Source organism: Pinus tabuliformis, chromosome Q (assembly GCF_031772625.1).
Source record: "Pinus tabuliformis cultivar Carrire ecotype Pingquan chromosome Q, CPIR1, whole genome shotgun sequence".
Classification (NCBI taxonomy): domain Eukaryota; kingdom Viridiplantae; phylum Streptophyta; class Pinopsida; order Pinales; family Pinaceae; genus Pinus; species Pinus tabuliformis.
This window is the reverse complement of record NC_142296.1, coordinates 1,115,425,979-1,115,498,067: the sequence shown is the minus strand read 5'-3', so window position 1 is coordinate 1,115,498,067 and position 72,089 is coordinate 1,115,425,979. Positions and strand designations below refer to the sequence as shown.

The 72,089-nt window shown below is 37.4% G+C and overlaps 1 pseudogene; it reads right to left on the bottom strand.

Annotated features, from left to right (window-relative positions):
• Positions 1-27,811: 27,811 nt before the first annotated feature.
• Positions 27,812-54,332, bottom strand: LOC149223418 (gamma-glutamyl peptidase 3-like; annotated as a pseudogene).
• Positions 54,333-72,089: the final 17,757 nt, after the last annotated feature.

Below are 72,089 nucleotides of genomic sequence, written 5' to 3'. Positions count from 1 at the left end.
CTGCAACCTCGCTTTAATACCTCTCCATAACGCCCCACCCAATGTTTACCCACTTTCACAATCTTTATAGGGGAAACATGAGTTGAGTGTCACTATGATATGTGTCGACCTCCAAGTTCCAATTATGGAAGTGGAGCCTACAAACCAAAACACATACTGACATCTCTCATAGACTACATACCACTCTAAAACCTGACAACCACCCTAGGTGGTCAATCCCTTAACTATAAGTCATTTTCTCTAGCTTAACTCCACAACCACACCCATAACACAACATCCATGTAGTTGGGAGGCTATAACCACACCCACAAGCATGTATACACGTGGTTATGACCCAGAATCCTCATTTTTGTGCATGTGCTAGGGAGATCTATGACACTTTTTTAGGCTAGCCTTCAGGCCACTTCCCATAATTTCCTATAAGTTTCCAGAAACATAAATACAATGATGATAATGCCAACCAGTCAAAACTTGAGCAATATCTTGACCTAGACATTCCTAATACATGATATAAATTTCGTCAAACATATGATAAACATAGAAGCTACAGGTCATGAATGCATATCTGATCACAAACTTTTGAACTTCATCTAAGAATACCAGGAAGGCTCTATGCCCTCTCAATCTATTTGCAACAACACTTGTTAGCCCATGCATTCATTAACCATTTAATAACTTGTCAAACCATTAAATAGATCCATAGTAAGAGCACATCATATAACTGTGCATATAATCAACATATAACCAAAATAGAAACCATGACAAACTAGCCATAAAATTAACACATTAATCAGTACAAGTGCTCATATATCACAATAGGAAAATAAATCATATTAACATAAGAAACAGTCAACCAAAGTAGGGACTTCCATGTTCCACCCGACCATAGATTAGGTGAACCAAAATCTCTCTTTGAGCTTGAAGAATGAATGTGGGATCACAAGGGTTAACCCAAAATATAACCAACTAGGGAATCTAGAGGCCAAACCATCTTAACCCTCAAACACAATGATTTCACCTAACCGGTCTAGAAATCACTAGCATCCACCATATTGGTATCTTGCTAAGTTTTTGAGGGATCCAGGGATTCCATCTCAACCCATAGCTTCTAGGGAACCCAAGTTCTTATAAAGCTCTAGAGATCTCCCATCTTAACCCACAGACTCTAGGGAACCAATCTATTCCAGGGCTTTAGAGATCCTATCCCATCCCACAACCATATGGAACCTGAGAACTAATCAGAAAACCAAATGGGGAACCGACTACACCATGGTTATCCATGAAATGGAAAGGCAAGGCTGAAACCACTATCTATCTAGGAAAATCCTATGTCAATGACAACAAGCATAAATAATAAACCAATGCATGCACCATGCATTCGAATCCCAACATGCTAAATCTCACATGCACATTATTACCTGCAATCCACAGCTAATTTTTATCCTTACTTGCCGATGTCCAAGCTTCCCCTTGTGCTCCCTTGCTTTCCTTTCTTGGTTGTCCAAGTGCTTGTTCTCTCTTCTTTGTTGATCTTGATCAAAGGATGACAAATAATGTCAACTATTTCTCAGGTTCCTTTTATCATTGATGTCTAGTCTCTTCCTTTCCTTTTTCATTTTTCTTTCATTTTCCTCTAATTTCCCTTGCATGCAAATTTGTGTCTCTTAACATTCCTTTTCTCCTATTTTACTTTATTTCCTTAATTAAATGCTAATTATTTCCTCTTTTCCTTTGCTAATTTCCATAGGAATTAATAAACTACAAGTGATGCCCACTATAATGTTTACCTGCCATTCATCTTGGAATATGTGTCCTATGACCTTGGTTTTATTTTATTTACATATAAAATCAACTAGGAGATATTACATTTATTGCCACTTGTAACATCTCCCTAATCTCAACTTACTAACGTAACTTTTTGCTAATCGGAGTTAACACCATCATTATTTTGATCTCAATATAATTTCTAACTGCACATGTAGTAAAAGCTCATATCTAGCTATATTGGTTTATGCCCCTTTTTCCATTTTCATCAAAGGTATCCATACATTTGAATTATAAAGTTATTAAACTATCGAACATGAACTCAGTGTTTCAACTTACCTTTGATTCATGCCATTCCATAGTTAGCTTTGACATAATGTTAAGTTTTTGAGTCTCTCAAAGATACTTGAAAAGTCATATTTGCATTACTTTTTATAAGCCTTAATATTAAAGATATGGATCCTTCGAACCCTCTCGAAGTCCAGTTGTCTGCTCTGACAAAAGGGTTAGTTGTGGTACTATCCTCGTCCATGCGTTGGAAAATCTAACAACTGAGTTCCTAGGGTTGAGATCAGACGGTTCTGATGGAAGGAGGAGTTATGATGGTAACTACCTCTCTCTCCCTTCAGCGTCGCCATAGGCCATTTGTAACTTTTCATACTGGAAAACTTGCTCTACAATTTGGGTATTCTTCCACGAGGTTTGCAACCATGCATTAGTTTCTGGTAAGATATTCTATACGAACATAGCCATAGATAACTAATGTTGAATATTTAACTGTTTAAATCTTGATCATTTTCTATAATTTCTATTATTCCCATTAACCCTTCTCAAATGTCTTTACACAAGGAGTTTTTCTTCTACTAGGGACTTCTAGGAATGGAGTTGAACTAGTTGGAGGTCTCAACACCAGCTTTGATGCCATGGTACGTTTAATTTTGTTGAATACATGTCACTTCGAGTTTTTCTCCTCTTCGAAATACTTAGAAATATGTAGAAATGCCATATGACGTTCTTTGGATTTAACCTGTGGGTTTTCTTTGGGAGCGCCTTGCAAGATTTTGAGAAGTTCCCAAGTTATTACTGGTAGTATTCTAGTGCTCCTATGCTTTTTCCTTTTACATATGTTGTTTTCAACGACTGTAACATTTTCTCTAACCCTACTTAAACTCTCTGTTGCAGGATTGCCCCTATTTTCTATTCTTCCATGGCACACGACCTATTTCCTCCATAAATCTAGTAAATTCTGATGAATTCACTCTCGGTGGCTAAGTTGCAGGCAAACCCTACCCAGTTACTCAACACTTACCATTCTTCATTTGAGTTATCATTTGTTGCTCAGCTTTACAAAAAAAAAATTTAGGCTTTACGACGTATGGCCTTACAGTTCTGTAGACAAGGTTTAATTTTCATCTGAGTAATCATGGGTGTATTACGAAATACCCTAGGCATTCTGTTGAGAATATGTTCAACTTGTCAATTTATTTGTAGCTATAACTTACGACTTATATGTCGTGAATGGAAGACCCTTATTGTTTTACTTTATATATATATATATATATATATATATATATATATATATATATATATATATATATATATATATATATACACATAAATTGGGATAACCCCTTGGTCACTTTTATGCAAGAACTCTGTTGTTCTAGGGTTTGGAACTTATGCTTCCTCATTATACTTTCAGTTTCAAGATATATGTGTGTGTGTGCACACTAGTTTCTAAATAACACATTTTTAAAATGTTGCTAGCATGTGATAAAATATTGAGACCATAATTGTTCTGATGATTGGATTCTGCATTTTCTTCTGGTCTCTTTTTGTTAGCTATTTCGTTTGATATTATGAGCATAAAATTTCTATCAATGTATATAGATAGTCTCAAGTTATTTATGTAGTATAATTTTTCCTTTATGTATCTTTAGGACTCGATGATTATAAAGGAGCTCTTACTCTATTTTATAATTTGGATCTGCGTGTAATGATTATATCAGTTATTTAATTTTCAAAAAGATAAATGTTTCCATTATTTGGTTATACTACTCAGTTACGTTACTTCCTTTATTGCCTTTAACCTGAATTTAATATCTAGGCTTGTGGGATCCTTAATTCATAACCTGTCATTTTAGGATTTACATTTTAAAGAAATAAGATTAACAAATACGTGTTCTAGGCTCATTGACCCATCCAATTCCATCCTAGAAATACTCTCATAGCTTGAAATAACATGACAGGGATTGTTCTAGGCTAGTTGACTGCAATTAGCTTCGACCTAGAACTAACCCTGATGCACAATTTTAATTTGATATTCATATGTAATAAGATAGAAATTCCTAGGTCTTCCATAGACCTTAACGTGCTTAATTTTCACATAATTACAATTCACAGCTATCCATTTCATAACATACAGAAGTCATAAAGAAAAACTTCACAGGAAGTAAATAACATTTCATAATAGTAATTCCATTTATAATTTTTGTTTCTTTTAATTATATTAGTCAGCCACAAAACCACAAGGCTTAGAATGCTCCTACCAACCATGAGAATCAATACTTCTATTGAAATTCCTTCCAAGCCATCTTCATATCCAGAATAATTTCAAATCAAGAACCTTCACAGGTTCACCCAAGACCACCTGGTCCCAACCAGCTGCAGTTTAAGGCCTTTAGTCTGAGCACTTAGGCTTCATATAGAGTTCCACTCACCAACGAACTCAATAACTTTGTGTCCTGGCAGCTTCCTACCTCCCTCTAAAGCATACTGCCATAGGGTTTAGTCTTACAATCTCTTCTCCTCAAGGGTGCCTCAAGTTTTTCTTCCCTCTCCCATCTTGGCTTCCTTTTCCCATGTAAGATTTTTTATCTCTAGGGAGAGGAGTTTGGACATGAAACTACTTCTGCTTGTATTGTCTTCAACTATTTTGAAATATGAAACTCGCTATAAAATTAATTTCCTCGTAATTTTATGGATAGATATTTAAATTATTTTTATTAATAAAAATGAACATTCATATCCATAAATTATTCACATTACACCCTTTAACATACTCCATAGTATGCCAAATAATTCAACAAAGTAATTCAAATAGTTACATGTTTACCTAGGGGTATTACATTTGTTCAGTTTTGATAAAGAATTTGTTGACAGGGATCGTGCTTGAACATGTGCCCATGTAACGACACCTCAAAACTACAAGGAATTCTTCCTTAATTCTGGTTTCTGATTTTACTAAATAAACCTCGAGGTTGCATACAGAGGGCATCTTTGGTTGGTCGACAGTCCATGTCATATCTGAAGCAGATGTTGCAGTGCATTAGGAACAGAGCGAACACCACATAATATGTGTGGCCATGTTATTCCATTATATTGATTATAAAGTATGTGCATTCATATTATTATATTTTATTAATTAAATATGATATTATTTTTATAAGGAGTTGTTTTTATTGTGATTTTTTGGACTTTATTGTGTTGGAATTCGGTGGAAAAATTTGAGGTGAAATTTTGATTTATGTTATTTAAATTGGTTTTTTGACTGTATATATGGATTCAGCGCCCTGAAACCCCCTATGGCACTTCAATTGTAGGGGTAAACAATCAAATTTGTGATTTCAATAAATTCCTGCCAGATTTTAGAGAAATTAAACCGGAAAAAACCCACTAAAAAAACTTCCAAAAAATCATACTAAAAATAACTAATTTCTATAATAATAAACCTACATAAAACAATAACCATAATAATCAACCTACATAAAACAATAACACTAAAAACAATGTAAATTTTAATTTAAAATCACTCAGACTGATTTAACATTTGGGGAGCACAATTGCAAAAAGAATTGTAAAATTTGGAGAGCACTTAATCACAAAGATTTAAAATTTGGGTAGCACAAATTCCAATATGAATCTTAAAATTAGGAGAGCACATATTAATGGCAATTCTACATTTCAAATGAATCTATGATGATTTATTTTTTTAAATGTTATTTATTTATTTAAATGCAAATAATTATAAATAAAGTTTATTTTATTCCATGAATAATTTGTAAGCGTAAATGATTTTTCCTTTTAATTTTTTTTAAAATGAAATATGATATTATTGAGTGATTTAATCTTATATTTTTCATTCCCATTTGATTATATTATATAATTTGAGCGAGTTAATCTTATATTTATGTCTTTGTCATTTGATTCAAGTATTGTCAAGTGACTTTTTTATTATTTTTTATGATTTTTATTTTTATTTTTAAAGGAAATATAGTATTATTTGAGCGAGTTAATCTTATATTTTTTCATTGCCTTTTGACTATATTGCCAGGTAATATTTTTATTTTTAAATGAAATATGACCTAGGTGATGTATTTTTAAACGATATATGATATTATTTAAGTGAGTTAATCTTAGATTTTCATTTTGGTTGTAAATTTTACACGAAGAATATATTATATGCCCATTTCAGAAAATAAGCCAATGAAAACATATGATAATAAATATATATTAAAAATAAAAAATGTGAATATATAATTTTATTATAAACATAAATATAATTATTATAATATAAAATAAAAAATATTTATTTAACTATTCTAAAATTAATTTAAAACAGTTATTTAATATTTAATTTTTGAATTTATTTCACAATTGTAATTGAACTTCATAATTATTATTCAATCTATGATATTCATTGTTTTCGAAATAATGGCTTGACCAAACAACTTGGAGTAACGCCCTAGAAAATTAATTTACAATGTCAAATTAAAAACCTAATGATAATTGTTTAATAGTTCAGGATAATTGATAATAATAATAATAAATATTAAATAATTAAGTATCATTAAAAAATAGTATTATTAAATATTTATTTATTAAAAATAGATAAATAATATTTATTAAAAATAAATAATAAAAATAATAAAATAATAAATAAATAATAGTATTTTAGTAATTATAATATTAATAATTTTAAAGAATATTAATAACAAAAAATTTATATAATTTAATTATAAATAATTTATTTTTCAAAACATTTTATAACATTAAACATTAATTTACTCATATTTATATTAATTTTATATTAATATTAATTAATATATTTACATTATTATTAGTATTAATATTAATAATTATAAATAAATGCTTTTATTATATATAAAAAATATGATGATGATGATGATGATTAACGTCCACTAAGACCAATGTGGTTTATCAGACCTCAGGAAAAGAGAGTCTAATTATCATTCTTCAAAATCTTATGTCTGTGATCAAGGAGTAGGGAAAGAAGCGTTCCAAGATTGCTATAGTTGGGTTGAATTAATAAGTCAAGAAGATTGGAGGTGTGGCTGATGATAGGGAATTAAGAGCGAATGTGGGCAAGATTCGGGTAGTCTAAAAGGAAGTGCTTTTCATCTTCCACCTTCTTAGTATCATAAATATGACAAATTCTATCATCTTAGGGAGTCTTGGGAGTAGACCACCGCCCGATCTTACTCAAAAGCTCATGGGAGTTAATTCTAATCCTAGTGATGCTCATTTTACTCTTAGTGCTAGTCAACATAGAGAGATAATTTTGGTTATCAACGGTGGGGTTGATCACCTCCTTATAGTACCTTAGCTTCCTTTTATCCTCCATCTTCTTAACATCCCACATCTTGTCCCTAAAATTGGGGTTAATGGTATCTTTGATATTGTCCTTGCTTCCCATGATGATCTCCTCCTTAATCCCCCAAGGTTGAGCCAAGACTGAGCATCTTGATGCCACCCGCGCTTAAGGCGCAGGTGGGGGTTTTGACTAAAGTTAGAAGCAATTTTTGGGGGCCTCTTGGATTCCATATTGTGAAGATTCTTCTTATACATCAGATATGTAAACATAGTCGCACTTTCAATGGGGGACAGGCCAACTTCGATAAAGAGGATATGATACGGAGTATTTCCCTTGATGTTGAGGTTGTAGGTTATGAACTGCTTTTGGATCATCTCAGTCTTTCTCCATGACTCCTTAGATATACTGCACCCCCAAACTTCACGTCTATATAAGATAACAGGGGTGATGAGAGTCTTGAAGAGGAACCATTTTTTAGTCCAAATGTAAGGGTCCACTGACTTGCAATTATTTTCAAGCTCATACTAAGCTTTCTAACCTCCAATAATTCTTTTCTCGATGCTATAATTCCAGTTGAGTTGATGAGGAAAGTCAATACCCAAATATTTATAAGAAGAAACCTACTCAAGAAAATGGTTATCATAGACGAAACTACCTTGGGTGATCTTTCTGGATGTAATGATCATGACTTTAGTCTTGTCAGTATTAACTGTCATACCCATCTTGGAGAAGTATACATGAAGAGTATTAAGATGCTTGTCTAGGTCATCATGGCTCCTTGCAAGAAGAATGATATCATCAGCATAAAGGAGAAGAGTAATGATAATACTAGCGAGCTCGATGCCTTTGCAACCCACAATTTCTAGACACTCCTCTAGTTTATCGATGTAAATACCAAAAAAGGTAGGGGAAAAGGGACAACCTTGCTTAACCCTGATATTACATTTAATATATTTAGACCACCCTTCGTTGGTCTTAAGCTTGGAAATGACAGTCTCATAGAGGCGGATCACAACAATCCTTAGTTCAGGAGGAACCATGATCTCTTCAAGCCTCTCCTAGAGCTTATCTCGGGGGACAATGTCAAAAGTGTTTCTAAAGTCCACAAAACAACAGAAGAGATCGGTTATACACATTCCTTTTTTATGATCCTAAGGGTGACAAGGTGGTCAATGGTCGAGTGATGTCTCCTAAAACCAACTTGCCCTTTAGCTCTTTTATCCTGGTTCTCAAGGCAAAGGCTAAGCTTTTTTTTCTAGAATGAGCCCATAAAGCTTGGCTAGGATGTGGCTATTCATAATGGTAATGTAGTTATGGGGAACACTTTTGTCCTCATTTTTGAAGATAGGCACAATAAGGCTTTGCGTCTAAAGCTTAGGGAAGCCATGCTTTCCAACCAGATTGAGAAGCTTGTGGAGATGTGGAATGAGGATATATTTTCCTATTTTAAAGATCTGCAACCTTCAATATCTTTGGCTTTCCCATTAGTGAGCTTGCTAATCCCAGACTCAACGTCTTCCAGAGAAAAAGTATCTTCCTTAAAATAATAATAATAATAATAATAATAATATTTAAAATAATATTATTAAATATTAAAAATAAATAATAATATTATAAATAAATAACAACATTTAATTAGTTATAATATTAATAATTTTAAAGAATATTAATAACATAATTTTTTTATAATTAAAAATATTTGATAACATTAAATATTGATTTAACCATGTTTACATTAATATATTAATATTAATTAATATATTAACATTACTATTAGTATTAATGTTAATTATTATAAATAGAGGTATATATATTTTATAAATAATTTATTAGTGCCTTGGGTTTATAAATTTATTATCATTTGTGTTTATTGGTGTCTCGGCTTTATAATATCGATCCCTTGGTTTTATAATCAATCATCATCAACCATGGTCCAACGTCGCATTGTAACAAAGATTGTGTCAATATGGAAATCAACATTGGTCAATGATGGTAAACCATGTTTATTTTAGGGTTTATAATATTTATCTTAGGTTTATATACCTTGGGTTGATAGTATTAAACCCTTAAGTTTAGTATTATTCCCTTGGGTTTATAATATATTGGGCTTTTAGTATTGTTACAAAGGTTGTCTCAATATCAGAATCAACCATGGTCAACCAAGGTCAATAATCATGGTCACATTGTGACGAAGATTGTGTCTTGGTCCAACATCACATTATGACAACCATGATCAGCCATGGTCTAATGTCGCATTCTAACAAACATTGTCTCACTATGAAAATCAACCATGGTGAACCATGGTGAACCATTTCAAACATCACTTTGTGACAAAGATTGTCTCAATATAAAAATCAATCATGGTCAACCATGGTCGAGTGTCACATTGTGACAAAGATTGTGTCAATATGAAAATCAACCATGGTCGACGATGGTCAAGCATGATTATTTTATGGTTTATAATATTTATCTAAGGGTTTATAGTATTAAACCCTTGCACTTTTAGTATTAATCTCTTGCATTTATTAGTCCCTTGGGTTTATAATATTAATCCCTTCAGTTTATTAATCTAAGGGTTCATATTCCTAGGGTATAATATTATTCATAATATATTTAATGTTAATCCTAGGGTTTAATATAAATCCCTTAGGTTTTGTAATCATGGTCAACCATGGTTAAATGTCACATTGTGACGAAGATTGTCTCAATATGAAAATCGACTATGGTCAACCATGGTCCAATGTCAAATTGTGACAAAGATTGTCTTAGTATGAAAATCAACCATAGCCAACCATGGTCCAATGTCACATTCTAACAAAGATTGTCTTGACATTAAAATCAATAATGGTTAGCCGTGGTCCAATGTTGCATTGTGACAAGGATTATCTCAATATGAAACTCAACCATGGTCAAGCATGTTCCAACATTACATTGTGAAAAAGATTGTCTAAATATGAAAATCAACCATAGTGAACCATGGTCAACGACCATGGTCACATTGTGACAAAGATTGTCCCTTGGTCCAATGTAACATTGTGAAAACCATGGGCTTCGATGGTCAACCATGGTCATCCATTGTCCAACGTCGCATTGTGACAAAGGTTGTCTCAATATGAAAATCAATCGCGGTCAACCATAGTCCAATGTCGCATTATGACAAGGATTGTGTCAATATGAAAATCAATCGTGGTTAAGCATGTTCAAGAATGTTTTTTTTAGGGTTTATAATATCTATCTTAGGGTTATATATCTTGGGTTTATAATATTTATCCCTTGGGTTTATAATCCCTTGGGTTTATTAATCCCTTGGTTCTATAATATTTATCTTAGGGTTTAAATACCTTGGGTATATAATATTAATCCCTTGGGTTTAATATTATTTCTTTGGGTTTATAATACCTTGGGTTTTTGCATGATTTTTTGTGTGGAGGGCTGGTCGAGATGAAAGTCATCCGTGCGGGATTAGGGTAATTCCCTAGGGTTTTACTGCAATTACTAAAGCCTGTAACCCTGTACCTTCGCCGCTTGATACCTCTCGTCGTTGCTCTTACCATCTTCACACCCATCACCATCAGCTACCGACTACTGGCTGGAATATGGGAGAAAATATGGAGGCGGAAGAAGTGGATTACTCCGAGGAACCCTTTCCGGATTGGGTAATTTTAGGAAACCCTTGTTTCTCTTCGTCGATTACTAACCCTAACCCTTTATCTAGCCCAACTCTGCCATCTTCTTCGCCTGTCGTTACATTACCAGGGTATTGCTCTATGCCATCTCTCTCTGAGCCATTCCCTGTTGACTCCCCTGGACTCGAAGCCCCTCCTCTATCTCCGAGCACCATGCATATTCTTTCTACTTATACGCCTCTCTCGCCTTCTTTTGACCCCCATTTGCCCCTCTCAACTTTCCTCACCGTGCCCCCGGTAGACATCCCGATATCTGCTGTAGCAAACCCTTCTGCCTCAGGTCCTCGACCTTCAGGCTGTTTCGAGACCCCAGCGGTGAAAGCAAAACCTGCAAAATATATCTCCCCTAAAGGTGTCCCAAACCCTTTGGTGGACCACCCATCGGCTCCTCATACCAAAAAAAAGAAGACTAAGTGCATAAAGGCGACCACTAAAGACATTACTATCAGATTCGGCGAGACCTCAGCCATAGGGGAAGCTGCGGTCATGGCTTACACTGTGCTGGTTGGACATGTGTGTGGTCGAGCATACTCGGCCAACAGGCTGACTCAATGGGTCAAGGAGATTTGGGGTGCTCTGTTGAAGGAACTGCCTGAAGTTCACGTTCTGTGCCGAGGGTGGTTCTCATTACATTTTGCAAAGGAAGTTTACACGGATCTGGTACTTGCCAGGTACTGGCACATCAAGATGGTTCCGATCCTCCTCAAGTGGTGGAGCCCGTTATTCGACCTGGAGCTAGAACAAATTGGGGCTGGACCACTTTGGGTTCGATTTCCAGGGCTTCCATTACAGTACTGGTGCGAGGATGTTTTTATCAGAAATGGAAATACCCTAGGAACATATTTGGACCACGACCGCACATTTGTTGAATCGAAAACCGAACCCTTGCCCACATACTAGTCCATATGGACACCCGTGAAGGACTAGAGGAAAAGATAACTCTATAGTGGGGGAAGTACAGCGGGATCCAGATCTTGGATTATGAAGGGGTTTCGCTTCGCTGCAGATGGTGTCATAAGGTGGGTCATCTCTACAAAGATTGCCCACTCAACAGGAAAACAGAAGACTCCCCCAAGGTAACTCCTATTCCTTCCAGGGAAAACTCGTCGGTGGTCTCTCGTCCCCCCCCCCACGGGTCCTACCTCAGCGGCAATCTCTCCTCTTCTCAAGACAGGGGTGAATGGGCATGGAACATCTTCGCTGCCGATGACCAGAGCTGGTGCTGACGCTAAAGCCGCACAAGTCTCGGGTATTTCTCTGAACCCTTCCTCCTCATCATTTGATAATATCTCATCTTTTGTTGTCTCATCGGCTCTGATCTCCATGGCACACTGTAACATGTCGACTCCTCCCTTAATCGCCTCCTCTACCCCATCTCTACATTCTCCTTCCACTTCCTCCATCTCATCGACATCCTCTCGAGTCTCCCTTACTCACCAATACTTCCTCCATTCATGATCCCACTCCAAGGATATTCTGACACAACGGGTCAGATTAGGGCTCTCTTTACCAGGCTCTGGTCCTTTGACTTCCAGAGGGAGGAAGTCTGATCTATCCAAAGTCATCTTGCGAGCAGGGGCAGAGGTAGCCTCTGGCCGTCAATCCACTCTCAACGGGGTCCTTAGAGCAAATTATACCCCGAGAAGTGTTCCCCCATGAAATGCATGTCCTTCAATTGCAGAGGCATGGCTAGTGCCTCTAAGAAACTAGCCTTGCAGAGACTCTTTGAAGTTGAGCCGATTGACATTATTTTGCTACAAGAAACCCTCGGTTTGGCTGAGTTCATTACCCGTTCTCTACAATCTCTGGTCCCGTGCTGGAATTTTGTGGCTACAGATGTTGTTGGGAGATCGGGGGGGCTGGAAATTGGATATAACCCTAGATCCATTAGGGTTGATGAATCTTGGGGGGGATCGGGATTCATGGGCATCGACGTTTTCTCTGCTGAACTCAGAAAAAATCTTCAGATTGTGAATGTATATGGACCCTGTCATCAGAGAGAACAATTCTGGCACCATCTCCTAAATCTCTCGATTCTGGCATGAGATCACATTATCATCGGAGGGGACCTAAATTTTTCCTTAGGGTTCAGGGAATCCTGGGGATCTTCGGAACAGGTTGATGCTATCACAGGGCACATGACAAATCGTCTGGATCAGACCAATTTTGTAGATGTCCCCATGTGCAAACCACTCCCCACTTGGATAAACAGGAGAGTGGGTGAAGCAGCATTGCCCCGAAGACTTGACAGATTTTTGATGAAGGGTCCGCTTATTCAACAACTCCATCGCTACAAGCAATGGGTAGGCTCAGGGGGTATTTCGGATCATTCCCCTATATATATGGAAATCCAAGGTCCTCACCAAAAGCCAAAAGCCCCATTTAAATTCAATCACGTCTGGTTGCAGGACCCTGATTTCATTAAATTGGTATCTGACTTCTGGAATGCAAACCCCATCAACAGAGATGAATCATTGGAAAAAGGGTTCTGCAATAACCTATCCAAGCTAAAACACCTTTCTATCAATTGGGCCAAGGAAAAGCTTATTTGGGAAAATGCACAGCTCACTCACATTGAAGCTGAACTGAGCTCCTTATTAGATGATCGAAGTTTGGGATTCATCTCAGGGGATGACAAGGCACGCTTGATCGAGCTGGAAAATAAAAAGGCCCATATTCTTAAAGCGAGGGAGGAATCTCAAAGGCTGAGGAGCAGAGCTATTTGGCTGAAAGCTGGTGATGACAATACTAGGTTTTTTCAAAATTATGCAAAGGGCCGAAAGGTTGCAAATACTATCTGGAATCTTCCTCTACCTGAGGGAGGCCTAGCTGACTCTTTCAACAAGATCTCCCGGCTAGGTACTACTCACTTCAGGAACCTCTATAAGAGTCCTCCCGGCGCAAATCTGGCTGATATCATAAATGTGGCAAGTCATTTCCCTAGATTTGTCAATGAGGAAGATGCAGAAGAGCTCTTTGCACCGGTTACCACTGGGGAACTAGAAGGTACATTAAAATGGTTCAAAAAGGATAAGAGTCCAGGCCCAGATGGTTGGACTATTGAGTTCTATCTTGCTTTCTATGAGTTATTGGGGCTAGACCTACTGAAGGTAGTGGAGGAAAGCAGAACTACTGGATATCTTTATCATGCCATCAATTCAACTTTTATTGCTATCATCCCAAAGTCTAACTCCCCATCCTCTTTTGATGATTACAGAACCATATCTTTGTGCAACTGCCTTTACAAGATCATCTCCAAGATTATTGCCAACTGGCTCAGACCTATTCTCTCTAGACATATTGCTCCTCAACAATTTGCCTTCCTCGAAGACAGACAGATTCATGAAGCCATAGGATCGGTGCAAGAAGCCTTACACTCTATCTGGTCCAGACACCTCAAAAGTATCATTCTCAAGATCGACCTATCTAAAGCTTTCGACCGAGTCAGGTGGATATACATCAAGATGCTTCTCATCTATATGGGTTTCTCTCATAATTTCATTACTTGGATCATGGCCTACATTACCACCCCCACTTTCAGTGTTCTTATAAATGGCTCGACTTCCCATTTCTTCCACTCTGAAAGGGGGCTTAGGCAAGTTTGTCCCTTATCTCCCCTCCTCTTCCTCATTGTTATGGAGGGCCTAAGTCGTTTAATTGCATCAGCCAAGAGGGAAGGAGCCCTTTGTGGCCTTAAGATCTCGGATGATTGCTTTCTTGCCCATCTACTATTTGTGGATGATGTGCTTATCCTGTTGGATGGTAGCATCCGAGATTCCCTTTCCTTTTCCAGGATCCTTCACCTTTTCTCGTCAGCCACTGGGATGCTTGTCAACCAATCCAAATCTTCTATCACTTTTGCTAGTACATCTGTCCATGAATCTCATTATGCTCATCAGCTTTTTCCTTACAGTATCCACCCAATGGACAGAGGTCTCAAATATCTGGGTTTTTGGTTAAAACCCACCAGTTAGAGGATAGCAGATTGGGTTTGGCTTGTCTCAAAATTGGAGAAAAGGCTGTCTAGCTGGAGTCACAGATACTTATCCAAGGCAGGAAGGTTGGTTCTTATCAAATCGGTCCTGGAAGCCACCCCAGTTTTCTGGATGGCACTTGCATGGATACCAAGGAATATCCTATCACGCTTACAGCAACTATGCAACAAATAGCTTTGGGCTGGGAATCAAGACAAAAGAATTTTCACCTGGATCAGTTGGCAAAAGATCGCATTGCCAAAGAAATGGGGGGGATGGGGATTAAAAGACCTCCCTCTATTTGCGCAAGCCCTTGCAGCAAAAATGGGCTGGACCTTACTGACTAGTTAGAGTCTATGGACTCATATATCTTATCATAAATACATCTGTCCACAACACTTGATGGATTGGGTCAGATTGCCTAGTTGGCCAAGGATAGGTATCTCAACAGTGTGGAAGGCTTTGATTCACTCTTTGCCCCATATAAGATACAATCTGGTGTGGAGGATAAATGAAGGTTCCCTGGCACGGATTCGACTGGATCTGTGGATTGGAAGTGGAGGTAGACACCTACTCTCACAAGATCTCATCATGTATCTACACTCCCATGAGATCAGGGTGTTCTCACATATTGCAGATCAACAAAACACAGGGATATTTGCACAAGCATGGAAATCGGCTCGTCAAATTGATCTACCTCCTAGATGGCACCAAGAATGGCAAGAGTATATATCAGCGCTATCTGAATCTCACATCAGAATTAAAGAGGGACTGGATGAATTAGTATGGTGCATGGCCGAGAATGGCAAATATTCTTCAAAATCAAGATACATCTCTTTAAATCTACATAAGAGACCAGATACGATTACAAACTAGTGGAGAAGCATTTGGAAACTCACGGCTCTGCCGCGAACCAAATTATTCTTCTCGTGCATTCTGAGAGACAAGGTGCCTACCAGGGAACAACTTACTCATAGAGCTTTTCAAGGGCCCACCTGGCGCAGTCTGTGCAAATGTGCATCTGAATCTACTGACCACCTCTTTTTGCGCTGTAGCATTATACTTTCCCTTTGGCATACCTTATCTACCTATATCCGATATACTGGGCAATGGGAGGGTATTGATCTAGGCAGTGCTTGGGCCGATTGGTCAAATAGACACAGGGGATCTAATCTTCAGAACCTACCTTTGCTTGTCAGTTGGTACATATGGAAAGCCCGAAACCGTCTTATCTTCAATAGCAGACCAGTGCATTGGCCTCACATTGAGGCTGGGATAATATCTGCATACAGGGAACTGCCAAATCCCCCGCCACCTAGAGAGCTTCGACCACATCCTTCTCCTTGTATAGACAAAAACACGCCCTGGGCATTCTTTGACGGGGCCGCAAACCAACAAGGATGTGGTGGAGGTTTCATTTTGCATATCAGTGAACAACAACTCTATAAAGTCAAGATGGGATTGGGTGCTAGAACTAACAATTATGCTGAGCTCATTACCTTGCGCCACTTATTGCATTTCTCTTTGGGACACGAGTGCAACAATATAAATATATTTTGGGATTCAAAGATTATTGTAAATTGGTTCAATGGCACTTCTGATTGTCACATTCACACACTCAGCAACATTTTAAATGAGGTAAATATTTTCAAGGCAAAATTTAACAATATCTCTTGCTCTCATATCTACAGGGAGTATAACGGCAATGCTGACAAATTATCCAAGGAGGCCGCGTTATTGCCCAGAGGCGAATGGGTGATAACTTAGCAGAGAGGGAAAAATGAATACCAGTATTACCACCGGCCATATATAGATCCACTTTATCAGAGGGACCTTGGTCATTGACCAAGCTGTTTTTTGTTTTGTAAATTCTAAAACAATACAAATTTTTTTGACAAACTCTGAATTTTTGGAAGGGCCTTGCGAGGCTCATGTACAGGCCTAAACAAGCATACTACAATTTATATTTTCCACAGCTGACTATAGTAGATCGCCCTGCGAGGTGTTTCTCGAATGGTTCATAGCATGTTATTATGTTCATAGTCCATAGTGACACAGTTACAGCATATGCAATAGCATCTACAATATGTAATTTTTCCTACTTAATGAAAAATTACGGATATTTCCAGGGGGGGAAAATACCTTGGGGTTTTAGAATTAATCCCTTGGGTTTATCAATCTAAGGGTTCATATTCCTAGGGTATAATACTATTCATTAGGTCTATCATATTAATCATAGGATTTAATATGAATCCCTTGGGTTTATAATCATGGTCAACTATGCACGACCATGGTTCAATGTCACATTGTGACAAAGATTGTCTCAATATGAAAATCAACCATGGTAAAACATGGTCAACAATGCTTATTTTAAGGTTTATATACATAGGGTTTATAATATTTATCCCTTAGTTTTAATATTACTCCCTTGGGTTTTTAGTATTAATTCCTTCAGTTTATTATTCCCCGAGTTTATAATATTAATCCGTTGGGTTTATTAATCTAAGGGTTCATTTTCCTAGGGTGTAATATTATTCATAGGGTTTATAATATAAATCCTTGGGTTTAATATAAATCCCTTGGGTTTATAATCATGGTCTACCATAGTGAACCATGGTCCAACGTTACAATGTGACAAAGATTGTCTCAATATGAAAATAAATCATGCTCAACCATGATCAAACATGGTCCAACATCACTTTGTGACAAAGGTTATCTCAATATGAAAATTAACCATGGTCAGTCACTGTCAACCATGTCTATTTTAGGGTTTATATATCTTGCATTTATAATATTAATCCCTTGGGTTTAATATTATTCCCTTGGGTTTATAATACCTTTGGGTTTTAGAATTAATCCCTTAGGTTCATGATATCAATCCCTGGTCAACCATGGTTGATCATCAACCATGGTCATTCATGCTCAACCATGGTCCAACATCACATTGTGATAAAGATTCTCCCAATATGAAAATCAACCATGGTCCAATGTCTCATTGTGACAAATATTATCTCAATATGAAAATCGACCATGGCCAACCATGGTCCAATGTCGTGTTCTAACAAAGAGTGTCTCGATTTTAAAATCAATCATGGTCAACCATGGTCCAATGTCACATTATGACAAGAATTGTCTCAATATGAAACTCAAACATGGTCAAGCATGTTCCAATGTCACATTGTGATAAAGATTGTCTGAATATGAAAATCAACCATGGTGAACCATGGTCATATTATGGCAAAGATTGTCTCCTGGTCCAATGTCACATTGTGACAACCATGGTCATCCATGGTCAATGATGGTCAACCATCGTCCAACGTCACAATATGAAAATCAATCATGGTCAACCATATTCCAACGTTGCATTGTGACAAAGATTGTGTCAATATGAAAATCAACTGTAGTTAATAATGGTCAAGCATGTTTTTTTTAGGGTTTATAATATTTATCTTAGGGTTTATATATCTTGGATTTATAATATTTATCCCTTGTGTTTAATATTATTCCCTTGGGTTTATTAATCCTTTGGGTCTATAATATTTATCGTAGGGTTTAAATACCTTGGGTTTATAATATTAATCCTTTGGGTTTAATATTATTTCTTTGGGTTTATAATACCTTGGGGTTTTAGAATTAGTCCCTTGGGTTTATAATATCAATCCCTTGGGTTTATCAATATAAGGGTTCAAACATGGTCTAACATCACATTGTGACAAAGATTGCCTCAACCATTGTCAACCATGGTTCAATGTTTGATTGTGACAACTACTGTCTTGATATGAAAATCTATCATGGTCAACCATGGTCTATCGTCGCATTGTGGAAAATATTATCTCACTATGAAATTTAACCATGGTCAACCCTCGTCAACCATGCTTATTTTAGTGTTTATAATATTTTTCTTACGTTTATATAATCCCCTTGGGTTTAATATTATTCCCTTGGGTTTATTATTCACTTGGGTTTATAATATCAATCATTGTCAACCATGGTCAACCATGGTCCAACATCACATTGTGACAAAGATTTTCTTGATACGAAAATCAATCATGGTCAAGCATGGTCAACCATCGTGCAACTTCGCATTGTGACAAGGATTGTCTCAATATGAAAATCAACCATGGTCAACCATGTTTATTTTAGGGTTTATAATAGTTATCTTAGGGTTTATATACCCTGGGTGTATAATATTAATCTCTTGGGTTTAATTTTATTCCCTTGGGTTTATAATCACTTGGAATTGTAGTATTAATCCCTTGGGTTTATAACATCAATCTCTTGGGTTTATTAATCTAAGGGTTCATATTCCTAGGGTATAATATTATTCACAGGGTTTATTTTAAATCCCTTGGGTTTATAGTCATGGTTAACCATGGTCAACCATGGTCCAACGTCACATTGTGACAAAGATTGTCTGAATAATAAATCAACCATGCTCAACCATTGTTAATCATGATCAACATTAGCCAAACATGGTTGACCATGGTCAATTATGGCCAACCATGGTCCAATGCCACACTGTGACAAAGTCTATCTCAATTTCAAAATCAAACATGGCCAACCATGGTCCAACATCTCATTGTGAGAAAAAATTTCTCCATATGAAAATCATTCATGGTCACCAATGGCCAATCACGGTCAACCATGGTCCAACATCACATTGTGACAACCATGGTCAACCATGGTCCAACGTCCCATTCTGACAACCATGGTCAACCATGGTCCAACGTCCCATTGTGACAAACATTGCCTCAATATGAAAATCAACCATGGTCAACCATGGTCCAACATCTGATGGTGACAACAATTGTCTTAGTATGAAAATCAATCGTGGTCAACCATGGTCGATCATGGTTCAATGTCACATGTGACAACTATGGTCTCAATATGAAAATCAACCACTGTCAACCATTGCCAACCATGTTTATTTTAGGGTTTATAATATTTATATTATGCTTTATATAACTTGGGTTTTATTTAATCCCTTAGGTTTAATATTATTTCCTTGGGATTAATATTATTCCCTTGGGTTTATAATCTCTTGGGTTTTTAATATTAATCCCTTAGGTTTATTATTCCCTTGGGTTTATAACATCAATCGTGGTCAACCATGATCCAACTTCACATTGTGACAAAGATTGTCTCAATATGAAAATCAACCATGGTCAACAACGGTCCAACGTGGCATTGTGTCAAATATTTTCTCAATATGAAAATCAAACATGGTCAACCATTGTCCAACATCGCATTGTGACAAGGATTGTCTTAATATGAAAATCAACCATGGTCAACCATGTTTATTTTAGGGTTTATAATATTTTTCTTATGTTTTATATAACTTGAGTTTATAATATTAATCCCTTGGGTTTAATATTATTTCCTAGGGTTCATAATCTCTTGGGGTTTTAATATTAATTGCTTGGGTTTATTATTCCTTAGGGTTTAATCTGAGGGTTTATATTCCTAGGTTTTAATATTAATTATACGGTTTAATGTTATTCCCTTGGGTTAACATAAATGAATTATTATTATTAATTATAATCATAATAAAAAAATTTATTAGAATATTTATTATTATTATTATTATTAAAGCCTATCGGTGTTTTCCAACCACATTTGCTAATGTGGTTGTGCATCTTATTGACATACACCTATCAACATATATCAACCACATTTATTAATATGGCATATATTATTATTAATTATCATTACTACTATAAATTAATATTATTATTACTGCTATTGTTATTAAATAATTAATTTATATTACATTATTTAAAATTAAATAATAATAAATAACATTTAATATTAAATAATAATAATTATTTATAATAATAGTTATCACTTATAATTATTTATTATAATAATTATTAATTATAATGATAATAATAATATTTTTATTGAATAGTTTTTTTTATATTATTACTTTTATTGTTATATATTTATCAATAGTAGATACAAATGAAGATTTCAGCGATATCAACCACATTAATATATTAATGTGGTTGTGCTAGTCTTTTAAGTTCTCTTTATCTAATATGTCAACCAGTTCGCAAGTTAAAAAAACACCATTTTACTTTAAAAATATATATATTCCATTATTGATTAATTTTTTTTTATAAATTATCCACTTCTGTATTTCATTATCCACATTTTTTTCTTTATTTATACGTTATCCCCCCCCCCCCCCCCCCCCACACACACACATATATATATATAGTTGGGGGATACCATTCAATGCACTTAATTCTACTTTTGGCCGACACTTTTTGCACGATAATTTTCATAATTTTGCATTCACGTTTAAATTTAGATTCCTCTCGAGTTTCACTTTAGCATTTATATGAGTTACATTGGGAATTGTAAACACAATTTTGGATTAATTCTGTATATTATTAATTTTGGATTAATTTTGCATGTTTGATATAGTTACTGTCTATAAGAATTTTAAAATATTTCCAAAATTTACCATTTAGATAGAAATATCTACTCATTATATTAACATTTTTAACTTTAAATTTGGCATTTTGAAAAGCTCTAGGCCAATAGCTCTATCCACCAATAAATAAACTAGTAAATGGTTTGAAATCTCCATCTAGATGAACTAGTAATTCCTTGGTAGTATATGCTTAAATTTTTACTATTGCAAATACAACTCGTATTAATGCTTAACAAATTTTGAAATATGCTAGATATATTTACTATCCTTGCATATTTATGGTTACAATCCTTGCACATTTACGTTACATGTGGGGTTCTTATGTTGAAACTACACTAAAGATTCAGACTTTAAGTAGTTCCAGTTTCAATTAATTTAACAGTTCCAACTATAAGCCCAAGACCCAGTCCCCACCCTTGGGTGCTTTCACATACTAATAGCTCTACCTCATGTCTTCAAAAATGAATTGCAAATTTTCTAGCACAAGTTTGAGTCCGGTTGGTTCTTTTGCAAGGAAGCATTAGCCTCATCGCTCAACTTCTTCTGAAAAAATGAGAAAACTTGTGCATTGTTCAGTTATGCTCATCTAGACAAAGCAACAGGACTAAAAATACATGTTTTTATTGTAGACCTTTCTTTGTTAGAGTATTAATCCCGATGGTGTATGTGATTGTTCATGTGATGACAAACCATGTTCATATGACAACGGGGTAACCAATAGTCAATAGGAGTCGGTGGAGATCACTATTGATTCTCAAACTTAGGCATGTATAAATAATGAGGATGTTTAATGAAATAAACAAGCTCACTTTCTGAGTATTCATAGTTCTAACATGGTATCAAAGCCAGAGTTGTGGTCTCTGTGGTGTGAAGAGTGCTGAGGGCTCGGTGGTGTAGCTGTGTGTAAGCCTGGAGCACGTGAAAGACATTGAGTGTGTAGTGTTGAGGTTGTGATGAAATCTCTTTTGAGGTTGTGATGAAAGCACTGGAGTCATGAGGGGCTGCCTGGAAAAGTGGCCAACATTAGTGCTGCTAGAAAATTATTTTTTAATTGTCATTGCTCTAAACTTGATGTTTTCAACTTTGCTCCAAATTTTCTATTCGTGAACCTGTAGTGTCATGGTATTGTATGTGTGAGCTACATGGAAGAATAAGAGACGTGTTGAGCTAAAGGTGAAGCTGTTGAAGATTAAATTTGTTGAAGATTGTTAAGAATTTCTAGTCGAAGGTGAAGCCGTTGAAGACCATTTCCATTTCAAGGAGATTGTGTGTGAAGAGTTGTTGCTCCTTGTGCATGGGGGCGTAATTGGTGGGCATTGTCATTTCTGAGTTCCTCTAGTGGACTAGTTGCTAGAAGGGTGGCTAAGATTGTGTGAGGAGCATTGGCCTTAGGAGGTGTTGAGCCTTGTGTAAATACTTTGTGGAACCTTCTAGAGAATGTAGTGAGCATGGAGGAGAAAAGGAGGTGGGTAACGAAGCGGCTAGTGTGATAGTGTACCTTTTGGGCACTACATTAAAGTCCTACGTGAGATCGAGTTGGCTCTAGCATGTAAAATAAAATTGCAACAGAGAAAAATCATGATTTGTAAGGTGTCGGCAAAGCTGTTGTAGCGCAGAGGAGTAAAGCCAGCCTTGGACCCATGTTCTGCTCCCTGATTGTTTAACCTGTGTGTTGGCAAAGGAGGTAGACTTTGATTAGAGCTATCTGTAAAGTGGTTGTCCGTAAAATTTCTATTGGCTACAATGGAGTTATCTCTTCATAGAGTCGACTTGAGAATCGAGTTGAATGTTGAAAATGGCAACACGAAATGTTAAAAATAGAAGTGCTATAAATAGCAGTTCGTGTACCAGTGTTGGACATAGCAGCAAGGAATGAAAAATGGAAGTGTTATAAATAGCATTGCTAAAACTAGTAGTTCGGGATAGATTCCTATTTTAGTTAGTCCCTGAACTGAAATAGTGGAGTAAAATTCAAATTTGATCTTAGCAGTTGTTTGTAAATTAATTAATTAATTCACCATGAGTTAATTAGCTGTAGAAAATCAAACATGAAGTCTATGTGGGGACATGTAACAAACTCTCCATTAATTGAGGAATTTATCCATCAGTTAAAGAGATAAGGATGAGTTGTATTTAGTTGGCTTAGTTAACTGAGTCAAGTCCAGTTAGATTAGTTCAAGCAGTTTGTTGAATTAATTGTGAGTTCAGTTAGCTAATGCTTGCATGCATGTAACTGCTACAGTTTAGATAACTGAATATTCTCTCATAAATAACTCATGCATGTCAGTTCTGTCACAGACCCAGTTGAGATCAGAGGAGGGATAGTGTACTATTAGTTGGATGAATTTTTCCTATAAAGGAAACTCATCCATGCAGAAGGATTTATCTCCTTCAGGCTTGTGCAGTTATTTCTGAGCCAAGTGAGCAGTGTGAGGTGAGAATTCACATAAGTCGAAGCACTAGACCCCAGGAAAAACTACGCAAGAAAATAGGAGGCTTGGAGGGTAGAGGAGAAGGTTGTGAGAGCCTTTGACTGTCTATGAGCAGTATTGTTTGATTACAGAGAGAGTAGGATAGCTTAAGAGTTGATTCTTTTTGTAACTTGAATAAGATTTCCACTTCTATGATAATACAGAGATTGGGGTTTTAGGCTGAGGCTTTCCCCGGGTTATTTATTTTGTGTTATGTGTGATTGATTTCTCATTCACAGTTATATGTGTTCTCTTGATCTTGCTCAATTCGATTAAGCTTCCACAAAGTTTGTTGTAGAAGTAGATATTGTATTTTTCTTTAGTCTATTGCATAATCTGTTGATCTGCAGTGGGAATTTCAACATGGTATTAGAGCTCGCTGATTTGTAGAAAAAATCTACATGGTATTAGAGCAAAGGTGATCAAGGCGAAGAACAGTATACAAGAAGGAGAAGTTCAAAGTTTGTGGTTCATGAATATATAAATCGAGTTCTTATCACATCTCAATTTCACCAATGGCGTTCAGTGGTTTAAGACTCGAGTATGCCCTTGATGGCAGCTCGAATTATATAGCCTAGAAGGAACGCATGGAGGTAGTATTAGAGGATAGTGGTCTAAAGGACTTCATTGCTCAAGAAGTCCCCAAGTCGACTGATGCTACTGAACTAGCGAAATGGAAGAAATGTGTGGCTAGAGCAAGGAGAATCCTTCTGGAGGGAGTTCGAGACCACATAGTCTCGAGTCTCCATGGGAAGGAGACACTGTTTTCAATGTGGAAAACATTGAAAGATCTATATCAGAACAATAACGAGTAGAGGAAGCTAGCGCTGAAAGACAAGCTTCAGAAAATCAAGTGTGAAAAGGGTGACATGATCTATACATATCTTAACAAGATCACCACCTGCAGGGATGAGCTTGGAAGTGTAGGGGTCACGACAGCTGATGATGACATAATGAGTCTTGCGCTCCTTGGTCTTCCTAAGAGCTTGCATAGCTACCAAGACTCGGTAAATGGAAGAGACAAACTGCCAGATTGGGAACAACTTTGGTCAGATTTGATGTAGGAGGAGATAAGAAGAAGCACCAGAGATGGTTCTTCATCCAAGGAGGATGAAGAAAATTGCACCTTAGCGAGTAAGGCGAAGAAAGGGAAGGAGAAGGATTCTCATCCCAAATCGAGTTCTTCCCATGGTGGGAAGAAGTTTGACAAATTGAAAGTGCAATGCTGTCATTGTCATGAGGTGGGCCATTTTGCTACAAATTATCCACTGAAGAAATCCAAGATGGGATCCAAGGAAGAATCTGAAGGTGAGGCATTAGCATCATAGTTCGAGTTGGATTTCACCCTCTTCGCATGCATGGGTTCATCCATGGTGGGATGTGATTGGTTTCTTGACAGTGGAGCTTCTTTCCACATGACCGATGACAAGAGTTTGTTCAGTACCTTGGAGGATAAAGATCTCTAGATACTCATAGTGATGGGTAATGATGAAAAGTATAGTGTCTCAGGTGTAGGCACGATTGTTTTTTAGAGGGAGCATGGAGCTTGCGTTACCTTGACCGATGTCAAGTATGTATCAGGACTGAGGAAAAATTTGGTGTCGATTATAATGCTGGAAGACAAAGGCTTTGATGTAGTCTTCAGTACGGGAAAGGTTTTCCTTAGACACATCACCATGACACAGGTGAAGCAAATCGGTTCACGAGTCAAGAACCTATATGCTCTTGAGGTTCAAGATGCATGCAAAGCCTTGAGGAGCAAGGCAACTGATGGAGACTTGGTGATTGAGAGGGAGAGTACATTACCTCTCAACATGTAGCCATAAGAGAAGTCTCAGATGATTGTGGAGGAGCCACGATTGGTGAAGCAGCTTTAGGAGGTTGTGGAGAAGCCACAACTAGAGAAGCAGAGAGGAGATAGAGTGGAGGCATCTACTCATGAAGAGACCTCTAGTAGTGGGAAATTTCGAGCCAAGTGGGCAGAGGGATCACATGCATCCATACCTCCAGGTGGGAGGTGGGGCGATATGGAGTGATAGTCCCAAGAAGGCTGAAATATGGGTAGGATCATTTGAGGTACCCAACCTCTTGGATTAGACTTTGCTATGGAAGCTTTGACGAGGAGTAGTAGGACTGGCTAAGTGGGTAGAGACAGATGCGGATGGAGATGCAGAGAGAGCTATAGTGTAAGAGTCCCAAGACAGCATAGAGCTAGCAAGCTACAACAATGCGAGAAGCACACGAGTGTTGCACCAGTGCAGGATGGCACAAAGAGGTGTGCAACTGTGCGAGATGCAGGGAGTTGTTGCAGCAGCACAGAGGTCAAAGAAGGAGCACTTGTCAGCAGCAAAGGGAGCTTCAACATCAGAGGGTGTTTCTAGCCCAACAGGGAGGTCAGTTGGGAGATCAGTTACTTACTTCTCAGTAACTGAGTTGTAGTGCAGCAGTGGGCAGCACGATGTAACATGATTGATCCAAAATGGATCCTGAAACTCTCTAAGTCTTCATGAACTCTCTATAATTTATGCCAAAGATTAAAAATCTTGTGAAGATCAAGCTTATCAGAGGAATCCTCATGACAGTTGCTAACTGCGATTAGCGTGGATCAATGAGGGCCGTCGATCAAGCGCATAGAGCGGTGGACCATGGTAATGCGCATTGTCACGAATTAGCAAAGTCAGCGATGGTTTGAATCAACGAGGGAGGAATCTGATATGTGATTAACGACAAGTCGCTAATCACATATCAAAGGGCAAACCCCTCGAATAAGGAAAGCCACATGCGCATGGACCTGAAAAATCATGAAATGCAATAGAAAGTGTTTCGGTTTCATCCAAGGCAGGATTCCACAGAAACTGGTAGGATATTGGAAGGGCTTCGAGCGGTAAGCGGTTTAGACCGAGTCTCGCCCAATGCCACACAGTGAGTGACACACGTCTGATGGAAGAGAGAGAAAACCACTCACATCAGACGGGTAAACATCGAGCAAGTTATCCACCGGATATGTGCGATGACCGTAGGATCTAGAGGGTCTAGATCAATGACGGACTTGTGACCCGATGGATGACCGGATTTGACAAAGTTATAAAGCAGATTGTGTGGGATTCTGAAGTCTGATGTGGATGATGAGTTGGCAGAGATTCGTGTTTCGTGGGCATTCTTGGAGTAAACAGAAATAACGGCCGTTTCAAACGATCAAGTGTTTCCAGTGAACCTGACACGCTCATCTGTTAAAGGAATAGGTGGCCACTTCCCTATAAGGCGTTATGTAGTTACTGTAACCGCCAAAAGAAGGGATTCGAACAGATGGAGGCAGGGAGCTAGAAAGCCGAGAAGCGGAAACGAACAGTGAGAAAGCAGATTGGCTTAAAAGCCACAGACTGACAGAGAGGAGAGGGAGCAGCCCAGGAAGCAGTAAGCAGACCTAGAAGCAGATAAACTAGAGTCGAGCTAACCTGAAGAAGAAAAGGTAGCAAGTGAGCCAGTGTTAAGACAAAGATAGAGAGAGTACTCCAGAGAGTCAGTGTACTCCAGAGAGACTTGGGGGATCCAAGTATAGTCTTATTGATTGTATCTATTGTGTGAGACTCAAATTGAATTCACTGTAATAGGCAGAGGCACCAGAGGTTGGAGGCAGAGCCGTAGAGCTAGAGAGCTCTAATAGACTTCTAAAAAGCCACGAGGCTATAGTGAAGTTGCAACACAGCAGGAGAATGAATGATCGAGCTATGTTTGGTTTCCTGAGGTGTGTCGAAGACAGGAGAAGGAGTTCTAGAGACAAATGCAGAATTCTGAGGGAGTCAGAGAAGCCAAAAGTTCGAGAATCTCGTAGCACTGACTGAAGTAGTCAAGTCCAGAGAAGCCTAGACCTGTATGCAGAACAAGGACAGCCAGGGGTAAGATGGCATTCTAAGCCCATTGGTTCAGCTGTAAACCAATGGAGTTAAGTGTAGCACTTGTAAAAGAATTGAAGCCATAATCCCAGAGATTCTAATTGAGTTGATTAGAGCTCAAGGAGACGTAGCCCAATATATCAGGGTGAACTCCATATTATATTGTTGTCTTATGGGTTTGTTGAGTTGCTGCTTGATTTACTGTTATTTGTGTTTCACAGTAGCATAAGAAAATGAACATAAGCACTCAACAGTAAAAAAAAAATACAAGCATACACCTATATTTTCAAGCATTTCTTAATTCTGCATTGGTTAATCATTAAGATTTGGGAAAATTTAAAGCTTTGGAAGTGGGAGAGGTTCTTGTAAGTTAGACAAGAAACCTAAGAGCCCCATTTTCAGATTATGTGGTATCGGAGCTTAAGATTGATTAACCCCACCTTCAAAGAAGGTTGTATCAGAATGCTTGATTGACAGGGCAAAGATTGCTTGTCTGAAAGGTGTTTGGACAGTCAAGGATTGATTGCCTCATTGATTGTATGCTTGGTTGCAGACTTACTATTGTTTGATTTTGCAGAGGTGAAGGGAAAGCTATTGATAGCTCAGTCCAGGAAGGACAAGAAGGAAGAAGGGCTGAAGGCATTCTTCTATCCCAAAGGACCTCAGGGAAATCCTTGAAGCACAAAAGGTTGTTGCAAGAGGTTACTGAATAAGCTCTTTAATAATCTTGTTTGAAGTTCTTTTGTGCACTTTGAAAATGACAACTTCTACAAGTGAGTTCTCAAATTCTTCTTTCTCCCCAAGTTCCTTTAATGGAGACATGAAGCAAGACTTGTCCACCATGATGGATATGGTGAGAGAAATGTATGAAGAGGGAAGGAAGAGCAACATACTTAGAGAGCAGTTGAATTCCGTGGAGGAAGAGAAGCAGATTCTTTCTGGAAAATTGCAGGAAATGGAGAGGCAACTTCATATTGCAAATATGAACCTGAAAAGGATGCATGAGTTGGAGTCACAACTCTTTGTTGCCAAAGAAGCCTTGGCCAAGTATCAGCTTGAAGAAGAGGTAAACCATTCCTGTTTGTCTTCAAATTCTTCTAAGAATGCTTATATTGGTTCTTTTGAAAAACATACCAGAGGCATAGGTTCCAAGTTAATGTCCAAGATGGGCTATGAAGGAAAAGGATCGAGCAAACATGCACAAGGTATTGTTGAAACAATGTAAACTTTGAAACGGGAACTGATACTGTTACCCGTTTTGTAGAGGTGGCAAAAAAATGACCCGATTTTCAAAAGTGTTGATGCAAAATACACATGTTTTTTTAAGAACATGCTTTTTGGAACTTTAATTTTTTTCATGTGCATTAAGTGGGTGAGGCTCGGTGAATGGTAGTGATTTTCATCCTGATTTTAAAAAGTGTGTATTCTGCATCACACCCTTTTTTTAAAAGACCTATTTTTTGACTTTAAATTTTCTAGTGTGTGAAATGTAAAAAATTATTTTCTAAATTTGATAGTTTTTGAAGTCGTCATTGTATTCATATTTTCTTGTTCTCTATCTTAATTTTTTTTTTTTTTTAGTGGGCTTTTTATTGTTTTGCGTTTTTAAATTATAAAGTCGATAGTTTGAATTTTAGATAATCTACATATTTAGACATCTTTTCAACCCCCTTAATTAATTTTTCAATCGACATGAAATAATTGTTTCTAAAAAACAACATTTTTTAACAATGGACATAAAAAATAACCATTTTTAACATAAATATAACAAAAAAACTAAACGTTTTGATAATTTTTTGCTAGAATTAACATGTCAAAATCACAATTTTTATACAAAAATATTAACTAAAAATGGTCAAATAATAGTTTTTTTTATGAATTTCATGTCAAAAGGATAATAATAACTACTTTTTTTTCAAAAAAAAATGATTAACTTAAAAATCAATGCAAAAATCACATATTACCAATATTGAACGTATAACAACCCTAATTGAGTGTTTATTCTTCTCATAAAATGTCAAAGTCAAAACATTGCAAAGCTTGAGTTACAAGCATAACTTAAATTTAATCAAGAATGTCACGTAATCCAAACTCTTCGTCCTCTAGAGTTTCATCATTGTCCTCTTCCACAATATTTTCTGTTTCATTTTGCTCATTTTGTTCATTTTCCTCTTCTAATGGGTCTTTCATGTCTGCAAATCCCCCAATATGTGTCTTTCCATACATTCCATGTAATGGTGGTTAGGGTTCCTTTGCCTTTTTTGCCACACGTGATTCACTAAAGTCCCCTTTCTTCAACCCAATTTCTTGCATTGCATCTGGAAGAAATTGAAGAGCATTAATTCTTTGCTGAATGAAATTGCATTGTAATGGATCTTTCTCAATTGCAATGCAATTTCTTCCTTTTTGAAGGCAGCATGCTAGTGTTGTACCTAATTATCAAGCACAAAAAAATAATGAAGTAAATTAGTACAATGACATATTAATTAAAAAAAAGAACATATTGAAATTCAATTCCATGTGGCAAAACGTACCTGAGCCAGAAAATAAATCCAGAACCCAATCTCCTTCATTTGAACATATGTCTATAAGATAGTTAATCAATAATTGTGGTTTCTGATAAATGTTAACTATCTCTCCTTTCATTTCTTTGTCTTCATATGTTAGTTTTCTCACAACAACATCATAAGTCAGTATTTGGCTATGACTCTTTTTGTCCACCCGATTAAAAATCATAGACATATGGCTATCATCTTTTGCCCAACTATCAATATGAATGAACTCACAGTCATTTATAAATTGTTGATCTTCATTGTCAAGAAGATTTGACTTTTGCCTGTAACATAAAATAGTAAAATTTCAATTAACTTGTACATAAATTAATTTTTCAACATTAATCAAATATACCTTTAAACATCTTACCATGTAAGCTGCATCCTTGAATTTGTTTTCCCCTTGAAGCTTGACAATAACATTGCCAACTGTGTGTCTGAATGAAATGTCACAAATCTCCATAATGGTGATGACGTCACTTCCTTAAATCCCGCCACCACTTTATTAAAAGCTTGATAAGTATAAGGGTCATTATCATAGCAAATGTTTGGAATATTGAAACCATGGGGAATATCTGCAATAACGAGGGCATAATCCCTTTTTGGTATGAGTTTCGCAATGTCTTCACAGTCGCCTTGTATTACTTGATATTGAATAGTGTCTAGCCCATTCCAAATGAAATGATTAAGAGTTGGATCAAGTTCAACATTCTTAATACGTTGCTTTCTCAGTCTTTCAATCTTTATTTTTTCAATAAAAGTCTTGAAACTGTCTGGTGCTCCATTATCTTCTTTCTTCATCTTTTACCAAACAAACAAATGTATGTGTAAGTTTTAATTTAAATTAAAAATAGTACACAGATGATTAAAACTGAATGTATAAATCAAGTTACCTTTTTAAATGCAAGATAAAAAGCTTTCAATGTTGATGTAGAACTTGAATCTGGATAGTTGCGTACAACATCATCCCAACTATCTTCATTCAACAATTTAACCATTTGTTCCTGAATTTTCATGTAAACTTTGTGACTGCATAGATAAAGTAAGAAAAAGTTAATATACTGATATGTATAACAAATACTACCAATAACAACATGTTTTAGTTAAAAGATAACTATAATCCTGGAAATAAGTAAAAATAATTCAGCAAACTTAATTTTGAAATTCTTCAGACATTTCTTCCAATGATAATTCCCCCGACTTCACACGAGATAATATTGTTTTGACAATTTTTTCATCTTTCACTCCTTGCATCGCCCTCCAAGGCGTGATGGTCATATCGTCTGGAAGTTGCTTCAGTTCAGGCGCTGATTTATTGTTGCTACATATCAATGGCTTAGACTTTCTGACCTTCTGGTTTTTAATGCCAATGTCTTCCCACATGCTAAAAATGTCATCAATCAAATTCCAAATATCTCCAGTTCTAAATGCCAATTGGAAAATGTTATCAACACCTCTGAATAAATCGCTAGATCTGTTGTCTTTTCCATTTTTTGAATTGCCTTTATCTTCAATTTGATAGCCTATTTCCATACAACATTCCTTTCGGAAATCTGTAGTAATATTGATCTTATCCCCACCACATTTTTCTAGGAATTCACTATGAATAAATCTAACCTTTTGGACCAAAGTCATAGACATCCTATATTCATTATCTGAATTATGATCCCATGCCACTAGCTTTGCTTCTGTTTCATTTAAACCAGCATAAATGATACATTTCATCGTTTCAAAACGTGGGTTATTAGGATATTCCTCCATCAATTGTCTTTGAGCTTCAACAGAATGGTTCCCCCCAAGCACATAATAATTGTATTCAAAACATTTTGACTTATCAAATGCTTCTTTGTTGGGAACTTGAAGTGGATCAACAAGAAGCACATAACTAACCACATGAGCATATGGATTGTACCTCATCAATGTCTTCAAGTTGTGAACATGCAGATGGTGCGGCTTTCTGACTTGATATTGGCATTGTCCTTCACTTGCCTTATAGGTTTGTGTCACATTTAACTGAAATGTACGACCACCATCAACTAGGTTTCTCTTTGTCAAATTCTGTCGAATGGCATTTTGTTTTGTTTTGATAATGCCATCACCTAAATCAGCTCCTGGTGTAATGATTTCTCTGCTTTCTTTTGAAATTTCACTAGGTTCTTGACTGCTGGTAATGACTACTTCAAGATCTTCAACTCTACTTTTTTTCGTCTTAACATTCTGAAGAGATCTATTCTTGGCCATTGTTACTTTTGGTCTTTTACGACCTTCCACAATTTCAATGTCATCTTCAGTAATGGCAACATATGCTTCATTGTCAACTTCATCGTCCTCAAAAGTAACTTGTTTACCCTTGCTAGATTTATCCACCAGAGGCCTTTTTTTCTAATTCTTTGGATGTAGTTTTGTAGCATCATCAATTACTACATTTTCCATGTTTTGCATATCTTCCTCTGACACTGAGTAAAAATGGCTGACAATGTTCATGATATCATTCTCTATGTAATGAATGCCTCCCACCATAATTGAACAGCTTTCAACAAAATTCTGCCAAACAAAATATCATATGTTAATATAATCAAAGTTAAAAAATATAGCGAGACATTTTCAAAACGCAAAATAAAAATACAAATAACAATACTTACCGTGTTTTGTGTCATATCATTTACGATTTGTTTACACAACTTTGTAGATACCTCTCTCCTATCATATAATGAATATGATAGTCGGTATTTAATCCTTTCATGTGACTTGGCAGTTTTTGTAAGTACGTAAACAACTTCAGTGTTTGGTACCGAACACATATCTATGACTTTTCCCATCACCTCCAAATTTTCAGTATTATTGCGTGTATCAATGTATAGATATATATTAACAGTTGTGCTCTCTCTTTCTTTCACATACCAGGCTCTTGATGGAAATTTCACCTCTTTTGAACTTTTCCAATCTGAGATTAGCTTCTTATCACTTAAAACAGTTGACATATTTGTAGGTATGAGCTCAGGTGGAGTTCGTTCACCAACGTTTTTTGTAGGTATGAGCTCAGGTGGAGTTCGTTCACCAACGTTTTTTGTAGGTATGAGCTCAGGTGGAGTTCGTTCACCAACGTTTTTTGTAGGTATGAGCTCAGGTGGAGTTCGTTCACCAACGTTTTTTGTAGGTATGAGCTCAGGTGGAGTTCGTTCACCAACGTTTTTTGAAGATACACCTTTAAGACTCCTTGCTCCAGAAAGATTCACAGAAATTTTTCTTGATGCCATTTTCCTAAAAAAAAAACACATAAATTAGTAAATAAAAAAATTGTTGGGCGGGGTTGGGCGGGGTGGGCTGGGCGGGGCGGGCCGGGTGGGCGGGGCGGGGTGGGCGGGCGGGCCGGGCGTGGCTGGGCGGGGCGGGCGTGGCGGGCGGGCCGGGCCGGGCGGGCGAGGTGGCTGGGCGGGGTGGGCGGGTTGGCTGGGTGGGCGGGCGGGGTGGGCTGGGCGGGGCGGGCAGGGTGGGCCGGGTGGGCTGGGCGGGGCGGGCGGGCCGGGTGGGCTGGGCGGGGCGGGCGGGGCGGGCCGGGTGGGCTGGGAGGGCCGGGTGGGGCGGGCGGGCCGGGTGGGCCGGGCGGGGTGGGCGGGCCGGGTGGGCGGGGCGGGACGGGCGGGTGGGGTGGGCGAGGCGGGTGGGATGGGCGGGCGGGCGGGTGGGATGCGCGGGGCGGGGTGGGCGGGTGGGATGGGCGGGCGGGCGGGTGGGATGGGCGGGGCGGGACGGGCGGGTGGGATGGGCGGGGCGGGCGGGCCGGGCGGGTGGGGTGGGCGGGACGGGCGGGTGGGATGGGCGGGCCGGGCGGGCGGGCGAGTGGGATGGGCGGGGCGGGGCGGGCGGGGCGGGGCGGGCGGGTGGGCTGGGCGGGGTGGGCGGGTGGGATGGGCGGGGCGGGCGGGGTGGTCTGGACCACCCCGCCCGCCCCGCCCATCCCACCCGCCCACCCCGCCCAGCCCACCCGCCCGCCCCGCCCCGCCCATCCCACCCGCCCGCCCCGCCCACCCCACCCGGCCCGCCCGCCCCGCCCACCCCACCCCACCCGGCCCGCCCCGCCCACCCCACCCGCCCACCCCGCCCGCCCCACCCAGCCCACCCGCCCACCCCGCCTGCCCCGCCCAGCCTACCCCGCCCACCCCGCCCCGCCCAGCCCACCCGCCCAGCCCACCCCGCCCGCACAGGGCCACCCTCGGGCCGCCCCGCCCCGCCCGCGCAGCGCCACCCCCAGGCCGCCCCGCTCCGCCCTCGGGCGGGGCGGGGCTGCCCGGGGGTGGCCCTGTGCGGGCGGGGTGGGCTGGGCGGGGCGGGCGGGCCGGGTGGGCTGGGCGGGGTGGGCGGGGTGGGCGGGGCGGGTGGGCGGGGGGGGGGGCGGGGCGGGGCGGGCTGGGGTGGGTGGGCGGGGCGAGCGGGTGGGATGGGCGGGGCGGGGCGGGCGGGTGGGCGGGCGGGTGGGATGGGCGGGCCGGGTGGGCGGGGCGGGTGGGATGGGCGGGGCGGGGCGGGCGGGTGGGCTGGGCGGGGTGGGCGGGTGGGATGGGCGGGGCGGGCGGGGTGGTCTGGCGGGGCGGGCGGGTGGGATGGGTGGGTGGGCGGGCGGGCGGGATGGGCTGGGTGGGCGGCGGGCGGGATGGGCGGGGTGGGCGGGCCGGGTGGGCGGGGTGGGCGGGGCGGGCGGGTGGGATGGGCGGGGCGGGGCGGGCGGGTGGGTTGGGCGGGGTGGGCGGGTGGGATGGGCGGGGCGGGCGGGGTGGTCTGGACCACCCCGCCCACCCCGCCCAGCCCGCCCGCCCCGCCCCGCCCACCCGCCCACCCCGGGGTGGGCGGGTGGGCGGGGCGGGGCGGGCGGGTGGGATGGGCGGGGCGGGCGGGTGGGCTGGGCGGGGTGGGCGGGTGGGATGGGCGGGGCGGGCGGGGTGGTCTGGACCACCCCGCCCGCCCCGCCCATCCCCCCGCCCATCCCACCCGCCCGCCCCGCCCCACCCACCCGCCCACCCCGGGTGGGTGGGTGGGATGGGCGGGGCGGGCGGGTGGGCTGGGCGGGATGGGCAGGTGGGATGGGCGGGGCGGGCAAGGTGGTCTGGACCACCCCGCCCGCCCCGCCCATCCCACCCGCCCACCCCGCCCAGCCCACCCGCCCGCCCCGCCCATCCCACCCGTCCGCCCCGCCGCCCACCCACCCCCACACCCGGGTGGGCGGGTGGGCGGGGCGGGGCGGGCGGGTGGGCTGGGCGGGGTGGGCGGGTGGGATGGGCGGGGCGGGCGGGGTGGTCTGGACCACCCCGCCCGCCCCGCCCATCCCACCCGCCCACCCCGCCCAGCCCACCTGCCCACCCCGCCCATCCCACCCCCCGCCCCCCATCCCACCCGCCCGCCCCGCCCATCCCACCCTCCCACCCCACCCACCCACCCGCCCACCCACCCGCCCCGCCCATCCCACCCGGCCCGCCCGCCCGCCCCGCCCAGCCCACCCGCCCCGCCCAGCCCACCCGGCCCGCCCGCCCGCCCGCCCAGCTCACCCGACCCGCCCGCCCCCCCCAGCCCACCCGGCCCGCCCAGCCCACCCGCCCCGCCCGCCCCGCTCAGCCCACCCGGCCCGCCCGCCCCGCCCAGCCCGATTCACTGTTACCGATTCACCATGTGGTATAAAAAAAAAAAATTTGGCTTGGAAAATTTTTTAATTTAAAAAAAAATATATTTTTCATTAACGTAATTTAATATGAAAATTTCGAAAAAATAATTGTACTTGCCTTTCAATTGCGACAATTCTTCGTTGTATATCTTGTTGATAGCAATATCGCTGCTCCACAAATTCACGAGTCTTTCAAGGAATTTCAGAAAACCTAGATGTGAGGCGAGTAATAGTGATAGCGAAATTTATTATATAAGTGAAATTACGAAGATGTTTTTCCATACGATTAATGTGGGATAATTTGTTTTACATTATTATAGAGAGAATATTGTAGAGTTGTTTTACAACGGATTGAATGTGGGATTAATATGTTTGAGAATATATTATAAAAATTAGAAAAAAAAGAAATTGTTAAGTAAATATGATATACTTTAACTATTAGAATAATTAATGTACAAGTTGTGATTTGCAATTTGAATTTTAGTGATTTATTTCATAAAAATAAATTAGTTTATGTTTTTCAATCAATTGTAGAATAAAATAATAAAGGTAAATAAATCTAACAAACTTTTGGAGGGAAATATTTTCGCGAAAATTTTTGGAGGGAAATATTTTCGCGAAAATTTTTGGAGGGAATAACTTTGGAGGGAATATTTCATTCTTTAAGCTATATAATACTCTCAGGAGACTCCATTTGTGTCATTCAACATTTTCTATTTGAAAGTGATGGATTGCTCTGATGGTGAAGTTTCGGTTTATACACCATCAACATCTTCATCGCGTAACAACTCTATTCATATTGATGAATATAGTGGGAATCCTTCCACTATGAATAGAAAGTCAATTCTTCCACTTAGTCCCGATTCTAAGGACTACGAGAGCAACACTGATGAAAGAGGGGATGGAGAATTTAAAGAGTCACAGATTCCACTTAGTCCAAATTCTAAGGACTATGAAAGCAGCGGTGATGAGGAGCATGATGGTGAAGTTCAAAAGAATGGGGTGTCACAATGTCCACTTAGTCCTAATTCTGAGGACTATGAGAGTAGCAGTTTTGAAGAATGTGATGGTGAAGTTCAAAAGAATGGAGGGTCACGATGTCCACTTAGTCCTAATTCTGAAGACTATGAGAGCAGCAGTTTTGAGGTGCATGATGGAAAATTTCAAAATAATGGAGTGTCAAAGTGTCCACTTAGTCCTAATTCTAAGGACTATGAGAGCAGCAGTGATGATGAGCATGATGATGAATTTCAAAAGTATGGATTGTCACAGTGTCCAGTTAGTCCTGATTCTAAGGACTATGAGAGCAGCGGTGATGAAGCGCGGGATGATAATTTTCAAAAGATTGGAGTATCACAATGTCCTCTTAGTCCTAATTCTATGGACTATGAGAGCAGCGGTGATGAAGCGCGGGATGATGATTTTCAAAAGATTGGAGTATCACAATGTCCTCTTACTCCTAATTCTAAGGACTATGAGAGCAGCGGTGATGAAGCGCGGGATGATAATTTTCAAAAGATTGGAGTATCACAATGTCCTCTTAGTCCTAATTCTATGGACTATGAGAGCAGCGGTGATGAAGCGCGGGATGATGATTTTCAAAAGATTGGAGTATCACAATGTCCTCTTACTCCTAATTCTAAGGACTATGAGAGCAGCGATGATGAAGCGCGGGATGATGATTTTCAAAAGATTGGAGTATCACAATGTCCTCTTAGTCCTAATTCTAAGGACTATGAGAGCAGCGGTGATGAAGCACGGGATGATGATTTTCAAAAGATTGGATTATCACAATGTCCTCTTAGTCCTAATTCTAAGGACTATGAGAGCAGCGGTGATGAAGCACGGGATGATGATTTTCAAAAGATTGGAGTATCACAATGTCCTCTTAGTCCTGATTCTAAGGACTATGAGAGCAGCGGTGATGAAGCGCGGGATGATGATTCTCAAAACATTGGAGTATCACAATGTCCTCTTAGTCCTGATTCTAAGGACTATGAGAGCAACAGTGATGAAGAACAGGATGATGCAGTTTGTCCTAATTCTAATCAGTATAAAGGTAGCAGTGACAAAGGACAGGATGTAGCATCTTCAATAAGTAAACAGCCACATTTTCAACATAGTCCTAATTCTATGGACTATGAGAGCAGCACTGACAATGTACATGAGGAAGAATATCCATTAAACATCGAGTCAGATTTTCCATTTAGTCTGAATTCTAAGGACTATGATAGTAGCACTGAAGAAGGGGAAGATGAAGGGTATCCTCTCAGTCAAAATTTGAAAATCAGAGCAGATCATAGTGTGGATAACGTTCCTCTTAGTGATGAAAGTCCTTATAAAATGAAGATCCAATGATGGAGATGTTGCCAAGAAATATTGTATCAAGGAGTAGGAGTAGACCTTTTCGTATCAATGCAAGCTATTCTAGTTATACAAGGGGTAGAGCAGAATATCTGACGAGAAGAAGTTCTATCAGCGCTCTCATTTCAAGTGAATGTTGCCAAAAAAATTGCTTGAAACGTATGGATTTCACATTTGCATTAGAAAGCAGGAAGAGATATTTGTCAATGAATAAAAGCATGCAAAACTCATATTTAGTTGGCTGCATGCAATCTACATTGTCAGGTTATGATTATCATATTAGGAATTTTTTATTGTGTAGAAAAGCTTTCAAAATGTTTCATTCACTTGGGAATTTTCGTCTCTCGAGAATTCAAGAAAATTTGGAAAAGGATCCCACATTTTATTCAGAAGTACGTTATAAAAGACAGTTTGGGCCATTATCAAATACTGCAATGTCATGGATGAAAGATTTCTTTTCAAAGCATGGAGAGTGTATGCCAAATAGAGAGACAATACATATTCCAGATAATTTTTCAAGACGAGAAATCTACAACTTATACAAAGAATATGCAGAAAGTGCTGAGGGACAGGGCCACTTTATTACATATCAATATTTTGTGAAGCTATGGAAGAAAGAATTCAATAATGTTCGTATTCCTAAGAAGACAAGGATGGGGATTTGCAGTACATGTGCTTCTCTTAAATCAAAAAGGGACAAATGTGAAGGCTCAGAAAGAGGTAAGTGTTCATAACTTTTACTTTTAAAATTGTATAGTCATCAACTATGAAAACATATTTCTTAATGAATTTCTTTTATGTTGTGTAGATTTAATTGTCAAAGAACTTCAGGAGCATCGCGAACAACAAACAAATGAAAGGAAGAAGTTGTACAAGCATCGAAAGAAGTGTTATGATAATCCAAATAAATATTTGGGTTTGATAATTGATGGTATGGACCAGAAGAAAACACTTTTACCACATTTTGTTCGCACACCCAAAAATCTACAAGAGGAAAATTTTATTCAGTTTCACTTGGTCGGTTGTATGGTCTTCAATGGGAAAATGTTGCCAAGGGTGTACTTCACAGCTCCAAATATTCATAATGATGCAAATCTGACCATAACCATAATTCATGATGTCATTTCTCATTGGTCTGGTAATCTTCCTGAAGTTTTGTATCTACAATTGGACAACACTTGCCGTGAAAACAAAAATCAGATTGTTTTTGGGTATCTGAACATGCTTGTTGAATTGAGAATTTTTCAAAAGGTAAAGGTTGGTTTCCTTCTTGTTGGGCACACTCATGACCATATTGATCAGATGTTCAGTCGTTTTTCAGTCACATTGAGGAGGAAGGAAGTTGGGAGCTTGCCATCACTAATTGAATGTATTAAGAAATCATACATGCCAGAGCCTGCTTTTAAAGTGTTGGAAGAAACTGTTGACATGCGAAGGTTTATTCTGGGATCATATGGTGAGGGGAAATGCATTGAACAACTTAATGACATTAGCTTCCAACATCAATTTCGTATCAAAAAAATTGATGGGAAAACACTAATATGGGGCAAGAAGTATTCAACTACTACAGAGTGGGCACCGTCATCAGGATTGCAATTTTTGAAGTTCATTCCAGATCATCCAATATTTGCATCAAAAATATTGTCATTACAATCAGTTGGTGAAGTTCAGAATGCACGTAGACAGAACAGGGCTATAAATTATTCTGATTGCCTGGAAGAAATTAAAAAATGTATTAGATATACATATGAGTACTTTGACATTGCTGATTCAGTTTGGTGGGAGTCCTTTTTCAATAATCAAAGTTATCTCATTTCGACAACAATAAATGAAGATATACCTTTGAAAAATCCATTTATTTGGCCACAAAATGTGTCGAATGAACATGAGGAAGTAAACATTGTTGAACAACAACAATCTCAGGGTATTATTAATTCTTCACAGGCAGAGGAAAGAGAGATGTATATAGGTTCCAGAAGATCTCGTGCACAACGTGAAGCCATGGAAGACCTTTATAGGGGTTCAGTACAGGATATTAAGGAGGGTTGCATGATTGCAGTGCTAGCAGATGGAGATCCTAATGGCCATCCATTTTGGGTTGCTAAAGTTTTAAAGGTCTTTACAGAAAATGAGGATGTTACAGGTGTTGAAGTACATTGGTATGCCACAAATACACACCCATTCAATGGTGTGTATAAGCCAGAGATGGTAGTTGACAAAAAAAATGGTGGAAAAAGAAAAAGAAAGGGTACAAATATAAATCGCCGCCGCACAGACATATTACAATTGAAGGATGTTGACATACTTGTTTATGACTTCAATTTAACAAAGAGAGGAACTCTTCGCTTCAAGACGACAGAGATTCTGAAAAGGTTGTTACCAGAAGGAACAGTGTTGACATGGAACTCTGCTGAAACCAGTCGTAGATCTAGAAGACTTTTGAAACCTGGAATCTTGGGCATGCATGTGGACTCAGATGGGGCACTAGTTGATGACAGAGAAGAATATGGAACATCTTCGTCAGCATCCAGTCACTCATCTGAAGATGTGAATTCTGATGGTGTGCAAGAAAATATGAGTGATTTTGAATAATTGTTTAAGACAGTTTATATAACTGATGTATGCATCGTATCTTCAAATAAAATGGATGTTTTCCATATTTTGTTAAATGAGAAGTTATGAAGCATTTTTATGTTGTTGGATTATGTCTTAAGTATGATAAATCTTATTGTTTAAATATCTACAATGCAATATCAAATTAGAGATATAATGTCTCTTTTATTCAGTGTACAAATAAAGACTTTTGAATTCATTCAGTGAAATAATTTGTTCATAATGTCATGTTTTTTTAGTTTTGTGGTTGAAAACATGTTAAATTTATACTTAAGAAAGAAAAATGATATTCTACCAGAAACATTAATGTGTTTTTCCTTAAAAGTTAACTTTGTTTGAGACATAAAAAATTGGTTTTATTAGCATTGTTTAAAAAGTATGAAAATTGACCCTAAAAAAAAAAATCATTATTCCAGTATCAACACTTTTTTTCTGAAGCTATATTTTGCAGGAAAATTTCGTAGTCGCTGCCATTTTTAAAACAACCGCAAAATTGACACCTAAAAAAAAAAAACATCGTTCCAGTATACACACTTTTCGTTTTGAGCACTGTTTTTGTGGTTTTTTTGGGGTTTTTGGGCCAGAGTTCTCGTTTTGAGTTTATAGTTCCCGTTTCAAAGTTTACATTGTTTTGAGCCAATAATGGTTGAGGAAATGCCTAAGTATTTGGGTCTTGGCTGTGGACAGTCTTATGGAGAGAGTTCCAAAACTGCCATGAAAGCCATTGAAACAGATCCAAAAAGGAGTTTCATTGCAGGTCCTCTACCTCAGAAGTATGAGGATTGTATTTAGGAAGAATGCAATAGCTCGAAACATCATTCGCAGGATGCAGGTGTTCAAAAGCACACACTTGAACCAAAGAGTTGTGGAAACTCTGACAACCTTGAAGAAAGTGATGGTGTTCCAAAGGGAGCCACTTCTTCATTTGCTTCACCTCCTCATGAAGGCAATAAAGGTGAAAGAGGCAGGTATAAATCTGGTTCTAAACACATTCCTTTTGATTTTGTAAAGCATGGAAAAAGAATTGCATGTTCCTTTTGTGGTTTGGATAACCATTATGTTTCTAGATGTTGGAAGAGGATGGCCACATACAGGAAACTTTTGAAGGAAAAGAAGCAAGCAGCCAAAGGTCCATAGGACAAGGCAAATCATGCTATCAAAAGGATGCACATGTGTTGCACTTACTGCCATAAGCAAGGGCATCTTGTTGAAAGGTGTTGGATTTTGAATCCAGCACTGCTTCCATCAAAGCTGAAGGAGAAGGTGGAAAAAGAAAATGGTAGGGATGGAAATAAATATTCCATGATTGATGTGTTTGAGGGTGATTCACATATTGATGCTGATGTGAAAACAAAGAAGGGACCTTTGAAATGGATTGGTAAGAAATGGTTAGAATTCTTATCCAATTAAGTCTACATGTCTATTGATGCATCTATTTGAATTTCTTTGTGGAACAAATGCAAGTTACAGGATCTTACCAAAATGGTAAATGGAAAGAAGTTGAGTAGGAAACTCACTTTATTGTTGTAACAATATGTTCATTTCAGCTTCGAAAGTACGGTGTACTTAAGTGAAAGTTGAAAGATGGAATGCATGCATGAGCATGAGATGCAAGTGATGTTGGCTTGGGAGAAGTTAACTTGGTCTCCAAAATGGAGATAATGATGAAGTGTTTCATCTTTTGGAAAAGATTCCTAAAGGTCTTTTTCCTACATGCTTGACTTGAAGAGTCATTTGTTGTAAAGGCATGTTTTATTGGCTTGTTATCTAGTCAATCATTTGTATGCAGATATAAGACATGGAAGGGTTCACAAGATGTGAAATTTGTTTCTTTGTTGAAGCAGGAGTTAGTCCATCCAGTTGTTGTCTGTATGCCTGCTGTTGTTAACAGTTGTTGTTGACAGCTTTTCAAACAAGTACAGATGAAAGTTTTGTGGAGTAGATGTACTTCACATTCGTTTGAGCCACCTTGGATCAAGGATCAAGGCAAAGAAGTTCAAACTACCTTTTGTAAACTTCACAGCAGAAGTTCTACATGAAGTCAAGGAGGAAAACAGTTCTTCCTGAGACGACCAACCCATCCAAGAAGGGAAGTGGTCAGAGATTTTGGTTCAGAGGCACTATGCAAAGGCAAGTGTAGGGAGGCTGAAAGAAGAGGGTGTTGTTACTCTCATTTACTGCTCAGATCAGTATATCAGTCTTTTGGTGGACCAAAAGTTCTTTTAGTGGGAAGGCGTGATCCAAAATGGATCCTGAAACTCTCTAAGTCTTCATGAACTCTCTATAATTTATGCCAAAGATTAAAAATCTTGTGAAGATCAAGCTTATCAGAGGAATCCTCATGATAGTTGCTAACTGTGATTAGCACGGATCAACGAGGGCTGTCGATCAAGCGCACAGAGCAGCGGACCATGGTAACACACACTATCACGAATTAGAAAAGTCAGCGATGGTTTGATTCAACGGGGGAGGAATCTGATATGCAATTAGCGACTCACAGGGAAAACCCCTCGAAGAAAGAGAGCCACATGCGCCTGGACCCGAAAAATCATGAAATGCAGCGGAAAGTGTTTTGATTCCGTCCGAGGTGGGATTCCACAGAAACCGGTAGGATATCGGAAGGGCTTTGAGCGGTAAGTGGTTTAGACCGAGTCTTGCCCGATGCCACACAGCGAGTGACACGCGGCGGAAGAGAGAGAAAACCGCTCACATCGGACAGGTAAACGTTGAGCAAGTTATCCACCCGATATGTGCAATGATCGTAGGATCTGGAGGGTCCAGATCAATGGCGGAGATGCGACCGGATGGATGACCGGATTTGACGAAGTCATAAAGAAGATTGTCTGGGATTCTAAAGTCTGACATGGACGATGAGTTGGCAGAGATTCGTGTTTCGCAAACATTCTTGGAGTAAACGGAAATAATGATTGTTTGAAATGATCGAGTGTTTCTGGTGAACCTAACACGCTCATTCGTTAAAGGAATAGGTGGCCACCTCCCTATAAGGCATTATGCAGTTACTGTAACCGCAAAAAAAAGGGATTCAAACGGACGGAGGTAGGGAACCAGAAAGTCGAGAAGCGGAAACGAATAGTGAGAAAGAAGATTGGCTTAAAAGCCACAAACTGACAGAGAGGAGAGGGGGTAGCCTAGGAAGCAGTAAGTAGACTTATAAGCAGAGAAAGCAGAGCTGAGTTGACCTGAAGAAGCAAAGGCAGCAAGTGAGCCAGGGTTAAGACAAAGACAGAGAGAGTACTCCAGAGAGTCTGTGTACTCCAGAGAGACTTGGGGGATCCAAGTATAGTCCTACTGATTTTATCTATTGTGTGAGACTCAAATTGAGCTCACTGTAATAGGCAGAGGCAGCAGAGGTTGGAGGCAGAGCCGTAGAGCTAGAGAGCTCTAATAGACTTCTAAAGAGCCACGAGGTTGCAGTGAAGTTGCAGCACAGCAGGAGATCGAATGATCGAGCTGTGGCTGGTTGTCTAAGGTGTGTCGAAGACAGGAGAAGGAGTTCCAGAGACAAATGCAAAATTCTGAGGGAGTCAGAGAAGCCAGAAGCTCGAGAAGCTTAGAGCACTGACTGAATGAGTCAAGTCCAGAGAAGCCTATACCTGTTTGCAGAACAAGGACAGCCAGGGGTAAGATGGAATTCTAAGCCCATTTTTACAGTTGTAAACCGATGGAGTTAAGTGTAGCACTTGTAAAAGAATTGAAGCCATAATCCCAGAGATTCTAATCGAGCTGATTAGATCTCAAGGAGACGTAGCCCAAGGTATCAGGGTGAACTTCATATTATATTGTTGTCTTATGGGTTTGTTGAATTGCTTCTTTATTTATTGTTATTTTTGTTTCACAACAGCATAAGCAAATGAACATAAGCACTCAACAGTAAAAAAAAAAATACAAGCATACACCTATATTTTCAAGCATTTCTTAATTCTGCATTGGTTAATCATTAAGATATGGGAAAATTTAAAGCTTTAGAAGTGGGAGAGGTTCTTGTAAGTTAGACAAGAAGCCTAAGAGCCCCATTTTCAGATCAATGATGAGAGAAGGTGCAGTGCGGATGCATGCTGGGAGATAGGACCAACAACAGCATGGATGTAGCAGGAGGAATCAATGGAATTGATGCAGTTAGAGATCAAAGTGACAGAAGCTAGAGCAATCAGATACTGAAGAGCACAGTGGTGCAAAGTTTTTTAGTTGACAAAGGCAATAACATTCAAAGACTTTGATGATAGAGGCATCATTCAAATTCAGGTTGGATATTTTTTTGTTTCTATAGTTGTTGGAGCAATAACACTAGGGAGAAGTGTTGCATTCAGAACATTCCAAAGGTTCAGGATCAGGTTCTAGTTGAATGCCTTTCTTATTGAGAGGGAGTGTTGAAAATGGCAACAAGAAATGCCAAAAATTGAAGTGCTAAAAATAGCACTACTATAAATAGCAGTTCGGGTACCAGTGTTGGACATAGCAGCAAGGAATGAAAAATGGAAGTGTTATAAATAGCATTGCTAAAAATAGTAGTTTGGGATAGATTCCTATTTTAGTTAGTCCTTGAACTGAAATAGTGAAGTAAAATTCAAATTTGATCTTAGCAGTTGTTTGTAAATTCATTAGTTAATTCACCATGAGTTAATTAGTTGTAGAAAATCAAACATGAAGTCTATGTGCGGACATGCAACAGTTTCTCCATTAATTGAGGAATTTATCCATCAGTTAAAGAGATAAGGATGAGTTGTAATTAGTTGGCTCAGTTAACTGAGTCAAGTCAATTAGATTAGTTCAACCAGTTTGTTGAATTAATTGTGAGTTCAGCTAGCTAATGCTTGCATGCATGTAACTACTGCACTTCAGATAACTGAATATTCTCTCATAAATAACTCATGCATGTCAGTTCTGTCAGAGACCTAGTTGAGATCAGAGGAGGGACAGTGTACTATCAGTTGGATGAATTTTTCCTATAAAGGAAACTCATCCATGCAGAAGGATTTATCTCCTTCAGGCTTGTGCAGTTATTTCTGAACCAAGTGAGTAGTGTGAGGTGGGAATTCACACAAGTGGAAGCACTAGACCCCGGGAAAAACTATGCAAGAAAATAGGAGGCTTGGAAGTCAGAGGAGAAGGTTGTGAGAGCCTTTGACTGTCTATGAGCAGTATTGTTTGATTACAGAGAGAGTAGGATAGCTTGAGAGCTGATTCTTTTTGTAACTTGAATAAGATTTCCACTTCTATGATAATACAAAGATTGGGGTTTTAGGCTGAGGCTTTTCCCAGGTTATTTATTTTGTGTTATGTGTGATTGATTTCTCATTCACAGTTATATGTGTTCTCTTGATCTTGCTCAATTCGATTAAGCTTCCGCAAAGTTTGTTGTAGAAGTAGATATTGTATTTTTCTTTAGTCTATTGCATAATCTGTTGATCTGCAGTGGGAATTTCAACATGGTATTAGAGCTAGCTGATTTGTAGAAAAAATCTACATTGTAGAGGGCATATGAAGCCATTGTTTAAACACTAGTCTGTTTCCTGCTAAGAAACTAGCGTGGTGTGAAGGAGGCATTGAGCATTGTGCTGTTGTGATGCTATTGCAGTCTGTCCCTATCCTGACTATGGTCGAGTGAACTTGGTCAAGCTTCAAGGATTTTGTGGGGCTACATTTGAGCTTGATCTACATGCCTGAAGAGAGCTATAGATATTGAAGAGGGTTGTTCCGACCGTGACACCTCTGTGGCGTAGATCACAAAGAGTTTCTATTCGAGTGTTGGTAGATCAGAGTATCTTCAACGAAGTGTCTGTTGAAAAAGTCGAGTGTTGAGATCAGTCGTTGAGGAACAACCTAAGGGGGATTTCTGTGTGATGGCAGCAACGACGACCCACCATGGTTTCCAGGGAGTACCTTGAAAGGGATACGAGGAAACTATTTGAGTCATGGAGTCCTCCAAAGGAGATTGGACCAATGTAAATCTTACAAAGCTTAGTCAATATGTTTGCTGCCGACGCTAGCTGGTGGATTGGTAGCGTTGAGCGGTGGGCATGGAGCTTGGCATGGTCTCTACCTGTAGCAGTGTGGAGCAGCGATGAGGAGAATGTTGAACTACTAGCTTCCTTGAGCCACGCATGTGGAGGAGACTCAAAAGATTTGGACATCTGGTTATTTTGTGGAGTCTATATGTTAAAGGGTAAAGGTATCAATCGGAATTGTGAGGCTAAGTAGTAGACCTGCTTGTGTTGAGAACATGTTAAAATCAATGAACTAGACATGAAAGATGCGGTGGCACTTGAGTTGTGTGTTGGAAAAGAGAAACTGGCTATTGGAGCACTGATTGGTATAATTACATCCAGCAAGGCTACCAATGTAAGCGTGGAAATGTATTGCTTTGGGGAGTTGTAAATGAAGCTGTGTAAAACTAGTAGCAAAAACGAAAGCCCCATTATCAAGCTTTTTTTGTTTATGTATTGTTGTAAGCCTTAGTTGAGAATGAGACCAACAGACACATTAAATTTTAGGTCTTCGTGATTAAGGGGAGGTGTTAGAGTATTAACTTCAATGATGTATATGACTATTCATGTGACGACAAACCATGTTCATATGATGGCGGGGTAATCAATAGTCGGTAGGAGTCGGTGGAGATCATTGTTGATTCTCCAGCTTAGGCATGTATAAATAATGATGATGTTTAATGAAATGAACAAACTCACTTTGTGAATCTTCATAGTTCTAACATTCTTCTTGTGATAATATAAGCCTTAGCAAATTTCTTCCTTAAAAAAGAAAAATTTGAAAAACAAGAGTAATCAGAGGCAACACCAACATTAACACATTACTTACAGGAATAAGGTTCTTATCTAACAGGGCATCCATGAGGCTAAACAAAATGCCACTAGTATACTTTGGATGGCCTTAGATACCCAATACATGACCACCCAGAGAAAATGTCTGAATTTATGTTTTGGAACGGAACCTGCGTAGACCTCAGAAATCATCTAAAAGGATGCGTAAGCAGGCTCGACTGATAAGGAGAGGGCATTTGCGTGCATTTTACGGCTACTTGACACACCCAACCCTTTACCCTACTATGATGGTCGAGCGGCCTTACGGCTCCTCTCCCTCTCCTTAACAGTCGAGCGATGGCAGCCTTAACAGTCGAGCGTTCGTACCTCACCCTGTCGGGGGCATCCTTATGGTCGAGCCTACCTCCGCATCCTCTCCCTCTCCTTAACAGTCGAGGCTTGCGCTTCCTAGTGCAAGGAAAAAAGAAATATAATCAACTCACGGGGAGGAGAACTACCTCTCTCTGTTCATCGGATGGAATTACCCACCCCGAACTGATGGATGGATGAAGTCAGTATCTCTGCACCTAAAGGAACTGCATACATATATTCAAAAAATTTTGTTCAATTTGAATGCAACAATATTTCAATCAACCTCTTGACATTTATAATTGTCAAGATTACATTTGCTTAGGAGAAATGCTAAAAACTTGTTCATACTGCAATCAACCTCTTGACATTTATAATTGTCAGGATTACATTTGCATAGGAGAAATGATAAAAGCTTGTTCATACATATTGCAAATGCCAAAAAAAATCTTTGTGAAAAGAAAAATACCTTGTCTTGATGGCATTCAATGATACTAATCACAAAAGGGATCTTCAAGTTATCAGAAAGTGTAATTTTCCTTGACCTAATATCCCATTCAACTAAATTTCTTCCAATGGTTCCTCCCAAAGCTCAATACAAAACCTGCAAAGAGAAAGCTAAAAACTTGTAAATAATTAAAAATGAAATTGTAGACCGTATTCCTAAAACACTCTTTTCTTCAAACTATTATAATTAATATAATTAATATGACATTAAATCTTAGTTACACGGGAATCTCTCCCAGTCTGTAGGGAACCCGTTCTAGCCGTTCCTCCATTCCTGAGAGCTTTGGAACGGGAGCGAAAGTTACCTTTTTCTTGCGGAACAACAATGGGAGTGAGGGGAAGTTTCTAACACGTGGAAGAAATGTGGCAGTTGTGTTTTCAACGTTTCGGCTGTGGGAACCGTTATATGTATGTGACATTTCGACACAACTATTCGCTTCTGTCTTTGGTCGTGTTTTACAGGACTGGAATTTTTCCAGGTTACAGTGCATGGTGTAATTCGGCAACGTCAAAAGCAAAAGTTCGCTTTAGAAATTTATTATGCAAGTACTTGACAACACTCACTCGTGTATGTGCAACCTCATGTGGCTGTGGTTGTGGTTGAGCAGATCCTCCATCAGATCAATAACCTACGAGAAGCCAACATAAGTTGTTCTCTCGAAGTGGTGATTTTTTTTTATAGTAGTAAATTAACCTACGAGAAGCGAGCATATAGTAGTAAGTTAATTTTTTATTATTAAAATTATTTTATATTTAATATAAAGTTTAAATTTTTTGTTTGTTAATCTTCCTTTTAAGAAATATTGTGTGATATATATTAAATGTTTAGAAGTATATTATATAATTTAATATAAGGAAGATTTGTAATGTATCTCTTTCATGATTAAAAAATGGTTATTAAATAATAATAAAAATGTTTACCATAATTAAAAAACAAAAATAAGTATATATATTTGATTAGTTTTAAACAAAAGTATTATAAACATATTTCATCGAATCCAAAATGTTATTTTAAACTAACTTTGATTATTAAATGAATATTATTAATATTTTTAATATTATTATATTAAAAAATAATTTAGACACTTAAAGAAGATAAAAAATTTAAATTATATAATTAAAAAAATAATTTGTATTTTTATATTTTTATATTATATAATATTGTCGCTCCCAATCAATCGTTCCCGGTAAATTTTGGAAAAATTTCTAACTGCTCGAGACACCCTTATCCAAGTTTCTAACATTCACTGTTCCAAAAACTCATATAACATAGAATTAAACTATAGATAAATATATAAAATACCCTTATCCAAGTTTCTAACATTCACTATTCCAAAAACTCATATAACATAAAATTAAACTATAGATAAATATATAAAATATAATAATAATAATAAAAGAAGAAGAAATGAATAATACTTGGTGACCAAAGCAGATACGAGGACTTTAACACCCATTTCCTTAAGTGTCTGCACCAAATGACAGAGCTTTAAGATCCATGCATCGTTTCCGAAGGCATCATAACGATTTTTGAGAATCGAGATCCTCCATATCAGGAAACTGGCCATCGACAACTCTTAAAAGATCCCACGTTTGCCCTGCCTCGCCCAAGAAGTTTTTATAGGGACCGAAATCGTTTCCCCATTCCTTTTTTGTGGGGTGGGGGTGAAGTGATCTATTCCATTCCTTTTTTGGGGTGAAGTGGTTGATCTCATTCCTTTAATTGTATGTCATTTTTAATGGCATATTTTAAAATATATCTGGCCGAAGTTGTCACCTCCCTACCAAGGATCAAAATTGAACACGTCAGAGCCCTTCAAAGGGTCTCTGGCATGTCAGGAAGTAGGGAGAAAATTTTACCAGTCATAAAAAATTTAAAAATTGATTTTTGTCATTTAAAAAAAAATTGGAATAATATCTTAAAATTTTTTAAGAAGTGCTGTCAAGTTGTCAACTTTTTTTTTAAATTTCATTTTTTCTGAAATTAGAATTTTAGGAATGTTGAATTTGTATATTTCTTTTCATGTTAAAACTTAAATTCCATTTCAGAAACTCCTATTTCAAAAACAATAGTTTCCTTTTGAGTTGTTTTTTCTAATTGTGCATATGATGCAAGTTCTTATTAATTATTATGTCACAATTACCTTTTGATACCATTACATTTGGCAGTTTCTGAGTTGCTCCCATTTCAAAAACAACAGTTTCTTTTTGAGTTGTTTTTTCTAATTGTGCATATGATGGAAGTTCTTATTAATTATTATGTCACAATTACCCTTTGATACCATTACATTTGGTAGTTTCCCATTTCAAAAACTACAGTTTCTTTTTGAGTTGTTTTTTCGAATTGTGCATATGATGGAAGCTCTTATTAATTATTATGTCACAATTACCCTTTGATACCATTACATTTGGTAGTTTCAATTGAGAGCGACTAGATGTCAATATGGGCCATGTATTAGGTCTGTAATTTCACTGGGTTGTGCCTGAAGGTTGCCCAAAGCAAGGTTTGATGACGATTTAAGCTGGAGAGGAGCATAGATTCATCATTCAGCAAACGCGTGTCAAGCAAGGTTTAAGCACGATTTATGCTTGGAGAGGAGCGCATTCAACAGGGTTCCTAACATACTGAATTTGATTTGTTTGTGGATTCCCCATTCCTGGTATGTTTTCATATTAAAAAAGAAGATACCAAAAACATATACACCTTTGTACACTCTTTTGTTGAATCCTAAACCTGTTTAGAAATTTATTGAATTTTTTCATTCACGCAATAAACTTAATTTTGATTGAGCTATTTGTATATTGGCTTGAACATTCTGGTCACAAAAATTTCCTACAAAATTAATCCTTATCTGAACTGGTGCAGGAATATAGGTCTCCTGTTTATCCATTAATGGTAAATGCATCCGATATAGTAGTTGCGGCTCATATTAGACCTGCCTTATACACAACATCCATGGGGTTGTTGTTCAACGCCTGTGAAAAAATAAAAAGAAATTTGAAAATAATTTACTGTTGTCAATTGAATTGCTCTTTTTTTTATGCTTTTCATTATAGAAGTGCGGCCTGAATATGTGCCCTTCTAAATGAAATTAAGACCTGCCCTTCAAATTTGATCACTGCTCCCTACACTGCTCTTTTATTTTATGTCAATTTTAATGGCATATTTTAGAATATTTCTAAAAGTCAAGCCCCCCATTCCTTTTTTGTGGGGATGAAGTGATCTATTCGATTCCTTTTTCGGGGTGAAGTGGGTGATCCCATTCCTTTTATGTGGGGGTGAAGTGGGTGATCCCATTCTTTTTATGTGGGGTAAGTGTGTCTAGAACATATTATTAAAGTTAAATTGCAAAATTGGGAATATTTGTTTATATTAGGATTAATTGTTTGATTTTGTTTATATTTTAAAATTTATAAATTAAATTATGAATAAAGTGAAGTGTTTAATTTTATTTATTTTTAAAATATTTTAAAATTTTAAAATTATTGTTTGAATTAAAACCAGTCTAAAGGTAGAGTAGTTGCTTTTTTATGTAAAAAGTATTTAGTAGTGAAAGTATAAAAATTCCCCTCATGTTTATGCATAAAGATTTTAATTTTTTTAATTATTAAAACGTATCATTTGCAAGGTATAATAGTTTAGATCTTCTTCAATTTTTGAATTTAGGTTTCTACTTTAGAATATTAAAACAAATAAAACTGTCAAAGTTTTTAAGTAGGGAGAATTTTATAATTGAATTCACAAAGTTAAGATTTAGTAAGTGTTTAGTTAAAATAATGAAATTTCTATTTTACAATGAAATTATTTATAACAAAAATTTACACAACAAATGACATCAATTGGCTTTTGTTTGTTGTCTATATTCTTAAATAACTAATGCATATACAAATACTTATAAGTCTTTAACTTGCATTATTTGACAACTTGATATTTTAAGGTCTTCTATGACTCCTACACGAGTTGCCAATACAATCAAGCTAGATATTAAAGGTAGCTAAACCAAGGCTTCCAGAGTGTTTGTTCCAACCAACTGCTCTAAGAACTAGTAACTCAACCCACAGTGATAAGGAGCCTGAACACCAACCAGAAAACCACATGTAGTTGTTTAGGAAATGGCAAGGAATGGATAAAACTACTGTCAATCTAGGAAAATCTCCATGCCAATGACATCACATAACCAAGAAACCACATGCATATACCATACATGCCAAAACTAGCAAGGAAATCATACATGTAACTCGATATCTGCAAAGTAATCCAAATGTAGTTGTTGATCCACTTGATTCCTTGTGCTTTCCTTCGCCTTCTTTCTCTAAATCCAATGTATGCCAAAGTGCTCCAAGAATATTCTAAGTGTGCAAGAGTCTGAGAGAATGAGAGAATATATGAGAGCTCCAAGATAAAACCAACAAAAGTCTCACACACTGACAAAATCCATGAACTGATCCTCAGAAGCCTTTTTTGTCATTGAAGCCTCTATTTTCATCATTTTTCCTTCAATTTCTCTCTCATGAAAATCTATGACCTTTCATCTCCCTTTTCTCCTATTTTCCTTTATTTCATTAAATAAATGTCAATTAATGTCTCTTTTCCTTTGTCAATGCCTTTGCCAATTTCCATAGCCATTAATTAAACGAAAGTGACACCCACAAGGATGTTTTTCCCACCATTAAACTTGGATTACTTGTCCCATGACTTTGGTCTTATATTTTTTTCATGGAAAAGCAAGCAGGGGCTATTACAAGGGGGGAGAGAGAAAGAGGAGGGTGGAGGGAAGAGAGAAGGAGATATAGAGGGGGGAGGGGAAAAAAGTTGGGGAAGGTAGGGGAAGAGACAAGGATAGAGGGAGAGATGGAGAAAGGGAGGGTAGGAGGAAGGTTGGGAGTGAGAGATGAAGGGAGAACGAGAGAGAGTGGGGGAAAGATAAGAGGGAGAGAGAGACAATGAGGGATATGGGGAGAGAGGTGGGGGCGAGAGAGAGAGAAAGGAGTAGAGAGGGGAGAGAGAAATACATATAGAAAAATAGTAGGGGAGAGAGAGAGAGGGGAGAGTGAAATACATATAGAAAAGTAGTAGGAGAGAGAGAGAGGGGGGGAAGCAAAGAGAGGGGCAAAGAGGGAGAGAGGGGAGAAATTAGAAGGAGAGAGGGTATTCAAATGTTTAAATGTTAATATGATTAGGAATGCATGTGAACTCTTAATACTATTCACATATTCCACGAAAGGTTGCATATTCGTAATAATGTGCATACACCCTTGGAATGCATGTGTTTTCCTTTAACCACCCTACCCCACATTTACCTGCTTTTACAATCCCTTTGGGTAAATGTGAAGCAAAGTACTACTATGACATGACCCTACCTCCTAGTTGTAGTTAAGGAAGTAGAGCCGACAATTGAGACTTACTGGTCACAAACTGACATCCTACATGGACTACGGATCACTGAGGAGCTGAAGAAACACCCCAGTGGTCAATCACCGAGCTGGAACTTCATTTCAATGACTTAGAATCCCAACCGCACTCTTGACACTGCCTACATGCAGTTGAATTCCCTCAACTACACTCACAAGCCTTGTTGCATGCGATTGTGACCCAAATTACTCAGTTCAATGCCTGCAGTCCCGAGATCAGAGCCAAATTCTTGTCTAGCCTCCATACCACTACCCAAAACTTCTTGAGACTTTCTAGAATGATAAGTAACTCAATGATAAGGCTAAACATACAAACTTGAATAAAAAACTTGACCTAACAAGGCTTAACGATGACATTCATTTCGTTAAACATATGGTGAACATGTAAGCTATAGTTCATGAATGTGTATATGAACATAGGATTCTGAAACTTACATTAGATTAATCAATGTCTAATTCCCTCTCATAATAGTTGTAATAACATTTGTTAGCCCATGCATTCATTAACGAGTCATCAATTAATCAAAACATAACAAGAGCCATAACTAGATTATGTTATGGAATAATGCTTATAACCAACATATAACCAGAATATTAACCATGATAGAACAACTATCAAAGCTGTGTAATAAAAAGTACAAGTACTCATATAATACAATAGGAAAATAACTCTTACTAACATATGAAAAATACAACAAATTTAGGGATTTCCACATACCACCCAGCCATAGATTGGGCCGATCCAAATCTCTCTTTCAGCCAAATCACCCCCGTGCCATATTCCAAGCATGAATGTGTGAACTCAACACATAAACAACCAGGGATTCCTGGAGATTAAACCACCTCCATGCTTAGGCTACCATGATTCTGCCAAAATCAGTCAAGAGATCACAATGCCCAAAACAATCTTGGATACCTTAGAGTTTCTTCACCAATACCTTGAGGAATTTTCCTGTCTCCACCCACCTGTCAAGGGCTTCCCGGAGATTAAACCACCTCCTCCTCAACCCTTGAGAATTTTCTTGAGACCACCTCACCCGATTCTGAAACCTTTTGGAAATCCAAAGCTCAACTAGAAAATAATCTCACCACAACATGGCTATCTAGAAATGGGAAGGAAAGGTTGAAACCATTGTCACACTCAACAAAATCCATGTTAATGAAAACAAATGAACCAAATACACAAATGCATGTACCATGCATTCACAAACTAGCTAGGAAATGACACATGCAACATGTTACCTGCAAAGTCCTCATTCTGCAGCTGCTTGATCCAAAATTCCTTTCTTGTCCTTTGCTTTCCTTGTATTTCCTTTTTCATTGTTTGTTTGATTTCTTTCTTTCTCCTATTGGTGCTCTTCTTTCTCTAAAACTAATTCTAAAGTCAAACTGAAAAAATACTAAACCAACAAAAACCATGAACTGATCCTCATAAGCCTTTTTATCATTGAGGTCTCTATTTTCTTCATTTTTCCTTCATTTTCTTTCAATTTTCTTCTTATGAAATTATGTGACCTTTCATCTCCCTTTTCTCCTATTTTCTTTTATTTTCATAAATAAAATGTCAATTAATGCCTCTTTGCTTTTGCCAATTCTTTACCAATTTCGTTAGCCATAACAAACTGAAAATGACACCCACTAGGACGTTCTACCCAACATTCAACTTGGAATACGTGTCCCGTGACCTTGGTCTTATTTTGCATTTATTAACTTTATTAAATGAACTTTTAACCCGAGGTTGTTACATTTCCTAAAACACATGTGCATTCTTTCCAATTCACATTTGAAGGAGTGACAATTCTAACATATGTTATTGTTAAGTTAGTTGCTTCACATATATATGTATGCGATGACAAACCCATTGGTTTGAGCTGCAAATACAATGAAACTTCCATTTTTTAATACCTCTCTATATCTTTATTTTGATGTAATTTTCTATAGATTAAACAATTTCATTGTTAATGAAACTATAAACACATATAGAGTTGGCTATGCATATTTTAAATATATAATTAAAAATAAAATGTTTCAATTTTTAATATATTTTTGTCTTGACATATATCGAAATATTAGAATACATGGTCGTCTTTTATTTCTACTATATTTTTTTTACCTTAACTATTTTTAAAATATAAGTTATATGGTGCACTAGTACATTCTAGGATCGACAATTAAAAAGGGTAAAAGAAAAAAATGATAATGTTGAGACCATTTTACACAACATTAATGGAAGGAATTGCAATTTCAACCATATAATGACTTTCATACCTTAAAAATTTGTATACTTTTAACATTATAGAAAACCTCGAATTTCAAAATGGCATACATAATTTTTGTAGATAAAAATTATATATTCTTAAAACTTATTCATTTTTCTACATTTTCCTAATTCATTGTGTAAATACTTTGAATAATCCACCTAAGCTAGTGGATTATTACTTTTCCATTTTTCATTACCACTAACATGTAATGATAGATCATCATTAGTTTTCACCTACTTAACCGGTGGAACACTCCAAGAATTCAATCACTAATATTATAGCTAGCCTCATCCTCTTTTAATGATGAGAAAATTTTCCCACACACAAAGGGTTGTTCTCATAAAATGTCCCCCATGCTAACTTAGAGAGCATATTATGCCAAAAGACATGTCTATTTTTTAATAGGACCAGGAGAATTTTAATTTAATTATCAACAATTATGAGATGGATGATAGGGATTTAACCTCCATCTAATATTCTAAAATATTCTTAATAGTGTACACAAATCAAGACACATTTATTTACAAAGTAGTTTTGTTTTTTTTTTTTCATTTTAATTAATTTCATTAATTTAAAAAATATTTATGTGAAAATTGTGATATGAAATGAGTTATGGTTTTTTTGGCACTTGATATTGATAAGCCTTGTTATTGACTGCCCATAGTATTGTAACAAATCCTATTTACAAATTAAGAATCTCCATAGTTAAGGACCTTGTTACATTTTTTAAAAATATATATATGCTTAACTTATATGTTAATCTTTTTATTAATAACTATTATTGTTATTTTGAATAAAGTTATAATTTACTTAATTCTTATGATTTTATTTAGTTTTTGAATTATATAATGAAATAAGTGTTAACTGATTCTTATTTGCATTTAGTTTTATTTATTTTTGTATTTCTCCAACTACCTTATTCTTTTTTAATAATTCTCCTAACAAATGTAACATTTTTTCCAAGTGGAAAAATATTCTTTACATTAAAATATGGTTCTATTAAAATATATTTTCATTCCAACGAAGATAGTTTATTTTATTTATATCCATATTTCTTCAATACAATGGTATCTTTTATCTATTTTCATATTTCTTCAATGCAATAGTATTCCTGAAGAAAATTACATCAAATTTCAACTACGTTATTATTATTTAAAAAATACGCTATTAAAGATGAGAATAAAGTTTTGATTTTCATACATATCAAAATTTAAATATTTTAAACCATTTATAATAAAATTATTTTTTTAAAAATATAATTATTTTTAAATAATTATACATATAGGAGGTTTGAGGTAGAAACCTTCACAAAGACAATCTTAATACTACATTTACATTTTAATATAGTGCTACCAACAAGTATACAATAATTTTCAATACAAGTATCGTTAATTAAAAAAAAAAAAAATTTGGTGTTTTTTTAATTATATAATTAATTTGTGTAATCTATTTAATAATATTTTAATATTTTTTAAAAGTTTAAAGTTTGTTAATATTATTCAACTGATATAAATTAAATAAATATTTTTATTATATTTTGAAGTTAATATTACATTTTATCACTCACTATTTTTAATTCTATGAACAAGTAGATAATAATTTCCAATTCAAATACAATTAATTAAAATTTTATATATTTATGTTTCTTTAATTATTACATTTTAAAATTATTCCACATTTCCAAAGGATAATTGTACAATTAATTTGTGTAATCTATTTAATATTATTTAATCATTTTTATTACGTTACAGAGTTGTTTAAATTAAAAAAAATAAAAAATTAATAGGTTTTGAATTACTTTATATAATGAATAATGAATAGGATGTTAAATTGAATCCACTTTATTAATTTATTTAAATTTTTTATTTCCTTTCCCTTATAAAATAGGACTTTTAATTTTATAATATGTATTTAATAAAAAAATACTTTTCTTTAACTTTTATTTTTTTCCTATTTATTTTGAAATTAAAATTACATAAAAATTAGGGTGGAAAGAGTAGAAAAGGGGTTTTTTTCTCTTTAGAATTAAGAAAAGATGTAAGTTTATGTCTTATATCAATGTTTTAAGCAAATTGTGAATCTAAGAATTCATGAGGTGATTGTTTTTGGTGATTCTTTGAATGTAATTCACCATTTATATTCAATATCGTTCTTCTCGTATTGAAAGTTAAGTCATATTTTCAAGCAAAATTATTAGTTGTATTAGTCTATCCCCAAGAAGAAATGTCTCCACGTTCTTATATCAAACAACTCTAAGGCTAATCACATTGTTGATTTGGGGCCAAGGCTAAATGAAGATGAACTTTAGTGGTAGCTGAAAAGGAGTATGTCCTCCTTCGTCAATGATTAATCAAGAGACTGAGAAAGAAAAGTAGAGGAATACTCCCTCATAGTTTAATGTAATGTTTTGATGCTTTCTAAATTTTGGTTTTGTTAGGTCAGTTTTGACAAATGTACAAGTGGAATATTATAGATATTGTAGCATTTTGTTCAAAATCTTCATGATCACAATTTTGTAGATGGTAGTTGATACATCCTCCATTTCGATCATGTCCACTAGTTTCAACTTGCATATGTGAATCATATATCTACACTAATCCTAATATGTTTTAATATAATAGTTATTCTAGATTTTTGTTTATAAAAAGAAATCATATAATAAATCTATGTTTGATTCAAAATTTGATTCCCTCTCCCTGTCAAAATTTCTAAATTTCTATTTAAATCATTTATTGATTTTCATTTTCTATTCTAGTTAAATACCAAATATTTATTTAAATTATAAAAAAAAAGAAAAATGTTTTCTGTTTCAATTTAATAAAAGTTCGAGAACTGCTTGAACAAAGAGTTAGTATGATAAATTTAAATTTATGTGACCTTGTGTCGTACTTCCTTTGTACGAAATCACAAAATTGACATACAATTTGTGTCACAACTCCTTATATTAGTCTGAAACTTAATTACTATTCGACAGTGAAACCATAAATAAAAAAAGACAATGACCACATGGGAATAGAAGTGAGATTAATAAATCATAATATAAGTGGAAATAAATGGATGCAGAGGGTTAGTATTGTTACATCAATCCATATTGCAATATTAAACTAAATCCATTACACCAAAAATCATATACTCTATACATATATAGTTGTATGCCACAATGTTCAAACTGTAGGATTCTAATCCCTTGTGTCTCAATACATTTCTATTGCGCTGTGAAAAAACTATGGATAAGTCATATTAATACATTTTTATGACACCTTGAACCAACTGACAGTACCTATTCGAACCCTCTATAGGATGCATTATGTTCGTCCATTTGGAAATTGCTTCTCAAAATGTGTTGTGGGATCAACGATTCTCCACAACTTGGCTCAACAAAAGGTGCAGATAAACTAGAACAATTGTAGAGTAACTACGATACCCACTTTCCTCTTCCTGGCCTCATTTGCATGTTTCTTCTTCCAGTTTTCATTCTCTGCTACCAGTGAGGATTTGTTACTATGATGGTTTCCTCTGCAAGGTTTCTTCAGCCCCATGCTATTTTACAAGCAGACAAGCGTCGACTCGAGCCCCTAGTAAGGTTTTGAACCTTGATTTCATTTATAACTGAGTCATTGGAGTTATTCGCTCATAATTTTTTTTTTCTCATGAATTACCGAACTGGTTGATCCTATAGGGCTACCTCTACGTTATACTCCTCAAGGAGGTACTTGGCACTACAACTACGCTCTTGCAGGTAAAGTTATGTTGCTTACCCAGTGACCAAGATTATGTTCTTACACTGAGTTGTTCTTTACATTCCAAATGTTGGCAGTATTTTATTATAGGTGTAATTTTCATGACTTGGATTTTGCTTCAGCAAGCGTGCAAGTATGCTAGGTGAGCATAGCCTCTTGGTTACAGAACATCAACAACAGTACTCTGTGTGTTTTTTTATAATGGTTATAAGGCTATCGACTAAAATATCATTCCTTTATGTTGACTCTGAACAAATACATCTTTTAAAGCATTTATTTAGTTTGCAGTTGTTTATTACATCTTCCTATGCAGTGACCAACAACTTCTCTATTGTGGTAATTCTCTTTTGGCTTCTTGCTGGAATGGAAACACATAACTCCTTTCAAATTGTTAAGGATAAACCCTAACAGAGTTATACTATGAGTTTGTTTATATTATACTTTCTTTCCCCATGAGAGTTTCAACTGTTGGAGTTAAAAATGTCAAGGGTTTAATAATTTTGACTAGAATAAATGTTGTATAATACTGAGGATTTTTTTTGAATGATAATGGACATGTTACTGGTTATTATTTTTTTGTCCGGAACTTGACTCACTTATGAAATTACTATACATGATTTGGTATGATTCTTGTATTGGTTTCATTTTGGCTTTGCTTGATATTTCAATATTGATGTTTATTTTAAATAATATACAGTTCCTTTTGGAGTATTCAATCCTATATCAGTTACTGAGTAGTTACTCCTTCAAAATCTGAATGTCTGTTGTATTTTCTTAATACAGTTAATCATTTTCAGTTAGATCATTATGGAAATTATGAAGATATTACTTCTTTGTATTTAAGTCAATTTTCTTGTTGAGAGTTACAGGTGCTAGTCAGTCTTTTACTTAAATTCATGTATCAATTTTCATTTTGTTTTGTTTTGGTGCACTTCTTGGTAAAATTTCCTTCTGATTTCTAATATAGCGAGCCAAGGATACATTTGTGTTTCCAGTTCCTTGGCTAGGCCCAAAATCTAACCTTACCTTTCGCTAGAACCCTAGTCTGCTAGGTTATTTACTTTTGGTTACCTTTACACACTACAAGTTTAACATGAAACCCTTCAAAGCTTCTTATGGTTATCCTTGCAGGGATGGGACTGCTTCCCTTAGCTATTGCCTTAACAGCAACAGGCTAGAGACAAACCCACCTCCCCAGGCTTAATCACTTTTTGGAAATTTAAATAGTTTACTCTATCTCCTATGGTATGCACAATTTTATAACATGACCCTAGTTTGGTCTACTGGTATAAATTACTCACTTAGAAAAACTTTAATATTTTCGCCTCTTTTTTGTAGTAATTCTCCTACTAGGCATTAATTTATAAATGTATATACATGTATCATTCCAAAATAAATTACAAAATATGTAAAGGGTACTTATTTGAATTCTAGTCAGTTCCATCAGTCACGAACCCCAACCATGGGTGAACAATGCTCCACCCAACCTTGAGACCAATATTCCTCACTTTGTCTCCCCCCAAGCTCACCTCACACCCAGAGTATCTTACAGGATAGTACCAGACTATCTGATCATGACCAGAATTAGCCAGTTAAAAGTTATGAGCTTCCCAGCTCCTAACCAACTCCACTGGCTAACCAACTCTAGAGTTTTTCCAGTCGAAGCTTTCCTTCTGGGCACTCTCCTTCCTGCCTCAAGTTCTGATTATCCCCTTGCATTTATTTTTGGGAGTTTTCCTATTCTCCCCTAGAGATCTTGGGTGGGTAACTACCTCACTCATAGCTGCCCTACTACCTGGGTTGGGTAACTACCTCACTCGTAGCTGCCCTACTACCTGGGGTGGGTTTTTCTCTAGCATCGTTCTTTCATAATTCATATAAAACATTATGCATAACACATATGCACATTAACCATACAATTCAAATAAAATTCTATATACATATATGTGTCCATTTATAGTTCAGTGTCTGTAACATAATAAAAATAAAAACAACATTATTTTATGTAGTAAATAGTAAATAAATTTTTATGAAGGTTACTAAGGGTCATGACATCTCCCCCCCCCCCCAAGCGAAACACTGTCCCGGTGTTTCCTAAGTTCAGAATAGGATGGGGTACGCTTCTTTCATAATATGCTCATCCTCCCAGGTAGCTTCTTCTTGACTAAAGTGTTGCCACTACACCTTAACCTGGATGATAACTCATTTCTGCAACATTACTTCTCGCTAATCTAGGATGGTAGGCATCTGACCAGAAACTCTTCCTCTGGCTCGACCTATACCCACAGTCATGAACCACTGTTAGTTTTTGTCACTAACATTAGCAATACATATAGATAAATACACATCCTAGAAATTAATTACTTGTATATCCTGCCAATCAATGATATGTTTAGGACCATAAATGTATTTTTTTAATAATGAAACATTAAACACGTTATGAACTAATATGTGGATAGGAAAGTCTAATTGGTATGCCATTGGCCAACTCGGCCTAATATCTAAAAAGGGCCACAGAATCAGGGTGTCATCTTAGCACAACTTCTCCAATGCAAAGTACTCCTTTTAGGCTTGACCCTTACATATATGTGGTCTCCGACTTGGAATTCCTGAAAATTTCACTTTTTGTTAGCATATATTTTTTGGTTGTCTTGGGAGGCTTTTAAATTCATCCTTACCATTTTCATTTCTTCCTCCATTTATTTTAACATATCAAGTCCTAACATAAGTTTATCTTATGTACCACTCCAATTAATAGGTGTTTGACATCTACGCCCATACAACACCTCAAAGGGGCTCATCTTTAGGGAGGTGTGATAATTGTTATTATAGGAAAATTCCACCAAGTGGATATAGTATTACCATTTAGTTATTTGTTGCATCACATACATTTTTAGCATATCTTCAAGTACCTAATTTACTCGTTTAGTCTAACTATATGTCTGAGGATTGTATGAAGTTCTAAATTGTATCTATGTGCCTAGTCCCTTTGTTATAGACATTTTTGGGCACTGCAACCCCAAGCATAAATGTCCATAAAATAAGGGCTCCTAAGTCCCTAAAAGTGTTGTTCCAACCCCTAAAAGAACAAGGTCAACTGATTACAGCTCCTCCCAGAAGTTCTCCATGAAAAAACACTCAGAACTAGTCAAAACTGGACCATTTCACCTGCTCCATAGGCAAAGTGCGTTGCATCCCACCTAAATACACATAGTAGGTGTGTTGCATTTCAAAAAGCCCTTCTATGGGGTGTGATGGGTGAGAAGGGACAAATGGAAGTGTCAATCCGCGAGGTGGAGAAGCATGGAATCTTCCAGAAACTTCTCCTGTGACACTTGCCTCTCTGAATTCGACCAGGGATGAGTAAGAGATCATCAATCTCCAAGTGGAATCAATAACTATCAGAGGGAAGACACTAATCAAATCACAAGTTGACTCATCTCCCTTGCAGACATCTATATATGGATCCCTCATCCCAGAGATCCAGAGGCTGGAATTTTGCATCTTGTAAGGAATTGTTGTTGGTTTCTTGAGGCAACATCATATTTTTGGGTGATCTAAGCTTTTCATGAGGTGAAGAAGGGCTCACTTGCTGAGAGGATGATGCTGGGTTAGAACGATTGGTTGTAACTCTCTTGGCTCTTTCTTGATTATCAATAAAGTTATTCAAGTTTTCCTCCATACTCTTGTGTGATTTATGTTTTATGCATTTGTATGGTCAATTTACATCTGATCCTAGATTGTTTATGATAATAGATCCATGTTCTTGTATAGTGTTATGCTACTTTGATTCTACAGGTACTCTGTGAAGCTGGGTATACAAGAAAGCAAGTAGCAAAGGACTATCAGAAGAGAGAGGAATCAAGCAAGGAACCAAGCGCAAGACAGAGGTTGGTCTCCTTTATTCTTCTCTCATCTATCTTTCATAAAGGAAAACGAAAGTAGTTTTACTTTGTTTGTTTCTAAGGTAGCTACCAGCCTTAGTGGGATTAGCAGTTCTGCATAGACACTTTTCCCTGTAACACCCTTGAACATAGCCTTCTAGAATGCATAAGTAAATTCAGCATCCCTGTCAGAAATTACTACTCTTGGAATACCATGCAATCGGAAAATTTCTTTAATAAATATGTTGGCAATTTGGACTGTTTGTAAGTAGATTCTACCAGGACAAAGTGTGCTGAATTACTCAGTTTGTTAACTACTACCATTATAGAATCATTTTGTTTCTTAGTCTTAGGTAGGCCAATAATAAAATCAAGCGTGATAACCTCCCATTTCCATTCGGGAATGGGTAATGGATGAAGCAACCCAACTGGATGTTGGTGTTCTGTCTTCACTTGCTGAAATTCTAAACATCTAGACAAATATTCAACCACTTCTTTCTTCATTCCCGAACATAAATATTCTTTTCTTAAAGCAGTGATCATATTTTGATAGCCCGTATGGGTTTTATAAGGACTTTTGTGATACTCATCTAGGATAACACGTTTAATACTTCCTTGATTGGGAACATACATTTGACCCTGGTATATTAACAAGTTCTTAGCATTCATCTCTTACCTGAGTCGTCATTCATTTTTATTTGATTCCTTTGCATGTTGTAACAAGAATTGATATTCTAGATCATCTTTAGCAGCTTCTGTGATCTATTCTTTAAAAATAGTTTCTATTTAATAGAACAAAATTTCATAAATATAGTTCACTTTCCTACTCAAGCCATCTGCCACATGATTTTATCTACCTTTCAAAAGTTTAATCTCAAATTCGAATTCACTTAAAAATGAAACCCAATGCGCCTGTCGAGCATACATAGTGGGTTTCTTGAAATAGTTGGTTAAACTACTGTGATCAGTCATAAGTGTAAATATTTTCCCAAGCAAATAATATAACCCCATTTTTAAGACTTGGATTACAGCAGTTAGTTCCAAGTCATGTGATGAATACTTCTACTCGTATTCCTTTACTTTACGGGACTCATAGGCCACAACATTTCCTTCTTGCATTAGAAATCCCCCCGCACCCTCCTTGCAAGCATCAGTACAAACAATGAATTCTTTGCTTGGGTCAACAATCCTTAAAATAGGAGCAGTGGTAAGCAAGTGTTTTAATTGGCAAAAAATATTTTCACACTCAATAGCCCATTTAAAGGTCCTTACTTTCTTTTGCAGAGAAGTAATGGGACAGGATACTCTAGAAAATCCCTCAATAAACTTGCTATAATATCTAGCCAAAACCATAAATGATCTTATATCAAATACATTTTTTGGTATAGGTCATTCGATTATAGATTTTATCTTTTCTAGATCAATTGTTATTATGTCCTTCATAATAACATGGCCTAAGTGTTGAATCTGATCATTGAAAAACTCAAACTTGTTGTATTTTGCATATAGATGATGCTCCCTAAAGGTCTGTAAAAAGATCTGCAAATGTTTTTTGTGTTCTTCCATATTCCTAGAGTAAACAAGAATATCATCTATACAAATCAACACAAATTTATCCAAATAATGATGAAATATATTGTTCAAGAGACACATGAACATTGCTAGAGTGTTGGTCAACCCAAAGGGAAGCACCACAAATTTTTAGTGTCCATAGCGAGTCTTGAAGGTTTTCTTTTTTATATATCTTCCTCTTTTATTCTTGTTTGGTGGTAACTAGATCGCACGTCAATTTTGAAAAATACAGTCACCCCTTTTACTTGGTCAAATAGATCATCAATGTGGGGCAAGGGATATTTATTTTTTACTATTAATTTATTTAAATTTCTATAATCTATACAAAATCTGAAAGTTCCATCCTTTTTCCCAACAAACAACACTAGAGCTCCCCAAGACGACACACTTGAATGAATATATTTTTTGTCCAGTAATTCTTGCAGTTGCACTTTTAACTCAGTTAATTCTGGGACACTCATATGATAAGGTGCTCTGGATATAGGAGAAGCTCCAGGAATAATTTCAATAGTGAAATCTATGTCTCTCTTATGGGGTAGTCCCAGAATGTCGCCACGGAATACATTTACAAACTCTTGCACAATGGGCAGATTCTCTAAGGTGGTAGTCTTCTCTTTTGAATTTGTATATCCCACCTGTACCACGTATACTTGACACCATTTTCTCATACATTATGCCAGTTGTGGTGTTATAATAGGCCTCAACTTTAGAGGTCTTTTTACTCCCTGCACCTCATGTCTTCTTCCTTCTTTATTCATATAACTAATCGTTTTGTCCTTACATTCTACAAGAGAACAATGTTTTACTAACCAGTCCATGTCAATTAAAACATCATATGATCCTAGGGGTAGAACATGTAAGTTTGCAGTTATTGGTTTATATGCCAATACCACTGGAAAACTATTTATTTTTGTTGTCACCCTTCTCTTAGCCCTTGTAGCCAGTTGTACCAGCCATGGGTTCTTAAATTTTATTGTTTGTAATGGAACTTATCCACTATATTGGGGCTGACGCAACTTGAGTTGCCATTGGATTAATTAAAATAGACACAACATGGTTAAAAATTGTACCTTCAAATTCTATCATAGTTGGTTGATACTTCGCATGATGGTCCTCCAACTCCGCATTAATTCTAGGACTACTTCTCACTACATCCCGTACATCGCTAAGTATTTCTAGACCATCAATTGCATTGTCCTTGCATTTGATAAATCGCTAAGCGAGCCTTAAAATTAGGACCGTATTCATAAACATATAAATACTTATTCATATTAATGATCTAGGGTTCTGCAGCTTCCTTGTGCTCACCATCAAATGTTGGAGGTTTAATTTTCTTAAACTCACCCTGTAATTCCATTTTCTGCTTTTTTGGTCCTTTATGTCCAGATGTGTTATTAGACTCTTCTTCATTATTTTCCTAAACTTCTTCTGATTTCGGATTAGCATCTATTTGTCTCCCAACCTTGTTTCCATGGTCAGGACTTGGGTTAGGGGGTCAGTGGTTTTTTCTATCAGAAATACTGTTCATAATTCTTTCTTTCTCTTGCATCAATCTTTCATTGCCATCCCTTAATCTTGTCATCTCACTTTTTAACTGCTAAACTATCTCGAACAACACAACATTGGTGTTTTGAGATTCCTCCCCCAGTTCAACCCACATTTCCAAATTAACTTCAGTAGTTGGGGTTGGGCCGATTCCAACTACTGGCCTTCCTGGTGACGTATGCCCAACTCTCCTCATGGTGTCTTTTCTCCATTCATTGTTAGCACAAATAAATTTTGTTATTCCTTGCCACCCCAAAGTTCATAGTTTTGTAACCTTGGCTCTGATACCACTTGTCACAACTCCATATATTACTCTGAAAATTAATTACTATTTGAAAGTGAAAACATAAATAAAAAAATACAACAACCACATGGGAATAGAAATCAGATTAATAAATCATATTATAAGTAGATATAAATGGATGCAAAGGGTTAGTATTGTTACATCAATCCATATTTCAATATTAAACTAAATCCATTACACCAACAATCATATACTCTATACATATATAGTTGTATGTCACAATGTTAAAACTATAGGATTTTAACCCCTTATGTCTCAATGCATTTCATTGTGCTATGACAAAACTATGGGTAAGTCATATTAATACATTTTTATGACACCTTGACCCAATTGCCACTACCATTCGAACCCTCTAGATGATGCTTTGTGTTCATCCATTTGGAAGTTGCTCCTCAGAATGTGTTGTGGGATCAATGGTTCTCCACAACTTGGCTCAACAAATGGTGCAGATCGATTATAACAATTGTAGAGTAACCAACGTACCCCCTTTCTACTTCCATCCCTCATTTGCATGTCTCTTGTTCTGGTTTTCATTCTCTACTACCAGTGAGGGATTTTTTTACTGTGATGGTTTCCTCCGCAAGGTTTCTTCGATCCGATGCTCTTTTATAAGCAGACAGGTGTGAACCCCAACATCTGGTAAGATTTTGGACCTTGTTTTCATTTATAACTGAATCGTTGGATTTATTCTCTCATAATCAATTTTTCTCATGAATTACCAGACTGGTTGATCCTACAAGGCTCCCCACTTTTGTGTTTTACTCCTCAAGGAGGTACGTGGCACCATAGCTACGCTCTTGCACGAAAATTTATATTGCTTACCTAGCGACTAGGTTTATGTTCTTACACTAAGTTGGTCTTTACATTCCAAATGTTGGCAGTATTTGACTGTAGGTGTAATTTTTTCGACTCGGGTTTCCTTCAGCAGGATTGCAAGTATGCCATGAGAGCATAACCTCTTGGTTATAGAGCATTGACAACAACAATCAGTGTTTTTTTTTATGGTTATAAGGTTACTGATTAAAATATCATTCATTTATGTTGACTCTGAACAAATACATCTTTTAAAGAATTTATTCGGTTTACGGTTGGTTATTACATCTTCCTATGTAGTAACCGACAACTTCTCTATTATACCAAATGTGGTAATTCTCTTTTGGCTTTCGGTTGGAATGAAAATACATAACTCCTTTCAAATTGTTAAGGATAAACCCTAACATAGTTAGACTATGACTCTGTTTATGTTAGATGTTCTTTCCCCATGAGGGTTTCAACCGTTGGAGTTAAAAATGTCAAGGGTTTAATCATTTTAACTGTAATAAACAATGTATAATACTGAGGACTATTTTTAATGATAATGGACATGTTACTGGTTATTATTTTTTCGTTTGGAACTCAACTCACTTGCAGACTTACTATACATGATTTGGTCATATTCTTGTATTGGTTGCATTTGGGTTTTTATTGAAATTTCAATATTGATGTTTATAGTAAATAATTTGTAGTTCTTTTAGGAGGATTCACTCTTGTATCAGTTACTGAGTAGTTACTCCTTCAACATTTGAATGTCTGTTGTATTTTCTTAATAAAGTTAACCATTTTCAGTTAGATCATTACAGAAATTATGAAGATATTACTTCTCTATATTTAAGTCAATTTGTTGGTCGAACGTTACAGGTGCTAGTCGGTCTTTAACTTAAATTCATGTATCGTTTTCTTTTCTCTTTTATTATGGTGCAATTCTTGGTAAATTTTCCTTCTGATTTCTGATTTCTAATGTAGCGAGCCAAGGACTGCATCTGAGTTTTCAGTTCCCTAGCCAAGCCCAAAATCTAACCTTCCCTTCGCTAGAACCGTAATCTACTAGGTTATTTATGTTTGGTTACCTTTCCACACTACAGGTTTAACATGAAACCCTTCAAAGATTCTTATGCTTATCCTTGCAAGTATGGGAATGTTTCCCTTATCTATTGCCTTTTTTTTCCACTGGAAAAATCGGTAACCTTTTATTTAAAAAATGAAAAGTTACACAAGCAGATGCATTGAAGCATTTCCATAAGTTGCCCATTGGGCTCGAGTGCTTTCGCACCCCATGCAACGTTACAAAACTAACGTGCATTTAGAAGAAGAAAAAGAGAAAGAGAGAAGAAGGGAGAAAGAGGCAGAAAAACTGGATTCCGGTAGTGAGTAAAGGACTCACACTTCAAGTTTTTCTCCCCTTTTTCTTTTCGACCTTGCGCCACTCTCCTTGAGTGGGCTCGATCGAAGCTATGACTAACTGTGTTTCTGCTTTCTGTGAGGCTGTTTCCTTGTCTGAGTCTGAAGTATCTGAGTGGTGATGCCGTTTGATCCCTCCCATACTCAGATCCTCGCTTGCCTTCTCTGCCAGATTTGAGTGGAACTGTGAAGCCTTGTTGTCTGATGTGGTTTCCTTCTGAGTCTCCATTTCTTGAGAAACCTCAGCATTCTCTGCGGGGGTATCTTCCTCTTCTGCTTCTGATTCTTCGTCCTCTGAGTCAAGGGGGGGAAATTGCCATCCTTTCCTCTGCTTCCCTTTCTGCTTCTTTTTACTGTTTGCTTTCTTGGCTTCTGGACATGTGCTTTGCAGGTGTCCTGTCAGCCTACAGAGCCTACATCTGAAAGCAGTGTTTTCATAGTCTAGTGCTTGCAGCCAATTTTGTTGTTTGTAGATCAGCCTTATGTTGTCCGGCAGCCCTTTACTTAGATCTACTTCCACACAAATGCGTGCAAAAGTGTAGACCCTTTCATCAATCCTTTCCAGATCTGTTTTGATATATTTCCCTATGTTGTTCCCAATTCCTTCCAATACTCGTTCACTCCAAAAGTGAAGGGGAAGGTTATATAGGTGGACCCAGACCGGTACTTTGGATACAGTCATTTTGTTTGGATCGAAATTCCCTTATCTATTGCCTTAACAACATCAGGCCAGAGAAAAACCCACCTCCCCAAGCTTAATCACTGTTCAAATATTTAAATAGTTTACTCTGTTTCCTGCGGCATGCACAATTTCATAAAAACACCCTGGTTTGGTCTATAAATTACTCACTTAGATAAACTTTAATATTTCAACCTATTTTTTTTCGTAATGCTCCTACTAGGCATTACTCTATAAATGTATATACATGCATCATTCCAAAAGTAATTACAAAATTTGTAAAAGGTACCTATCTGAATTATGGTCGGTTCCATTGGTCATGAACCCCAACCATAGGTTAAGGATGCTCCACCCAACCTTGAGACCATTCTTCCTCAGTGCATCTTCCCCCAAGCTCACCTCACACCCAGAGTATCTTACTGGACAGTACCAGGCTATCCAATCATAACTAAACTGAGCCAATTAGAAGTTCTGAGATTCCCAACTCCTGACCAACTCCACTCGCTAACTAGCTCCAGAGTTTATCCAATCAAATCTTTCCTTTTGGTCACTCTCCTTTTTGCCTCAGGTTTTAATTACCCTCTTGGCTTTCTTTTTGGGAGTTTTCATAATCTTCGCTAGAGAGCTTGGGTGGGTAACCACCTTGACCATAAATGCCCAATGACTTTGGGTGGGTTTTTTTCTAGCATTGTTCTTTCATAATTCATATAAAACATTATGCATAACACATTATGCACAGTAATCATATAATTCAACTAAAATTCTATATACATATATGTGTCCATATATAGTTCAGCCTATGTAACACAATAAAAAGAAAAAAAACATTCCTCTACTATAGTAAATAATATTTTACTAAATTTACCACGAGTCATGACAATTTAATCTTAGATTTCCATTTTAATATATCCATGAATATCATTTAGGTTCGAGGTTGCTACACCAAAATAATAAAAATACATTTTTGTGTATATATTGATATGATACTTGTTTTTCATTTTAGTCTTTTAGGTTCTCTTTACCTAGTCTATAGGCTTGCTAGCAAGTTGGAAAAATCACCATTTTACTTATAAAAATATATATATATATTCCATTATTCCTTAATTTTTTTATAAGTTATCCACAGTTCTATTCCATTATCCACAGCTTTTTCTTTACAAGCTATCTATAACTTCTTCTTTTTTCAGTTGGGGGATACCATTCAATGCACTTAATTCTAGTTTTGGCTAACACTTTCTGCACGGTAATTGTCATAGTTCTTCTTTCACGTTTAAATTTAGATTCCCCTTGAGTTTCACATTAGAATTTATATTATTTTTGTAAGCAATTGTAAACACAATTTTGGAGTAATTTTGTATATTATTAATTTTGCATTAATTTTTCATGTTGATATAGTTACTGTCTAGAGGATTTTAAAATATTTCCAAAAATTACTATTCAGATAGAAATATCCACTCACTATATTAACATTTTTGACTTAGAAATTTGGCATTTAAAAAATCTCTAGTCCAAAATCTCCATCCACCAATTTATAAACTAGTAAATTGTCTAAAAACTCCATCCACCAAAAACTAAACTAGTAAATACTTGGTAGTATATGCTTAAATTTTTACGATTGCAAATACAACTCGTATTAATGCTCAACAAATTCTGAAATATGCTAGATATAGCTATCATCCTTGCATATTTATGGTTAGAATCCTTCCACATTTACATTACATGCGGGATTCTTATTTTGAAACTGAATCAAAGATTAAGACTCTAAGCAGTTCTAGTTTCAATTAATTTAACAACTCTAGC